We start from the raw sequence: 60,948 nt of genomic DNA on the forward strand, positions 1-60,948 counted from the left end.
GGGTGTTAGAACATGGACCTGGGCAGAGGCACAGAGGCTGATGAGATAAAAGGAGAAACAGAGAAAACAGGGAATCAAAGATAGTCACAGGGAGAAATGGAGCCAGAGGCAGAAAAAAGAGACAGAAAAATAGAGTACTTCATAAAGCAGAGGAAACAAAAAAGCAGAGATGGAGAGAAGCAGAGGTAGAGTGACAGACAGAAAAAGGCGGAGATAAAGGAGAAGACAGAAACAGAGAAGCAGACAAAGGGTAGAAAGGGCGAGACAGAAGCTAAGAGTGGGACAAAGACAGAACCAGAGACAAAGACAGACAAAAAGAGACAGGCAAAAAGACAAACAGAGATGAGATAGAAATAATTCTTTGGAGAAAGAGAAGAGGAAGATTTGGGGAAATGGAGACAGAGGGACCCGGAGTTTGGTTATAAATTGGTTTTAATTGAGATTTATTTCCGAGGCTTGTTTTCCATGAAACAGTCATAAAAATACTTCACAGAAGTAGTGTCAATTAAGGCTCCTGGGGGAGGGGCTTGTTCCCTGGGACTGAGAGAAGGGACTCCAATCCAAAGGCTTCCCTGATATCATCCAGTATGGAGCATGTGGTTGAAAGAAAGGGAGTGGGAGTACACAAAAAGGGAAAAATGGAAGACAGGAGTAAAGGCAAAAAACATCCCCAAACTTGGGAGACTGGAGGAGAAAGGATACCAAATTTAGGGGAGGGCTAAGGGTCAGGAATAGAAGTCACAAACCAAGATGGATGATGGGAGTTACAGAGTAAGGAGGTCTTGGACAAGAGGATTCCAGAAGGGAAGAGCTGGTGCAGAGGGCATGAGGTACTGGGGACCTGGAGAAATGACATGGTCTCAGAAGGAGACAGGAGGAGAACCACAAAGGGAGTAGAAGGAAGTGCACCAAGCCTGGAGTGGGGAAGAGGAGAATTATGGGGGGGGGAGGGCATGGAAAAGAGTCATGGTGCACTTGGGGTAAGATAAGGGTGTCAGAATGAAAGGGTGAGGATAGGAGTCACAAGGCCAGGGGAAGGTGGAAGGGAGATCACAGGAAACTATGGCAATGGTAATGGAAGGGAGATTACAGAGGGAGACTGGAGAATGGGGCAGCAGGGTTGGGGGGGGGGGATAGTCACAGAAGAGCTTAGTACTGCCTGGGAGGCTGGAGATGGGATGGGACATGGGGCAGGTTAGAAGACAGCAATCCAGAGCAGCAGAAGGAGGAAGGATGCAGAGTAGTGGGTTGGATTACCTGGTGAGGGGGCTGCAGCCCCCGCAGATCCCAGGCCTGCGCTTTCAGTGGGCAGCGCTGGCTGGGCCCTGACGGAGGTCTCCACAGGTGCTGTCCTTCCCAGAGCCTCTTCAGGGGGGGCTACCCTGTCCCCTGCCCCCTCCTTCCCCTCCACTCCTGGCAGTGTCCCAGTTGCTGGAGACAGACTGGGTGCCTCTTCGGAGCTTCCCACTTCATCGCTTTCTCCATGGGGCACCCAGGGAGGAGTGCCCCCAGACAGCTCTGGTGCCCCGACCTCTTCCTCATCTTCTTCCTCAGTACCGACAGGTGCAAGGGGTGGAGGGGATGCTTGGCTCCCTTCCCCATGAGCCATAGCCCCAAGGGTTGGTAGGGTCTCGATGGACTGTCCCCTGACTCTTGGATGCTTGGGCTCCTCTGGCTGTCCCCCAGGAGAGGGCATGGCTCCATCATGCACAGACACCTGGGCCACCAGAGGAGCCTCGGACAGCCTTTCCTCACGGGGAGGCTCAGTGGAGAGGGAGCCATTCTCTATGGCTACTTCCCGGATCTCACTTAGTACTGGAGAAGGAGCTTCATCTTCTACTTCCTCCTCCTTTTGTCCCTCCTCTTGCCCCTCCTCATCCTCTTCCTCTATTACCTTCTCATCTTCCTCCTGTTCCTCTTCCTCAGAAGACCGCATGGGCGGGGTAACAGATTGGTCTCCATCCTCTGAACAAATGAAAGTAATATCAGGACCATGGACAGCAGTCTAGAGCATATTAACTAAAGAGCAAAGCAAGACCCGGGGAGTTCTCAGGGACCCAGGGAGAGTAGTGGGGACTAGGGAAGAGATAATTGTGGGTCACAAGGGGAGAGGGGCTTTGGAGATACTGAGTGGAGGGGGAGCACCTGAGAAGAGTCAGGAAACTGAGGGGTCTCAGGGAAAAGGGGAAGGATGGGAGGTTGGGATGGACACTGGAATGGAGTGAAGGGAACTGTTGGACCCTGGAGGAGAGGGGAGGGGCTAGAAGACACTGAAGAAAATGAAAGAGGGTTCAGGGGACCTTGAACTTGAGGTGAGGAGATGAGGAGGCAACTGGTACATGAGTAAATATGACTTTCTCTTCCTTTCTCCAATTCAGCACTTTCTATGGTGGAGGGGAAAAGGAAGAGGTGCCAAAGAAGGAAAGCCTCTCTTTCCCGGCCAATATCTTCTTAAGTTAAGACTCCTCAGATCCTTCCAAACTGTACCCATATAAGCTCTTTGTCTCTGCCCAAGAACACCATCTTATCATCAGGAGGGATGGAGGCTGGGGAGGGCAGGTAGTGATGCTGGAAAAATAAATTTCCTGGAAGAGACAGCCTCTAATTTCTGAATTGGGAGACAGAAGAAATGTCATACAGTCCTAAACTTGGCCAAAGGAGGGATTGTGTGGCACAAATGGAGTGGGGGTGAGTGCACCTCAAGAGCACTCTACTGATGAAGGCTCTAGTCCCTAGACAACCTTTACCCTTGCATCCCACTGCAATTTGCAGGGCATAAGGAAGGATTTACCTAGGAATGTCTTAGGGGCCTCTTCAGGGTCTTCTGGGGTGGAGCTGATCCCCCTGCTGTCCTCTGAAATGGGGACAGAGTAGATGGCTCCTCGAGACTCACTCTGTGTGGCCTCCTGGAGTAGCTGAAGTTCCTGAAGGGTCTCTGTCACTGTGACAATGGTCTCCAGCCCATCTGAGGCTGGATAGGGATTCCTCGGGGAGACAGAGGATTGAGCGAGGTCTGTAGTTGGAAGGAGAGTGAGGAAGATCATCATGTGGCACATCTGGGTTTGGATAGGTGGGCTGGATAGGGATTTCCTCCATCTTTAGCTACCCTGGGCCCCTTGACACAGAGGCATTCCTCATAAAACAATTAGTGCCTTGAACAGATGAGGCACTTGATAAGTATCAAATTATATTGAATCAAGGAAGTACCCATGTACTTTTGGACCATGTAAGTTAACTGTACTGTATGTGAAACTAACACATGGGTTAGTAAACCAGACAGTCTTGATGAAGTGGAGAGGGTCCTCAATTGGGAATCAGAGAACTTAGATTTGAATCATGGCTGTGCCATCTTGGACACATCATTTTTCCCTCCTCTAAAGTGAAGGAAGAGCCCCACTGAAACCTACAGAAGGAATCAAATGAGAGAAAATAGGCTATCATAGGAAGAAAGATGGTAGTAAAATTATAGAGAGGACTTTCCAAAAGTCAGAACCAGAGGTAATCTTGAAGTCAGGAAAGGAAGGTAGAGAAAGGCTCTCTTGGGGACATGGAAAAGCATAATCCTATCCCCCTCTGCCCATGGAATGGGCTGAGGATAAGGGAGTACAATAGAGTATAATAGAAGTGGGAAAGACACAATGATTCCAGGGAAGTGAATGATAGCATACTTGCCCCTACTCTTCTTCAGGACTCCCTTCATTGGAAGAACCAGAGGGACTGGGAATGAGTCAGTTCAGAGTCAGAAGGGAACAGAAGGAAGGAGAAAACCAATGAAGTGAGATCAGGGTGGGGGGGAGGGAAGCTAAGAAAAGAAAGGCTTCATCATCCCTGTCCTGCCCTCACCCTGACCCTTAGACTATCTCCCTATCCAGCCAGGCGAGACAAGAACAGCACGGCTCCTCACCACCTGCTTAGCTCCACTCCAAACTTGATATCTCCCTCCCTTGCCAGCCTCATCTAGGTCTTGTCCTTTCCTCTCCCTGCACTTCACCCTTACATAGTTGTTCCTTCAACCTTGGGACAACTTTTTCCCTCATCCTTGTCCAACCCATCCATCCCTGCACTCTTTCTCTGTTCTGATCCATGCTCGTCTTTCTCAAGGGAAACTTCTTTGACTGACCCATCTCAACCATGACTCCACTCCTGAAAATTCTCCCCCATCCTTCCATATAGGATCATCTGCCCTAGTTTTTTGGTCCTGGGTCCATGTCTGTGTCCTAAGGGCTAAGGATCCGGTAAGAGCAAGGACTGTGTCTCCTTATTTAAACCCAGTGCCCCTTGAAGACAGACACTTTCCATCATTACAATTGGAAATTCCATAAGGACAGAAGTGTTTTCCCTCATCAGATGGGGGATGGGGAGGGTAACTTCTATGATTTTCTCTAATTCTCCTTTGCCCAGTCCTAGACTATAGACAGGAGAACTAAGGAATGGAGAATGAGGGGCTAGAAGAAAGCTAAGAGATATCTTCAGTATTGCTTCCCCACAGAACACTTTGCCCTGGGACTATCTGTTACACTTCCTTCTTGATTTTGGTCATATAGGATCTGTTCTCTGGTTAGAATCCTTCCAACATCTGTCTCAACGTCACAGAGACTTGCCTCCAGCCTGCACACAAAACTCCTTAAGACCAGTCTGATAGAGGTCCTTAACTCTTTCACCTCCATCATTTTCTCAGTTTTTCTATGAAGAAAGAACCTTCCTACTCCTTTGGTGCATATAATTTCTGTTGCTTTCAGTTCCAGGAATGACATTTTAGGAAAGACAATGACAACCTGGAGCAAGTCCAAAGGAGGCTGACTAAGCTAGTGATGGACAGTAATATAAGGGACACTGATAAAGGAACCAGCAATTTTTAGCTGGAGGAAGTAAAGCTTTAAGGAAACCATTATTTCAATCTTTAAATATTTTAAGTACTCTCAGGAGGAAGGATTATGCTGATTCTGTATAGCTCTAGATTGTAGAACTAGGATCAATGGATGAAAATTTCAGAGTGGTGGGTTTTAGTTTAAGATGAAGAACATTCTAACAATCAAGGCTTTCCAAAGATGGAAAGGGGAATGAACTTCCTAGTATTCTTTAAAAGTGCTCAGACATGGGACAGCTAGGTGGCACAGTGGATAAAGCACCGGCCCTGGAGTCAGGAGTACCTGAGTTCAAATCCGGCCTCAGACCCTTGACACTTACTAGCTGTGTGACCCTGGGCAAGTCACTTAACCCTCATTGCCCTGCCAAAAAAAAAAGTGCTCAGCCAGAGGCTGGATGATAACTTGTAAAGGATGTTATAAAGAAGACTCATTCACTGGAGAAACTCTACCCTCTGCCACCATGGAATTTCAACTCTAAAATGATGTGACTCTGTAAATCTGGATTCTGGAAGACATCTGAATATCCCAGGGTCCCAGGGGTACTTAAGTTATAAGTGACAAAAGAGAATGGAGGAGTGGACAGGACTGGGAATCTGGACTGGGAAATATAGTATCCCTTGTTGAACTCAGTATATTTGCCATTTCTGCTCTTACAAATGATCTAAGACCCAAAGGTTCCTCCCTCAAGCAGGAAACATTTAGGATGGTCCAAAATGGGGCAGGCACTTGGAAATAGGAAGAAATTGAGTCTGCATATACTCTTTTTTTTGCATATGCTCTTAGAGAGGGGTCAATGTCATACAGGGAAAAACTAGAACACAGAGGCCATTATAAAAACCAGGCCTGATGGGAGAGTAGAACAATAGGTGATGAAGACCAGCTTTACCAAAGGGTGGATCCAGCTTATCTACCAACTAGTAAGGATGTTTCAGGGAAACCCAACAGGTCAGAAAGGAGGTGTATGGTGTAGTAGAAAGGACAATAGACCAGATATTCAGAGATGAGTTCTAGTCTTACCTCTGCTACTTTCTAGCTACGTGACTTTGAGCAAGTCATTTAAACTCTCTGTACCTCAGTTTCTTCCTTCATAAAATTAGAGATGTAAGTGTCTGGAATGATCTAGAACTTGGATTTCTCGAGGGCATATATTGTTTTCTTTTTGTCTTTTTGTCCCTAGCACATAACAAGTGTATCTTAGCACCAGAGGGTATCATTACTTTTTGGGGGGGGTTTGGGTCAGAGGGTTAAGTGACTTGCCCAGGGTCACACAGCTATTAAGTGTCAAGTGTCTTATGCCAGATTTGAACTCAGGTCCTCCTGAATCCAGGGCCTGTGCTTTATCCACTGTGCCACCTAGCTGCCCCTATCATTACTTTTTTGTTGCATTCCCCACCCCTCCCCTCCTCCCCGTCCCTGTATCCCTTTCACTATACATTATTTTTATTTCTAAGTCTTTCTGATCTCCTATGTCTCAGTTTCTTTGTATGTATACCTAATCTGGTTCCTAATAAATGCTTGTTAAATTACAATGAGTACTAAGGTAATGGTTGCTAAGTTCACAATGAAAACAATATTAAAAATTTAAAAAACCAATCCTAAGAACTCTTCTACCTCTAACAAACTATGAATTTATGAAATGGTTCAGAGAGAAGATAGGACTTCCAGAGGTGAGAGCCTTGAAGAAATCTAGGAGAACAAAGGCAACTCTAAAGTTGGTATAGGGTAGAGAAACATCCTTCCCACCCCAAACCAGTTGAGGGATCTTTGGGGACAGATGAGGGAAAGCCTTCTTCACTTGGAGGTCAGGAACCAGGGAAGACCCAAGGGGTTCAGCGCAGCTGCAGAGCAGGTGTTCAATGCAGGCCTGCTCAGGGTCTGATGGAAGGAGGTGGGGGCAGGTTCTAGGAGGCAGTAAGAATCCCATCCAACCAGCCCCAGAAATTGGGCCAACCTAAAGCTGCCTGTGGCTATGGGTCTGGGTACCTTGGTTTAGCATCAGTCACCATCTAGCTCAGATGGCTGACAAGAGAGAAGAGAGCTGAGGACAGGACCACCAAACCAGCCTAGAATAAGAACAGTACTCTGCATTCAGCAAACACATTCTTTTCTAAGCTTCTGTAGTGGGTTCCTCTTGAATTTCCTAGTGAAAATTCCTTTGGAAAGATTCCAACCTTGTCTCAGCAAAACTTAAAGAGAAAGGATTTTTCCCTCATCCTTCTGAGAAAACAGGCAAGGGGATCAGTGTGTAGTGATGGCAATGGAACCGGAGTAACTCCAGGAGAGCTAGGTGGAACTGGGGCAGATGGAATCTGGGAGAGGAAGAGTAGGGAATGACTATAATGATACTCTGCTGCTTGGAGCAGAGTCTTCCATCTCAAACTGTCTGGAAGTCTGCCCTTCTGGCTAAGCTCTGTTCCTCTTATTACATAACCTGTATGGGGCAGCTAGGTGGCGCAGTGGATAGAGCACCGGCCCTGGATTCAGGAGGACCTGAGTTCAAATTTGGCCTTAGACCCTTGACACTAACTAGCTGTGTGACCCTGGGCAATTGCCTCACCCCACAAAAAATTAATAAATAAATAAAATAAAAAATAACCTGTATGATTTCTCTCTCTCTCTCTCTCTCTCTCTCTCTCTCTCTCTCACACACACACACACACACACACACACACACACACACACACACACACACAAACACACTCTCCTTTCCTATTCCCTTCTAGGTACCACGGTGGGCACCTCTCTCTTTTTCTTTCTGTCACTGACTCTTTTAATCTCTGCCTGTTTTTGTCTCAGTCTCTGTTCCCTGCTTCTCTCTTTCTCTATTTCCATCTCTACCTTCCTCTGTGTTCCCCTGGGTTTCCACTCCTATTTCTATCTTTGTTTCCAGCTTTCTTATTCTGTTTCTCTGTCTCTACATCTCTCTGTGTGTCTCTGTCTTATTCTAGCTCTCCCTCCTTTCATGTCTCCATGTCTTAGAGTGTGTCAATCTGTCTTTAGTTCTTCTATTATAATTGATTTTCTCTTCACCTCTTTGTATGACTGTATCTGTCCTTCCGTATTTCTTTGTGCCTCTGCCTCTTTTATTTTTTTGTTGTGTTTTTCCCCCTCAGTCTCCTCCTGTCTGTCTGTCTCTCCCCGCTCTGTCTCTCTCTCTCTGTCTCCCTCCCCCTCCCCCCACTCTGTGTGTGTGTGTGTGTGTGTGTGTGTGTGTGTGTGTGTGTGTGTGTGTATTTCTAAGTCTTTGTTTTCTCCTGTGCCTCTCTTTCTTCATATGTGAGCTTTCCATCTCTTGGGCCCTATGCCTCCGGTGTCTCTAGCCCTTTCTCTCATTTCCCCCAGAAGGTGTAAGACTCTTAGGTAAGGCTCACCTCTGAAGCAGTAGACGTTGAAACGGCTGTGTGCATTAGGAAACCCAGTCTGGTTAGGGAAGAGGAAGAGTGTTTTGACCCCAGGCAGGCCTCCCCCACAGCGCTGTCTGGGTGTGACGATGGGGTAGCGCACACTGCCATCAGCTAGCCACCCAGGGCTACACCGGTCCAGGCCTTCATCCCAAGCAGCATAAAGTTGGCCTGTTGTGGCAATCTCTGCTCCCCGTTCCCAGCAATAAGCCCGGGCCTCTTCCAAGGTCAACTTGTCTGGGGTAGAACCCAGAAACAGCTCCCCTTTAAAGGCATGGAGAGAAGATAAGGTTACTAAGAGGTATTAGTAGGGGGCAGCTAGGTGGCACAGTGGATAAAAGCACCAGCCCTGGATTCAGGAGGACCTGAGTTCAAATCCAGCCTCAGACACTTGACACTCATTGTGTGACCATAAGCAAGTCACTTAGCCCTCATGCACTCCCCCCCCCAAAAAAAAGAAGAGGTATTAGTAAGCAGCCTATGTAGGAAAGTCAGGACTGAACATTTTAAAACTTAAAAAAATTTTTTTAAATCATCTAGTCTTGCTCCATTAATTTCATAGATGAGGAAATATAGGCCCAAGGAGGTATAGTGGTTCATCTAAGCTGATATAGGCATTTAGATGGGATTTGAACCCACTGACTCCAACTCCAGGTAGAAATCCAGCTTTTGGGCTGTCCCCATTACAGATTTAACTCAATGTGTAACCCTCAGCAAATCACTCATTCAACTTACTTGGGTCTCAGTTTTTCCATCATTGACATAGGATCGATGAATTTAGAGCTAGAAAGGACTTGAGAACAATCTTTCTGCCTCCCAGGGTTGGCAAAAAGATATAGTGACAGGTACAAAGGGTCTTAAGATCATTTGTTTTAACCTCTTCATTTTATGGATGAGGAAACTGAAATCCAGATAGCGCTGGGCTGGGTCCTCACTCAGTGCTAACACGGAAATTTCTCATTGGGCATGGGTCATCTCATTCCCTGGGGATTCTGAAAGGGTCTTTCCCCTAGCCACAAACTCCTAATCACCATTTAGATCTTCAGCATAGCAGTAAACATCATAGAGATCCTCTGGATCCACCATGCCATAGTTACGAACTCCAGGGAATCCATCCATGTCTCCATAACAGGCCTCTCGTGGAGTCTGGATGGGGTACCTGGGGAGAAAGGAGGACCCAGGGTCAGCACACACCTGTGTATGGATGGTGGAGGGGGACAATTCCAGGCTCCCCCCTCCCCCCCCCAGGGACAGGAACTCCATCATTCTCTCCCAGTTTCCCTAAAGCCCCTCCCCCCTCCAATATCTTTTAACTCCTCCCCTTTCTCTTATGGTCCCTTCATCCCAAGTCTTGGCAGCCTCCTATGCTCTTACCTTACAGTTTGGTCTGATAGCCATCCTGCATCACACTGCTCATAGCCCCCCAGGTAAGCGGCATACAGCTGCTCAGGGCTAGCAATTCGGGCACCAATACGGGCACAAGCTTCTTTCGCCCGGGAGAATGAGAAAGCATAGCGGGCAGAGCCCTCTCTGTACAAAAAAACAACTCCTAAAAGACAGAGAGGCCTGAGTTTAACCGTTCAGTCCACCCCTCTCCATCACCTGCCTCCCTACCCCCACTCTAAGAATCAAACGAGATAATATTTGTAAAACCTTAGCATAGTGCTTGGCACATAGTAGGTGTTTAATAAGTGCTTGTTCTCCCCCTTCTCCCCATTACTCATTACTCCTTGAAGAAAAAGAAAGCAAACCTAAAGACCAAAGTCAGGTTATCCTATAGTAAGAAGGATTTAGGGTAAACCTCAGACAGAAATTCTTTTCCATTAAGGAAAGGACTAGAGACAAAATTCTATCTGCCCTTATTTCTCTTCCCCCCCTTCCTTTCCCCACCACTTCTACAAGATGTGGAGCTTCCTAAGGGCAGTGACTATGTCTTCTTCTTATACTGCCTCCACTCCCCCCCCCCAAAACAGGCTTCTACTCACAAGGCATGCAGGATAGCTGGTGGGGGGGGGAGGTATTCTCTTTGAGGTTTGACTTCTGCCTTCCTCACCTTTAACCTTGACTTCAACAGCATCACTGCCATCATCAATCCCATGCTGGACTTCGCAACGATACAAGCCAGAGTCATTGGACCTCAGTTCACTCAGCACCAGTGAGACGTCAGTGGTTGATGCTGGATATCCGGGTAGAGCCACCCGGTACCTGTAGCCTTCACTGACCTTGACCTTGAGCCCACGGGCCACCAATACCTCAGCCTCCCGACCCCCAGACAGGAAAGTCCATTTGACTCTGGGAGAGCCCAGGACAGCCCTGCGGCCTGGGGGAGGGGTTGGAGGTGGTGGCCTAAGGTAGGAGATGTGGCAGGGAATAGTAATGGAGCCCCCGAGGACCCCTCGAAGTGGGGAGTCACCCCCAATGGACACCTTGAATGCCTGATCCTCTGTAGGGGGAGGGAAGAAAAGGGAAGAGGATGGATTCCTTCCTTGTTATAACTGGGCCCCCTCCCCCAGTGTTCCCCAGTCTCCTCCTGTCCCCACCAGTAAAACTCAGTGCCCTTAGTTCTTCGCTATCATCCCCCCATTCTCAACCCCTCACCCCAGAATCTCCTAAACACTTCCCAATTGTTACCTGAGCTGTCACCTGTGAAGGCCACAGATGAGGGAGGTAGGTCTTGGATCAAGGCAGTCAGGAGCAGCAGGAGCATCTGTGCCATGCCCAGGGCTGCTATTGGGAGGCATGAGAAGGAGGTGGGATGCTGGTCTAATCTGGTCTACTTTGAGAACCAATGTTTTCCCTGATAGAGACACCCTCAGTACCACTTTTCCCCTGGCTCGTGTGTCATCCTAAGGGTGCCTCCACTCTACCATGAGTATTGTAGAGGAAAGAACACAAGGTTGTGAGGCAGAAGACCTGGATTTAGATACCCGTTCTACTACTTACCCCTTGTGACCTTGGATAAGTCACATCATTTCTGAAGGCCTCAGCTTTATCTACAAAATTAGAAGACCGGGCTAGACAAACTGGAAAGTCCCTTCCAGAGTTAAATCATATGATTCTCTGGTCCTATGATCACCCCCTTGTGGCTCCTTGTTCCCATCTTCCCCTCTGACTTTGCTGTCTCCAGGCTCCACTCTCAGGGATCTGAGCTCCCTTTCCATACACTCTCTCCTCCCCCAACCCTTTCCTCCCCTTTCATTCCTAATATCAGTAACCAAGGCTGCCAACTCCAAGAAGAGCTCTGAGGTTGACTCAAAGCCAGCTTCCCTAAAATACCCTCTGAACATACCCCCCTCCACATACATGATGAATTCTCCCCTTTCTCCCCAGACCTTTCCCCGGGGGACCCCTCAACTCATCCTCTTTCCTCTCAACGCCCCAGGCCTCTGCCCCCTCCCCCTCCCTGACAACCTCTCCTTTTTCCCTGGCACTGGCTTTCTCACCAGATCTCCCCAGCTCAGGAACCAGCCTGGGACAAAGCCCCTCTCTCTGGTTGCCTGGCCCTCTTCCAGCACTTCCCCCCTTCCAGGCCACACCTTTTGTAAAGGGCTATTCTCCCTCCCCAGGGAGGGGGCTGGGCAGCTAAAGGGATATTCTACTGCCCAGATTACTGGCCATGATAGGCTAGCACCTTCCTCTAGTGATCTCAAAGCAAGTGGAAGACCCCCCCACTCTAACCAGCTCTCCTCAGGGGCTAGGTAGAAAGCTCAAAAGGGATGCGTGTCCAGAGAGGGCAAGAAGCTAAGTGTAGAAAGGTAGGAGAAAAGGATCCAGGTATTCAAGAACCCCTTGCCCTTGATTTTCACAGTGGGCTTCATGCCATCAAGCCTTGGAGCTGAGATTCTTTAAACATTTAGTAGCTCTCAACTCCCAGAGGGTCAGAGATGGACACCAGATCTAGGAACCTCATGTGGGGTTCTCACTCCTACTCTTGCCCCCAGGTATTAGTCTCAGCTTAGGGAAATATTGTGTGGGAGCCTGCCATAGAAACAGGACAGTGTATCATCTGGAAAGATGGAGCAGGAAGGCTGATGCAGAAACAGAGAACAAATAGATGAAGTGACATCTCTTCTCCGTTCATTCCCCATCCCCCCCCCAACTCTACCACTACCCCCAAGTTGAATCAAAGCCAGTTTTCCTAGAAACCTCTTGGTTTGGAGAAGGGAACATGAATAGAGAAACTGGATGCCCAGGGCTTCTTGTTAACATTGGAGAACAGGAGTCTCTCAGTCAGTGAGGGCTTACAGATTTTTGGATATCCTGAGACCTCTTACTCTGAGGAAACATGGGAAATGCATACAATCTTGCAGGCTTGGGGAGGGGGGAATCTATAAAAGGCTATACCCAGTGCCTACTGGGTACTCTAGAGAGTTATTCTCCTTCCCTTTTGAGTTATGCCGGGGAAGTGTGCCAGGCCTGAGCATCCCCCCTTGGCTGTGGACTGTCTCACCCCAGTTTCATTTTTCTGATTTCTCTCTCTTCCCCCTGGGACTGTCATGGTTGTCCATATTTGGTTTCCTTTGCCAGGGAGCAAAGGGACCCCCATTCCTGGCACTGCTTTCTCTCCTATGTCCTGTAGACTGCTAGGAGCCGGTCAGGCCCACATCCTGCAGCAGAGGGTGAGACAGTAGAATGAAAAAGGGAAAAGAACTCGGGCACCTGTGCCTTTCTTGCCCTTAGTTTTACCAATTCCTTCTCTTCAGTTCCTAGAAATTTCAAAGCACTTAGTTGATTTGGTCTCACCCTCACATTTTCTTTGCCATATCTCCAAGGTTCAGTCTCTCACCCACAGTGACAGTATCAGACATTTCCCCCCTCCCAAGCCTCATCTCTTTCTATAGATTTCTCCCCTTTGCTCCCAAATTCTAGAAGGAATCATCTCAACTCATCCAATCTCGGGGTTGAATCAGGCCTCTACTGCTGCTGTCTCCAGCCTTTTTCCCTATTTCAAAACATTTTGCAGACTAGACTTCTATCATGTTCGTGCATGAGGGACATTAGGGGAGACTAAAGCCTTGGAGGGTCTGTCCCAGATAGTTCAGGACCCCACAGTCTTCCCAAGTCTTGTATTCCTGTTCTTTGAACCACACTCTCATAATGAGACACTATTGGAATCCTCAGCTGCAAGTGTATCCGCAATTCTCATGCCATAAACCAGTGACTGGGGTGAGAAGAACAGAAGGGTCTCTATATGTCTGAGAACCTAAGAAAGAGTATAGTGTGCATCTGTCTGATTCTATGTTTGTATGTATATTTGTATGTCTGCCACTTCATTTGGAATCAGACATGGGTTCAAACCCTGGATCTGACATTTAGTATGTGTACACCCAAAAACAATTCATTTCAATTCTCTGAACCTCAGTTTCCTTATCTGTAAAATGGGGATAAAAATACTTGCACTACAATACATCACTGGCTTGTGAGGAAAGTGCTTTACAAACCTTTAAGCCTTATAGAATGTGTACTACTTATTATTAATTCATATGTTGGCACATGATTATTTGTTTTTCTGTATCTGTGAACGTGTTCCTATGTTTGGTTGTTCCTGTGTATATTTCTGAATACATCCATACGCATGTTGATCTCTTGGTGGATGTGCGTCTGGACTCTCCCTGCTTCTATGCCAATTATTTCTATTTCACTTTCTTGGGGAGTGGATGGGAAATGGAGGTTGGAGCTGAAGGTGAGTATATAGGGATAGAAGATCTAAGTGGGGAAACATTTTCTCTTCCCCACTCTTAAGGAGACACAGCCTCTGACCCCCATATCACTACCAGAAACAGATACAGACAGATTATGGGGTACCTCTCCTCCAGATCTGGACCTGGATGAGATTTTCCACTCGGGCTGCATCCTTCCCCTAACCCTCTGCCTCCTGAGTCCAAACTATCTCTAAATTGCTTAGGGAGCTCCTCCAAATGGGAGTGTTCATTTGATGATCTGCTCCCCTGGCTCAGATTGGGGCCTCAATACTGCTCTTCCCAATTCAAGACTGAATCATTCAGAAGTCCCAGATGCCTCTACTCCCTCTGTCTATGCAAACCAGACTCAGACCCCTCCATGCATAACCACTAGGACCCTACCAGGACCTACTCAGACCTTCCATTGGATATCTCAATAGGGAAAAAAGTTTTACCTCTACAACTAAACCCAAGGACCCCTGAGATCTTCCCACACCTCTTCCTCTTGATCCTCCTTTTCTTCTCCTTCTCTCCTCCTCTCCCTTCTCCCTCTCCTTCCCACCTCCTCCATGTCCTTGTCTGGGATACTCCCAGCTGTTCAAGAATCTTCATTACTGTCACATCATTCACATAGCTTTTTAAACATCCTGCCCCCGGCCATTAATATCACTCTAAGATCTTGATGAAGCAAATCTCTACCCAGAGGATCACAGCTCTTCTCTGCACTGCAGCACATACCCCCAGCCCCCTTTGTACACCTCAGTCGATAAATCCACAGCTAATTATGTCCCCATCACAGCCCTGACTGTAATGTCGACCATTCTAGGAGCAATAATAGTAATACTGTTCATAAAACCATTCATGATCATATTAGTATTATCATGATTATTAATAATGATGCCTCACTAAAAAAAAAAAAAAGGGGGGGGCAGCTAGGTGGCACAGTGGATAGAGCACCGGCCCTGGAGTCAGGAGTACCTGAGTTCAAATCCGGCCTCAGACACTTAACACTTACTAGCTGTGTGACCCTGGGCAAGTCACTTAACCCCAATTGCCTCACTAAAAAAAAAAAATAAAATAATGATGCCAATAAGGTTAGCAAGAATAGCAAACATACTCTGATCCAATGCAATCCAAGTAATTTTTTTGAGGGGGTGGGACCTTTAATTTCATCCTTATGAGGAACTCCCAATGTGGAAACTCTTTACTAAAATAATTCTTCTGTAACTTAGTCTTAAATGGTTGTTTGGGGGCACTGAAAGGTTAAAGAGGGTCATGGTCATGACCAAACATGGTCAAACAACTAGCTTGTATCCAAGGCAGAACCTGAACCCAGGCCTTTCTGACTTTAAGTTAGGCAGGTCTTCTATCTACTATGCCACAGTCCTAGCAATACTATTAATGGGGGGGGGGTGGAATACTATTAATAGGGCAGGGACTAGACTTGTGGTTTCACTGATATAGGGAACACCCTGGTGAGGGAACTCCATCTACCAATGCTGGTCAACCCCTTCTCGGCAATGTGTGTTGTAGAGTGCTAAGGAGCCCAGGTCATCCTGGCTCTAAGACTGGCTCTTTGTCCATTACTGTACAATGTGTCTCTTTTTTAATATTAACACCATAATTAATTGTACTTTTGATAATCTCAGTAAGATGAGCCATGCTGTTGGCAATATTGTGAGTAATGATATCAGAAGCATTAGCCATGGTGCTTTTAATGCAACTGGTCATACTGGTAATTTATACTATTAATAATCACATTCATGATGTTATTGGCAGTAATGGGAGCAATGCTATTGACAACACTTTTAGTGATAACATTAGTTTACCAATACTGGCATTAATACATCAGGAAAGAATACTATCAGTCATAGCACTATTAGTAATCCGGTTAGTAGCATCATTAGTAAAAATATCACCAACTTTATAATAATAGTAGCTGACTTTATATGGCATTTTGGGGTTTACAAAATGCTTTGTAGATATTATCTCATTTGGTTCTTACAACGACAACCTGAGAGATAGGTTCTCTTATTATTTCCATTTTACAGATGAGAGAGAACTGAGGCAGAGATTAAATTACTTGCCTAAGGTCACACAACCAAAAAGTGTCTGAGGCTGGATTTGAACCTAGGTTTTCTTGACTCTAGGTTCAAAGCTCTGAGCCACCAATACTACTAGTAATCATATTAATACTAACTAGGATTAAGTGCCAATAACGAATGTTTGCAATTTTGTTATCAGTACAGTAGCAATGCTAATGATAGTACTATTCATGGAATTAGTAGCAGTAATGTATCGGGTAACACAACACTATCATGAGCAATGTCATTGGCAATTGGCAAGGGAGTGGGACTGGTACTGAACTAGTACCAATCTTCATGCAATATTGTCAATGCACTTGGCAAGGCTGGTAACAGTACTACAAGGAACACTGGTAGCACACTAGATCACCCTGTTAGCAATCGTTAACAGAACCTGCAGCAGTGCTGTGGATTATACTCCCAATAACCACGTCAGTCATAGTAGCTGGCAATGCTGGGAGAGCTCCCCGTGGCACGGCAAGACTGTAACTGTTCGGTAGTAATGCTGTCAGTAATGTTAGTTAGCTATACTATAAGCCGGGCTGCGTCCCCTCACCCCCGCAGTTGACGCTCTAACAGCCCAGGAGAGCCCGACAAGCCGTGACACCGGTGTGAGAGGACAGGAGCTGGGAGGAAACTCCCTGTGTCCTGGGACACAGGGACCCTCCGGGAACCCCTCTCCCCCGCCTCCCCCCCCTCCCCCGCCAGTGCCGTCTCTCCTGAAGGGGCTGCTGGGGCAGGGCTATGGTCTTCTTTTGCAAGGCATCTCCCCTCAACTGGGGTGGGGGAGAGAGATGAAGGGTAGCCATTGCTCAGTCCTAGCTGGTTGGGGATTGCGGGGTGTGGGGGGGGAGAGCAGAACCGAACCGGGACCAGGCAGGGAGCATAGCACAAACTGTGTGCGTGGGGTGGAGGCAGAAGGCACAGCCATCCAGGGGATCTCTCACTCACCTCTCAGGAGAAGGACGAGGGGAGTCAGGGAGGCGCTGAGGCTTGGGGCGCGGAGCCCGCAAACTTTGGCGCCCCCGGGGGCTGGTCCTGCAGCAGGAAGGAGATTGCAGAGGGGACTGCAGAGCGAGAGGAAGAGTGAGAGCTAGAGGGAGGGCGAGTGCAGGGAGAGGACGCTATAAAGAGGGCGCGGAGCCGGGCCCCAGAGCACCGCACAAAACCCCCTTTCTTCCCCCCAGGAGCCCCGGCTTCCCTCCCCTCCCCTCCCCTCCTCCCTCTCTTCTCCTCTCGCCCCCCGCCCCTCCGACAAGGCCGGCTCCGGCCAAGAACAGCCTCTGTCGCCCCAGCTAGGGGGCTTGAAGATCACGGGTTATGGCTCTTTCTCAGAGTCTGGCCCCAGTAACACCAGAGAAGCGAGACAGAAAGGACAAGCGAAGTAGGACATTATTCTGGGGACAAGGAACAGAAGACAGGCCGGGAAGGAGGCGGAGGGAAGGGGGGCGGGGCGGGCTCCTTAGGCTAAGCAAAGTGAGATGCTGCTACTACAGCAGAAAGGATGGAGGTTAGATGTCAGGAAGGACTTCCCGTTGATTCAGGAAAGGATGGCTAAAGGGAGCAAGGAAAGAGCAGTATATCCCTGGAAAGTTGACCTCTCCGTTTTTCTCTCCCCACTGCGGCATGATTGGAAGGAGAAAAGCACCTTGGAGAGAGCTCTGGTCCTGAGTCAGAAGTACCTGAGTTCAAAACCGTCCTCGGACACTTACTAGCTGTGTGATTCTGAGAAGTCACTTAACCCTATTTGCCTAAGTTTCTTCACTTGAAAATGAGTTGGAGAAGGAAATGGCAAACCACTCCAGTATTTTGGCCAAGAAAACCCCAAATGGGGTTACTAAGAGTCAAACACGACTGAAAATGACTGAACATCATCATACAGGGAGATGAAATGAATATCTCTGCTCCACGATTCTCTGTAGTTTGAGCTGTTCTGTTTTCCTAGGTTCTCTTACCCAGAAGGGTAAAGAGAGGGTAGGGCTGACATTGCAGCATCAGGGATGGGAGTTGGATTGTAGGTGGATTGGATAAGCTAAGAAAGTCATGAAACCTTTAGAGTTCTCTGAGATGGAAGAGGGACAGGACCTAGCAGAAAGGGGAGCTAGGAAGGGGCTGTTGGACATTGGGAGGATTGATGTGAGGGGGGTGGAGGTGAACTAGCCCCTATAGTGAGCAAAGTGACATACAGTCACTGAGTGTGGAGGAAGCCTCCTGGGCCAAGCTGCTCCCATAGATGAATGTGGCAGGCACCTTGGTGCCAGGGGGTGGATCAGAAACACTGGCCGCAACAGAATGCTTCGGTGCCCAGAATACTAACCATTTCCCCCTCCCATCCCCCAAAGACCCAGGATCTTTGCTTTCCTTCTCCTTCAGAACCTCCGTCTTGGTCTTTCCCAGACTTTCTTCACAGCACCAGGGAGACCAGACATGGTCCCTGGCAAGGCCAGAAGGCTGGACAGATGGACGCCTAGATCCTTCCAGTGGCTGCTCAGTCACTCTCTGCTCACCCCTTTTGTTTCTTCCCTTTGTGACATGAGAGGTTTTGCTCAAAAGTACTTTGAAATCCTCAGCAAAGAATCACCCTACATTATCTCCGCCTCACTGAAGAGGGAAAAAGGAGAGGGATACAACAGTAGTCCTGGGTCCACCCCAGGGGAGGGCATTGAAAGGGTGATGGTGGAAGAAATTACGATTAGAAAGTAGGAGGGACTCCCATGTGATGTGATGTGAAAAAGAGGGACAGAGAATCTCCATCTCCTCCCAGCATGACAAGGAAAGAAAAAAAAATATTGGAATCTGGATGTTGGAGTGGATACAGGGGGGAATGACACAATGATCTCTAGAAAACAATTTTTTTTTTTTTTGGTGTTGGAGAAGGGCTGGGGGAAGGGGGAGCATTCCCTTCTGTGCTAGGTCAACCTCCAGTCTCTGGCCCAGTTTAGACCCTGCCAGACAGCAGCCAAGGGAGTGAAATTCAATCGCACAAGCGGCTTATATTTAACCACTGGCTCTTGTCTCTTGGGAGTTGATCAGGGGGAGCCCCGCTGTTTCTTGGTCAGGGGCTCAAAGTCATCTTCACTGTCACGGTGCAGAAGCTAAGGCAGGAATAACCAGCTTGAATAGCAGGGCTGTCGGAGTAAACCCCCGCCCCGGTCTTGAAGTCACTCTAATAGCATCAGCCGGCTTGTGGCAGCGCAAGGTAACTTAACTTTTCTAAGCTGAAATCCTCTGTGATATGACTGGCATTATTATTATTGTAGTCGCATTAGTCTCGTCCAGAGACTTCCCCTCCACCTACCTCCACCACCCTACCACCCCAGCGGGGTAGAAATTTCTGATCACGAGCAACTATGTTTTAGTACAGAGAGGTTAACATACCCTTGCTGGCACCACCAGGATGCAGCCCTCCCTGCCAGCCCTACCCAAGAGACAGGGTGGGGCGAAATGAATCCCCTAAATCAGGACTTTCCAGGGAAAAGGATTAGGATCCTCTCCATGTCTGTGACACAAAGCCCACTTCCGAAAGCTGCAGTCCATCCCGAAGCCCTTCCTGCGCCCTCTCAGTTACTTTCTCAATTATTTATTTATTTATTGGCATTGACTTTTCGGCACGCTTCCTTAAACTAAGAGGCTTTCAGGGATTTGAAGAATGCCAATCACTCAAGTTCCACGGATCTTCATCTCTCTGGGGACCGCCGGGAACCCAGACTTTTTAGAGAGTTCCTTCGTTTTTTCAGAAACCCATAATGCTTAGTGACTGGTTGGTGAAATTGTACCGGGAAGGATGAAAGTTAGACTCTAAACAGAACTGCCTAGCACTCGAGCCTTTTCAATTCAATTTAAATGACTTCATATGTATCATGGATATCATATTTCTTGCATTTTCAAGGGGTGAAGGAGGAGGGGCTGGAAGGAGGGAAAGAATACGGAATTGGAAATAAAGAAATTAAATAAAATGTATTAAAAAGGTATAGAGGGGCAGCTAGGTGGCGCAGTGGATAGAGCACCGGCCCTGGAGTCAGGAGGACCTGAGTTCAAATCCGATCTCAGACACTTGACACTTACTAGCTGTATGACCCTGGGCAAGTCACTTAACCCCAATTGCCTCACCAAAAAACAAAAAAACAAAAACAAAACAAAAAGGTATAGGATAGGATGGTGGTGAATCCTGTCTCCGCCCCTCGGATGCCACTTAACTCCGAGTCTAACTACGGTCTACTACCTCCCCTCACCTCAAAGGTCGGGGGAGGAACCGAGGCCACTGAATACCAACTCCCCCCTCCCAGGCTCCGCGCGTGGCACGGACACCTGGGGCCTTTGCCAACTTTGTGCCAGCCGCCACCTCTGGGGGAGCGGAGCAGGAAGGGGGCCGGCAGTGGAGGGGGTGCGGAACGGAAGCCGCCAGCACGCAATTACCCAACAGCTGCGCGGGGAGAATCGAGGCTTTGAGAGGAACTGAATAGCAGGGTGAAATGCCTGGGTCTTCGGCTCCAGCAGAGGAGGGGCAGAGGAATGGGTCTGGGGAAGGAAGCCTGGACTCAAACCTAGAGAACTGGGGGGAGTGGGGGGGGGAGGGCGGCGCAGGTGTCTTGGGCCCTACATCCTCCCTGGTAAAGGAAGGAGATGAATGTCCTGCTCTTTCCTGACTTTTCCATACCCTGCAGTGGTGGTGGACTCTCTCTGCGCCTCCCAGATTGGGCAGTGGTCCATCTCATCTCTTTTTGTCTTTCATTCTCTCTCCGTCTGTACATCTTCCTGTTTTTCCTAACTCCATTCGTCCCTCCTCCTTCTCCCCCAAACCTCCTCCCTCAACTTGACCCCAATTTCAGAAGGAAGACCTTACTCATCATCCCCTCCCCTCCACCCTAGCTCTCAAGTTGCGTGTCAGGACACCTGGATCCTCTCCTTCCTTCTGTTTCCTGAGACTCGTTCCACATGATTTAGAACAGGAAGTGGACTTTAGGCATCATCTAATCCACACACACCCCTACTTGCAGATTGCTCCCCTTTCACTATAGCCTCCCTCCCACTACATCCCTGGAGACAGTATTTTTCCCTGACCCCTGAGTTGAGGGTGTTGGAGGAATGGGAACCGATGTAGTTAAATGGTTTCAACTTCTCTGGAGAGCGAAGGTCTCCACGGTTATTTTATTAAGCTACAAAGATCAGTTAATATTTCGACACTGGACTCTGTTGGGTTCTCCCACGCCGGACTCGTTCTCTCCAGGGGAAGCACCGTTCAAATACTATTAGTCCTCAGTGCAAGTGCACCCAGTCATCCCAAAGGCCTCCTCTAGCCAAATCACACCTAGGAAGGGCAACAGCCCTGGGGCATCTAACAATGTCTACCTCCCTGGCCCCGCCTGGACTTTGGCACAGCTGTCTGCAGTGAGGAAAATGGAGAGTATCAGTAAGTCTTTGCTTGTCTCTCTCAGTCTGTCTAGCAAGGAGAAGTTCGGAAAGGAGGGATGCAGTGCAGACATACACACCCCTATTGCAAACACTCCCCATCACCAAGTCGAGTCTGTCTCTTTCCCAGGTGGACTAGATTCAACATTGGAGAGGAGGGCTGCAATCTAGACTGGGGCTTTGAAGGGAATGCACCCCCTAGGTCTCGGCATAGCAGTAAGTCCCATAGGCCGGCTGCTCTGGACTGGGAAAACCGAAGCTGCGGACTCCGGGATCCGGGAGACCCCCGCAGCGGGGCCGCGGGGTGGTGATGGGGAAGCGCACACTGCCGTCCGCCAGCCAGCCCCCGTCGCAGCGGTCCAGGCCCGAAAACTTCCAGGCTGCATAGAGGTGGCCAACCTTGGCCAGAACAGCCCCACGCCTCGCGCAGGCTCCGCTAGCCTCCGCTAGCGTCAGACGGCCGGGCACGAAGAACACGTGGCCTGGGAAGGGTAAGGGGCGGGGCTATGACGAGGCCACGCCCAGAGGGCGGGCTGATTTGGCAGGATAAAAACTCCATGGACCAGCTTTCTAAAACTGCTCTTTTCCTCTACCCCCAACCCCAACCTTGTTCCTTAGCCCACCTCTTTTTTCACCACCCTCTTAATCAAGCCTCGTGCTCTATTTCCCGTTTCCACCTTTCTCCAAACCACGCTGCATTTCTCAGGCCACGCCCCTTTTCCCTATATCCGCTAATTTCACCTGCCCTTCCTCTTTCTCTAGCCTACTAGGTCCCCCCCCCCACTCTTTTTCCCCCAAATTCTGGACCCGCTCCATTTATCTGTCTTCCCTTATTTCTAGGTTAGCCCCAGACCAGGCCCCACTTCTTCCTCTAATCCCTCCTTTATTCTTCTAGCCCCATCTCATTTAGCCACCCCCTCCTCGTTTTATTTCTAGTCTTAACCCCATCCTAGGCCCCTCCTCTTTTCCAGCTCCATCCCTGCCTCTTTCTGTAGTCCAGACCCCGCCCTTTATATAGTCCCGCCCCATTTTTCTGCCCCTTCTTGTTTAGCCCAATCCCAGGCCACACCTCTTCTAATCCCGCCCTTCTAGTCCCACCTCATTGATCCGCCCCCCATACGCTTCTCTATCCTTCATCCCAACCCCATCCCAGGCCCCGCCTTTTTTCTAGTTCCAGGATCCCACTTATTTTCTTTTTTTTCTTTCTTTTTTTTTTTTTTAGTGAGGCAATTGGGGTTAAGTGACTTGCCCAGGGTCACACAGCTAGTAAGTGTTAAGTGTCTGAGGCCGGATTTGAACTCAGGTACTCCTGACTCCAGGGCCGGTGCTCTATCCACTGAGCCACCTAGCTGCCCCCCATTTATTTTCTAATCCCTCCCCATTTCGATGGCCCCCTCCTCTTGCCTAGCCCTGCCCCATTGGGTTGGACCTTCCTCCTCTTCCTCCTCCTCCTCCACCCCTTTTCCTCTTTCTTTTCCTACCCTCGCCCCTTCTTCCTTCTCCACTACCCCATTCCAGGCCCCTTCTCTTTCTCTAGGTCCAGGCCCCACCTCTTTCTTTAATCCCGCCCCATTTCGATGGTCCTCCTTTTTTCTAGCTCCATCCCACCCTCTTTCTGTAGGTCTCGACCCCGCCCTTCATATAATCCCGCCCCATTTTCCTGCCCCTTCTGGTTTAGTCTGATTCTAGGCCCCGCCTCTTCTCCTAATCCCGCCCTTCTAGCCCCACCTCATTGGTCCGTCCCCTCATCCTCTTCTCTACACACCCCACCCCATCCCAGGCCCCTACTTTATTTTCTAATCCCTCCCCATTTCGATGGCTCCTCCTCTTGCCTGGCCCCGCCCCATTGGGTTGGACCTTCCTCCTCCTCCTCCTCCTCCTCCTCCTCCTCCTCCTCCTCCTCCTTCTCTACCACCACCTTTCTTTTCCTCCCCCCACCCTTTCCTGCTCTTCTTCACTACCACACTCCAGGTCCCTACTCTTTCTCTAGGTCCGGTACCAACTCTTTTCTGTAATCCTGTCTTTTAGCCCCGCCCCATTTATTTGGCCCCTCCTCTTCTCCAACTCCAGTTCCACCCTCGCTCCAAACCTTGCCTTTTTTCTCCCTCCTCCCGGGGTTCCAACTCCTCTTTTGCTTGCGGAACCTCGGCCCCTTTCCTCTCCTCTTTGACGCCCCCACCCCGCTCCCCACCTCCCATTCCTCGTACCCCGCAGCGCGGAGGTGAAGCAGAAGGCGTCGTAGCGATCACGCTGCTTGTCTCTGGGCCCATAGCTGCGAATCCCTGGCCGGCCCCGGCCCCCACAGGGCGCTCGAGCTGTCAGCACCGGGTAACGCACAGAGCCCTCCAGAAGCCAACCCGCGTTACACCAGTCCAGGCCCTCGGTCCATGCTGTGGGCAGGACCGGGAGAGAAGGGGCTGTCGCTCCCCTGCCTCCAGCGGTGCCTCCCTCCTCCTCTCATTCACCTTTTTGCCAAACCATTTCCCTCCACACACCCACACCTCCTCTTCACGCGGCTCCCAGGGTGACTCGGGGTCCGGGAGAGGAGGATGGTGCCAAGGAGCCAGGGCCGCCCGGGGCTGTCGTCCTAAATCTGCTCACCCTGGTAGAGCTGAGGGTACGTGGCCAGCCGCCCGTCCTGCTCCGCACATGCCCGCTTAGCTTCATAGTAATTAAACTGGTATCGGCCCTGACTGGGCTGGTACGGGAAAACCACACCTAGGGGTGAGGAGAAAGGGGCTGACGGGATCCTGGAGGCGGGATGTTGAAGGGTCCCTGGGGGAGAGAGACACCTGACTTCCTTACCCTCCAGCCTGAGGGTCAATGCCAAACTCTCATCTTCCAGTCCATTGATGAGCTCGCAGCGGTATTTCCCCTCATCCTCTAGCGCCACACCCATGATCACCAAGGAGGCATCCAGCCTGTGCCCCCTCCTCATCCTGGCACGGTCTCCCAGGGGTCCATAGCCCCGGGCATGGTGCCCGTTGGTGATCAGGATCAGTGTTTCTCGTAGTTCCCCAGGCTCCACTTTGCTCCAGCGCACCTTGTAGCTGGGGGGTGGGGTGCCCAGAACGCAGGGTAGGGTGACCGTGGCACCGCGGCGAGAGTGAATGACCTCATGGATGGGGGGCAGGAGGTAGTGGGGGCCAGGGTGGGGTGCTGGCAAAGGGGGCCAGATTGACAGGGACACCCTGGCCCCAAACTGTTTTCTATGACCCGTTCCAGCCCTTGCCCATCTCCCTATTAGTGTCCCATTCCCCACCCCAGTTCCTGTTCCCTCTCTCTAGGTGTCCCTTGTCTTTGTCCCTTCCTCTCAGTATCTCATCAGTCCCCACCCTCCTCCCCCTCAACATTTCCCAACCAGTCCTTGCCCCTCCACTCCAGGGTCTTCCCAGCTAGCTACTCCTGTCCCCTAGGCTGGGGCCATCTTACCTGGGTTCCCTGTGCCTTTGTGATAGATAGCAACACCTAGAGGAAAGAGCAGGCTCCAGAGGGCAGAGAGGATTAACTGATTAGGCATGACAGGAACTCAGCTAGAAGGTGATCTGTAATGACGGCACAACAGGGCAATCATCATAATTTCAGAAAATGAAAAAGAAACACCATGGGATGGGCCTAGAGGACAGAAGGCATGGGGGAGGGGTGTCATAGTGAGGTCTGAGCAGCCATTCTCGGAAGAGAGGTGCCCACCTGGGTTCCATCTTCAATGGGGGCACAGCAACAGGGACTGAATTTGGTAGCAGGAAGAATCACAGGCAAGATTGCTGCTGAGAGAGAGTGGAAGGGAGTTAAGGAAATACGGAAAAGGCCTGTGTTCTGTCTCCCCAGAGAGAAAGAACGAGACAAACATGCTACAGCAGTAAAAATAGAGATTAGACAACATAAAGTTTCCTATTGGAAAGAAGAGGAAGAAATCAGAATTGGAAAGTAAGGGGGGGAAGGTGACTTTTTTTTTTCCAGGAGATCTTGGAGGAGAGACACTGTTATCTGGCAGACCAGGGGATCCGGGGGTGAAAAGAAACACCAAACCTAGCTCAGGCATAATAAAAAGGATAGGTAATAGTTGTATGGTGCTTTAAAAAAAAATTTTTTTTTGATGTTTTATATTTTTCAAGCCTGCCTACATACATTATCTTGTTTGAATATCTCTAAGCACAGAGAAGGTTGGGAACAGGGGTCTGCTTCCTTACCAAGAAGAAGCTATCTCCACAGTAGCAGAATAAGGCAGTAATTAGTAACCTTTTGTCCTGTTTGGGGGGAAAAAAAGAGAGAATCCTGTTGAAAGTTGCTCCCATTTCCAGGATCTCCAAGTACTTTAAAGTGGAAAGATTTCTTAGCACCTTACAGCTCTAGTCTCTTCTCTCTTCCCCTTCCATCTCTCCCCTGCCCCCCCCGCCCCAAATGTGCTTGTTCATCCCCACAGCTTGAAGAGAGAGACTGGGATTCCAAAACATCCTAGGTTATTTCATAAGTCTAGGGCGGGCATGGGACTCAAATGTCCAGCTTCCCAGTCTGGCACTCCATCTGCTAGAGCCTATTGCCATAGAAACAAAGGGAAGATGCCAGTACTGGAGGAGGAGTGGTGGAATGGGCACTGGGAGATTTGTACCCTATAATGGGTACTTAGGATACATTTGTTTGGCTGACTACAAGTCTGTTGGAGCACAGAATTACCACATGATATCCTGACTGTTGGTATTGAGAAGTGGGCAAGTTGGGAGCCATTTTTCCCTGAAGATCTCTAGAATGCCCACTAGGCTGTGCTGGAGGAAGGGATGAATGAGCTTGCCAAACTAGTTTGCCTCACTCTGATGTTTACATTTGTGTGAGAGAAGGGAAGATTATCTATAAACTACCAATGGGTATAACTACCTATCACATTCCTGCTATTTCCATACTCCCTCATAGACCTCCCAGCCAGAAGCTCTCTCACCTTTGCACTCTGTGTCCTGATCCTGGCCCCGATCTGAGCATCGCTTGGGAGAAGAGATTCTTGGGGTAAGACCTAGACATCCAACTGCTTCAAAGCCCTGACCTCTTCTGCCCAACCCCCTGTCTGTCTCTTTGTCCTTTACTTCCCTGTCCCCACCCCATCGGAAGCACAATTTCACATTGTCTCTGCCTTTCTCCCTATTGTTGTATAACAGATGCCCTTTCTTTATCTGGTGGGGAATGTCAACGAAATGTCAACAGCTGGGGATGTGGGATGCAGGGCTGGCTGGCACAGGCCACCGGAAAAATGGCCAGGGATTCAGAAAGAGGGGATAGGGATCCTCAAGAATAAAGAAGGAATGGGGGAGGGGCAGCTAGGTGGCGCAGTGGATAAAGCACCGGCCCTGGAGTCAGGAGTACCTGAGTTCAAATCTGGCCTCAGACACTTAACACTTACTAGCTGTGTGACCCTGGGCAAGTCACTCAACCCCAAGTGCCTCACTAAAAAAGAAGAAGAAGAAGAAGAAGAAGGAATGGGGGCCCAAAGAAGAGAAGGTTGAGTGAGACATTATCCCAGTCTCTGAATTTTCTTTTAGGAGGGGAGAAGAGGGATAATGGGCACTAGGGCAGCTAGGTTACACAATGGATAGAATGCCAGTCCTGGAGTCAGGAAGACTCATCTTCCTGAGTTCAAATCTGACCTCAGACACTTACTAACTATGTGACCCTGGGCAAGTCACTTACCCCTGTTTGCCTCAGTTCATCTGTAAAATGAGCTGAAGAAGGAAATGGCAAGACACTCTAGCATCTTTGCCAAGAAAACCCCAAATGGGGTCTTGAAGAGTTAGGAACGACTGAAATGATTGAACAACAACAAAATAATGGGCACTGGGCCCACCTCCACAGAGATTGAATGAAGCAACTACTACAACAGAAGAGACTGAAGTTAAACAACAAAGATGCATGTCTACGAAACACTGAAATAGGGAGTTGAGGCTTTGAGAAACTCTCTGAAGGACTTATTTGTTCATTCATTTCTCTACTCCACTTTCTCTAGCCCTAAATGATAATCACATCTTCTGAGTTGAAAGTTCTGTAGAGAAAGAATTTCCTTGTGTGATAAATCACTCATTTTACTTTGGGAAGTGCATCTCGTGTCTAATTTCAGTGTCTATTAATTTCTTTTCTTGTTTGTTTTTGGTTTTGTTTTTTGTTTTAGTTTAGTTTAGTTTTGTTTTGTGGGGCAATGGGGAGTTAAGTGATTTGCCCAGGGTCACACGGGTAGTAAGTGTCAAATGTCTGAGACTGGATTTGAACTCAGGTGCTCCTGAATCCAGGGCCAGTGCTTTATCCACTGTGCCACCTAGCTGCCCCCCTGTCTATTAATTTCTGTATCCTATGATTTTTAAAATAAAATTTCATTGATTCTTTCACTTTTATATCCACTAAATCTCTCCCAGTATTCTTCCTCCCTTCCCCAAAGAACCATTTCATATAACAAAAAATATTTTGAAGAGAATAATCAATATATCTAAAAAATATGAAAGCATATACAATGTTCCCACACCCAAGGACCTCCCATGTCGGCAGAGACATAGGGTGGGGGAGCAATCTTCTCATATCTCTTCTTTGGGACCAAGCTTGTTCTTTGTAATTCTACAACATTCATTTTCAGTTGTGGCTGTTGTTCTTTCCACTTATATTGATATAGTAATATATGTTATTTTCTTGGCTCTGCCTCAGTTCATGTAAGTAAGCTACCACAAAAGTACTGCTATAAATAAGTATCTTCTAGTCTTATTTAAACCCATTTCTTTATTCTGTCCTCAATACGAGGTCAATGAAACCCCATCCTCTGTAGCATAAGGAATAGACTTAAATAATCCATTTTGGGGGGGGTGCAGCTAGGTGGTGCAGTGGATAAAGCTGTGTGACCCTGGGCAAGTCACTTAACCTTCATTGCCCCGCCCCCCTCAAAATCCCTTGGTCTTTTCTTATCCAGTTTAAACAATCCCATGTCTTTTATCTTCATTTAACGTTCTGTGGCTTTCTCCCTTGGATCTCCCTTCAGCCCTCTCTTCATTCTCTGTACCCTTTATATTCTGGGGAGTCTCAAGATTCTTACCAGGACACGACAGGCAGGGACCCTGGGAACAGGAAGGGACCCGCTCTGTCCTATGAAAATCAGAGTCACAGAATTTTAACATTGGAAAGCAACTCAACAACCATCTAGTCCAACCCAAAGGAATTTTTCAAAAAAGGAATCCCCACTATAATATATCTGACAAGTGGTCATCCAGTTTTTATTTGAAGATCTCCTGTGAGAGGAAACTCCACTTCCTGAGACTGCCCATTCTGATTTTGAGCAGGTCTAATTGTTAAGAACATTTTCCTGATGTTAAATCTAAATTTGCCTTTCACCTATTGTTCCTATTCCTAACTGCTGGGGCCAGACAGAACAAATCTGATCCCTTATCCACGTGGCAATATTTCAAATACTTTAATACAGCTATCGAGTTACTCCCCACCCCCTACCCTTTCCCTTTTCCAGTCAAGAAGCATTTATTAAATCTTTACTATGTGCCAGGCACCGTCCTAAACACTAGGGATTCAATCATGGGTTAAAAGGCCATCCCTGGGGACCAAACCAAACACCCCCAGTCTCTTCAATCAATTCTTATATGAAGTTGACTCAAGGCCGTTTCATTGTGCTGGGTACCCTCTGAAAGCTCTCTAACTAGAGTTCAGAATTGAACATGAAATGCCAGACACGGTCTCACTAGGGTACAGTATGGAGGGACTATCTGTTCCTTATTTCTGGAAGCTATTCTCCTCTTAATGAAGCCCAGATTAGCTTTTTTAAAGCTCACATTAGAAGATAAAATTTTAAAAACCCCTCACATTAGTTTTGTTGCCTGCCACGTCCCATTGCTGACTCACACTTAAAGCCCTTAGTTCTTTTTCAGACAAACTGATGCCTAACTATGTTCTCTCTCATTCTCTGCCTCCCCCCCCCCGCCCCGGGGCAATGAGGGTTAAGTGACTTGCCCAGGGTCACCCAGCTAGTAAGTGTCTTGAGACCAAATCTGAACTCAAGTCCTCCTGAAGCCAGGGCCAATGCTTTATCCACTGTGCCATCTAGCTGGGATGCCTAACTATGGTTCCCCACATCTTGTACTTGAGACATTGACTTTTTTTTGGGGGGGGGAGCAGGGCAATGAGGGTTAAATGACTTGCCCGGGGTCACACAGCTTGTAAGTGTCAAGTGTCTGAAGCCAGATTTGAACTCAGGTCCTCCCAAATCCAGGGCTGGTGTTCTATCCACTGCTCCACCTAGCTGCCCCAAAACATTGACTTTTGAACCCAAATATGACATTGATCTCTACTGAATTTCATCTGATTAGACTCAGCCAACTGCTGTCAAGTTATTTTTGGATTTTCTCATCCTCTAGTGTTTTAACTATTCAGCCATAAATTTGATGAACAAGACATCTATGCCTTTATCCAATCACTGACACAAATGTTAAATGGTTTCTGTTTTTCCTTCCTCTGAAGGAAAAGCTCTCCATCACACTTCCCCCACTTTGCTTCCTGGATTTCCTCACACTTGTGTGCCTTGAATATTTCCTTCAGGAAGACAGACAGACCTCTTTACTGTTATTGGTTTGACAAATAACTGTCTCCAACCCCCTCATCAGGGAGCCATGACCTATCAACTTTTTTTCTCTATTTCCGCTGCCATTTACTTTTTTTTTTTAATTTTTAAATTTTTTTGGTGAGGCAATTGGGGTTAAGTGACTTGCCCAGGGTCACACAGCTAGTAAGTGTTAAGTGTCTGATGCTGGATTTGAACTCAGGTCCTCCTCCTGAATCCAGGGCCGGTGCTCTATCCACTCACTGCGCCAACTAGCTGCCCTGCCATTTTCTCTTACCTGGATGAACTCTTACCTGGTTTCTTTTGGGGCTCCACTATTTTATTCTTTGGAGTGTAAATAACTGCTTCTTCTTCAAAGCCTAGATATACCCTTTTGAAATCCAGATATAAGAGCCATCATCAAAGAGACTTATCCTTCCCTCAGAAATTGGAGTAGAAGTAGGCAAGGTAACAGTATATACAGGAGCAGAAGAGAGACTTAAGATTACTTTTTATAAATGTATCTATTTTTAATGCCAATGGAAACAACATAACTGTGCTCATTATGGCATGTAAGTATTAACTCTGTGGTAAGTCAAGTTGCATGTATTATAATAAAGGCTCTCTAAGTGATCAGTAATCCACAGGGTACACAATTTTCAATCCTTCCATTTGGCTTGAAAATGCCTTGTCCCAGCTCTGTTTTCCCTTTCCTCTCAATTCCTTTTGTCCCTGGTCCTTTCCCTCCTCCCCCTGAACCAGTGGCGCTCTAGAGAGAGGACAAACAGCCTCCTGTCTCCTCAAACAGGACACCCTGAACCAGATCATCTGCTTGGTCCTAGGCCAATCCAACCCAAATAAACAGGCTTCCTTTAGGAGGGTGAGCATGCCAGAGGCTCTGTATGCCTTGGTCTTATCTCCATTTTAGGCTCTTGGGTAACTACTATTTTTCACAATTGAATGGTTTCTGGTAAGTGCTTTGAGATCTTCATACAATAGAAGACAGTAATAAAAATAAATGGAATGCAATTGATAAGGGAAAGAAGGACCATTTCACAAAATCTTAGAGTTGAAGGAAACTTCATGATGATGAAGAAAATGGCTACTATTTATATAGCATATATGCTTTACCTATATTATCTTCTTTCATCCTCACAACAATTCTGTGAGGTAGGAACTAATAATATCCCCATTTTACAGATTAGAGAACTTAAGTGATTTGCCCGGTGTCACACAGCTAGTCAGTGTTTGAGTCAGGATTTGTACTCAGGTCTTCTTGACTCCAAGTCCAACACTCTCCATTGCACCACCGTACCAATGCAGAGATCATTTAATAGCCCAACCCACTGCCTACTACTAGGCTTCTGGAGAATCCTCTTAAATAAAAATCTAAACCAATGCTAGGCCTTGCTTATACCTTCCAGAGGTAGAGCCCCAAGATATGCCACTTTCTGCTTCTTGGACTCCCAGACTTCATGGAACATACCTCTAACTGCTTATGCTTACCATGAGGCAGACTTCCTGAGACCTCAGAGAACACAGCAATAACACCTGTCTGGAGGTTATCACTTGTATTTTTTTTTTTTTTTTTTTGGTGAGGCAATGAGGGTTATGTGACTTGCCCAGGGTCACACAGCTAGTAAGTGTCAAGTGTCTGAGGTCGAATTTGAACTCAGGTCCTTCTGAATCCAGGGCCAGTGCTTTATCCACTGCGCCACCTAGCTGCCCCCCCACTAATTAACTCTGTGGACAAGTTCCTTAACCTGCCTGAGCCCAAATTTCAAAATTTTGGTGATCATCTAGTCTAATTCCCCTTGTTTCAGCAATGTAGAAATTGAAGCCCAATGATCACAGGCAGTAAGTAGCAGAGCCAAGATTTTAAAAGATTTTCTGTCTCCCAGACCACTGTTCCATGCCTGGCTGCCTATTCTGTTCAATGGGGAAAGCAATATCTAGCCTGTCCTTATAGGAGAGGGAGAATGAAATGAAATAAGGGATGATAAGGTATTATATAAATTCTAGGAATGATTTCTTTTGCTGGCTCACATGCATCAGTTCTTGGCTCATAAGCCAATAAAATCTGAGTCAGGAATATTGATCTGAGGCAGCTGGTGGCCCAGGGAATAGAGCGCTGGGCCTGGAGTCAGTAAATTGTTTAGTCATTTTCAGTCAAGTATGACTCTTTGTGACTCCACTTGGGGTTTTCTTGGCAGATACTGCAGTGGTTTTGCCATTTCCTTCTCCAGCTCATTTTACAGATGAGGAAACTGAGGCAAGTAGGGTTAAGTGACTTGCCCAGGGTTACACAACCAAGAAGTGTCTGAGGCCAGATTTGAACTCAGGAAGTAAGTCTTCCTTATTTCAGGGTCAGCACTCCAGCTGCCCCCTGAAGATACTCATCACCATAGAATAGATGACCATCAAGCAATCTTTTGTCCACAGCAACTTATGAAGGCCTGGTATTCTATCCACTGGGTAACCTACTTGCCCTGAAGTCAGAACTGAGTTCAATAATTACATGACATCTACTATGTGTTGGGTACTGTGCTAAGGGCTTTATAAATATTATCTCTTTTTTTTTGGTGGGGTAATGAGGGTTAAGTGATTTGCCCAGCGTCACACAGCTAGTAAGTGTCAAGTGTCTGAGGCCGGATTTGAACTCAAGTCCTTCTGAATCCAGGGCCGGTACTCTATCCACTGCTCCACCTAGCTGCCCCTATAAATATCATCTTATTTGATCCTCACAACAACCCTGGGAGGTAGGTGCTATTATTATCCCCATTTTACAGTTGAGGAAACTGAGGCAAACAGAGACTAAGTGACTTGCCTGAGGTCATACAGCCAGTGTCTGAGATCAGATTTGAACTCAGGTCTTACTGACTCCAGGTGTGCTACTCTATCCCTCAACTGTAAAATGGGGTTAATAATAGCACCTAACTCACAAGGCTTTTGGGAGGATTAAATGAAATAATATTTATAAAAAGCATATGGTAGGTGCTGTAGAAATGCTTATTTCCTTCCTCCCTTCCCATCACCAGTCTCCTCAACCATTCTTCACAATACATATTTTTCATTGGTTAGGTACATTATAATAACTTATAGTTGGGACCAAAATGTCCTACTGTTAATTGTCTAAAATTATTTTTATAGCTACTAAGATCACATTTTACTTAATAGTAATGATTGCAGAATCAATGATTCTGTTCTATTTATAATGGAGGGCTAGTCAACAAGAACTTAGTCCTTAAAGCTTGTGAAAAATTTCCTGCCTAGTTTCAATCCCACTCATACAACTCTGTGAGAGGAGGGGTCTTCTTCAGCCCCTAGTGACTGAGGGGCAAGAGCTGTGTGGTGAGTTTTGAATTTCAGAATCAGAAGAACTGATGCCACAGCTGGAATTAATTGTCTCTTTCCCATGTTTGACTGAGGAAGAAGAGCTGTGGGTTTCTGGTGGAGAGAGAAGTAACAGTTATGGCTGCCTTACCTCTACACCCAGAGGCCACTGTGTCCTTGAATACATGTTGCTTCCTTCTATTATGTTTATTCTTTCCTGATCTTAGGGGAATGAGCATTTGGAGAAGGAATGGACTATGTTAAGACCTTGGTGAGCTTCCAAAGGGCTAAATGACCATCGGAGATCCCCATAGTTATCAGAGTCAGTAGCAGAGACCACGTGAGCTGGTAGCAGTAGTAGCTCTGTCCAGTGAGGAGCCCAGCATAATGGGCATCCTGCTTGATGCAGCCTGGTAGTGGATTGACAGGGCAGCCAAGACTCCATCTCCTACAAAGAGGTAGCCCAGTTGGGCAAGGGAGCAACTGCATCCATCAGTAACAACACCCGCAGAAGTGAACATGGTGGGGACCCCAAAAGGACTACCCAGGGCCAGGAGTCTTGAGATCCTTTTAGGCTCCACATGTCTCCTAAAATGCGGGCCTTAGACCCTTTGGGTTTCAAGTTAGAGTCCATTCTACCCAGAGACTAAGTGTGCATAGAAGGAAGAGGGTGTCTCTTGTTTGAGGGATGCTTTTATAGCTTTTGTCCTTTCTATCCTTTCTTTTTGTAAAAGCTAATCGACATAAACTGGTTAATTGATATTGGGGGAGCAAAGCAGATAGAGTCTTCTGAGCAATAGTATTAGAAGCTTAGTTACTCCCAGGATCCTCGGGGTGGGAGGAGAGGGGATTAGGGGAGGGGGCAGTAGTCACCTGTCTCCCAGGGACCCAGACTGCCATTGCGGGTAGGAATTGGGGAAATGATTCCCCAGGATATGCTACAAATTTATGACCATTCTAACCATTGTTATACTTGGAGCTTTTACCTCCCAAGACCAGCATTAAACTCCCTGAAATTGAACAATCCCTGTTTGATCTCTTATTCTGCCAGGCCTCAACAATTCTCTTGACTTACAGACTGGTTCCTCTCTTAATGTTCAGTTGCTTTGCCAGGTCATAAACAGGCAAACTTTAGTTTATATTGGTTTATTGACTCTCTAATCCCAGGTCTCACATTCTTACCAACTTCTTGAAAGGAAAGAAGGAAGAGAAGGGAAGTAAAAAAGAAAATAAAGAAAAAAGAAGAAGTGGGGGCAGCTAGGTGGCAAAGTGGATCAAGCATGGGCCCTGGAGTCAGGAGAGCCTGAGTTCAAATTTGGCCTCAGACATTTACTGGCTGTGTGACCCTGGGCAAGTCACTTAACCTCAATTGGACAGAGACAGAGACAGAGACAGAGAGACAGTGAGAGACAGAGAGAATTTTTGGTCATTGTGAAACCCCAAAATCCAAGAAATGACAGAGCTGTTACTCTTATCTTTCACAGAGGAGAAACAGGTAATACTAGGAAAGGAAGTAGAAGATAGTGCTGAGGCAGTGGATAGAGTACCAGCCCTGGAGTCAGGAGGACCTGAGTTCAGATCTGACCTCAGACACTTGACACTTACCAGCTGTGTGACCCTAGGCAAGTCACTTAACCCCAATTGCCTCACCAAAAAAAAAAGAAGATAGTGTTGCCCTTCTGGAGTTCCTTATGACTAGAATTACAACATGCACTCTGAGCAGGGATCCCTTGAACTGGAGATGTACTGGTGTGAAATCCCAAATATTTTGCAAATTCCTTAGGGGCAAGACCATCTTGGTGTCCCCAGAACTAATCATAGATGCCTTGCACATAGTAGGTATTCACATTTTGTTGTTAATGATAACAGTAATAGTGGAAATCACTGTATAGGGATAGACTTGGAGGTATAAAAACCTTTATCCCAATTCAATATAAAATTAGATAATATCTGTGAAAAGTGCTTAGCGCAGTACCCAGCACATAGAAGGTGCTATATAAATGTCAAATTTCTGTAGGTAGAGAGTGGACATTTTAGAGTTGTAGAAGAACTTTCTCTTCTTCACAAACAGGAAACCTCAGAGCAATATTCACACAACCAAACAAGAACCTCTTCAAACCTCAATTTTTTCCTCTGCAAAACAAGGTTTATAATTGCACTTTATAAATGGGAGCTATTGTACACTCCAACCAAAACACTCCTCCAGTGCCTCATTGTGGTATGGAGGGAGTCCTGGGTTTTTCGAGACCCTGCCAGAGGCATGTGAGCTACTTAGAGCACAGCCCACCTGGTGTACATGGAGTGCTGGACTTGGAGTCAGGAAGATCTGGGCTCAAGCCCTTCCTCTAATAATTAATTACTCAAGGTGTGGCCAAGGCCAAGTCACTTAACCTTTCAAAGGCCCAGTATCCTCCTCTGTAAAACAGCATCACCACCTGTCTTATAGGGTTGGGAGGCTCAAAGGAGATCACAGATATGAAGTACTTTGCAAACTTCAGAGTGTTAAATAAATGAAAGATGTTGTAGCTATTGAGCTAGAAAGGCCTCAACTATGGCTTGTTTCCCAGCTATATGTTTCTGGAGATGCTTCTTTTTGTTTAGCTGTTTCAGTCGTGTTCATCTCTTTGTGACCCCATTTGGGGTTTTCTTGGCAAAGATCCTGGAGAGGTTGGCCATTTCTTTCTCCGGCCCATTTTACAGATGGGGAAACCGAGGCAAACAGGGTGAAGTCACTTGGCCAGGGTCACACAGCTAGTAAGTGTCTGAGGCCGGATTTGAACTCAGGAAGCTAAGTCTCCCTGGCTTCAGGTCCAGAACTCTAGCTGCCCCCTGGAGGTGCTTATCACCAGAGAACAATTCATGAAAGATGATCTACTAAAACGGGGAGGAGTTACAACAGGCACACATCCAGGAAGTTACCAGTGCTCTCTTCTTTATAGAACTTTGCAAATATTACCATTTGCTGCTACAGAAATGGTGGTGAGTAGAATACTGTACTTCTAGACACATATTAGCCATGTGACGATGGGCAAGTCACTCCAGTCCTAGAAGCCTCAGTGGCTTTATTGATAAAATGAAGGGCTTTGTCCAGAGAATCTCTAATCCTACTAGCTCTAAAACCTAAAATGCTACATGAAAATGGTCATTTTGGGGCTGGGGAAGGGAAGACTTGTGGGACTTGATGGCTCAGTTCAAGTATTTGAAGAGATGTCATATGGAGAAGGGATTCTGCTTAGGCCAACAGGATAGAACCTGGATCAATTTGTAGATACCGCAAAGCAGCAAATTCAGACTTTACGTCAGTAGCAATCTTCTCTTCTTCCTTCTATTTTATTTTCCCCCAATTACATGTAAAAACAATTTTCAACAGTTGGTTTTTTGGGGGGAACAACTTCCTAACATTTAAAGCTGTCCAAAAGTAGAAGGGGCCACCTTGAAAGGTGATAGGTTCCCCTTCCTTGGAAGTCTTCAAGTTCAGGCTTGGGGATCCCTTGTCATGTATGTTGTAATGGGGATTTCTTTCGTGTATGGAATAGATTAGATGGCTGCTGAAGTCCTTTCCAACCCTCAGATTAATTAATTCTATGAGATACCATATTCTCATCTCCCTCCCACAGGAACTTGGGCTCTGATAGGTGAAATTTCGCTAAATCTAGCCCCAAACCAGTTCTCCACTGTCACTTCTCAGCTATTTCCAAACCAGGGACACTGCATATTAGCCCCCCTCCTCACTTCTAGCTCCCCTTTATATGTTGTCTCTCCATTAGAATACATGCTACTTGACCCAGGCACATTTCAGTTGTATTTATATCCCCAGGGCTTGGCACAGCTGGCACGTACTAAGTGCTTAATAGATGATTTTTCTTTCATTCCACCTCTCTAAACTTCAGTTTCCCAAAGTAGGGGCAGCTAGGTGGCGCAGTGAATAAAGCACCGGCCCTGGATTCAAGAGGACCTGAGTTCAAATTTGACCTCGGACACTTGACACTAGCTGTGTGACCCTGAGCAAGTCACTTAACCCTCATTGCCCTGCAAAAAAAAAAAAAGTTTCCCAAGCTATAATAATAGTAAGTATAACGGTAGTCAGAATTATATAGCGCTTTACATATATTTCTTTACATTATCTTTAATCAACAATCCTCTGAGGTAGGTGCTATTATTATACCCATTTTGTAGATGAGGAAACTAAGGGGTTTAAGAGCTTAAGTGACTTGCTTGCCCAGGACCAAAGAGCTAATTGAAACAGATTTCGAACTCAGGTCTTTCCGATACTACTACGCCCCCTAACGGCTACTTGTAAAATGGGAACAGTGATACTGAGAATACTTGGATGACTTAGCTGTACGGAAAGCACTTCCTATTATAGACTGAGCTATTATTATTATTACTCAAAAAGGGCTGAAGGTAGGGTGCGGAGGGCTTAGACAACCCACACGCACGTAACCGGCTTCTAAAGGGTCTGAAAGAGTCCGCGTTCCCTTAGCAACCGGAGCCCCAGCCCGCTTCCGAGAGAGGTTCGGGACTTCGTGCCCTCGGAGGACTGAAACTCTATGGTTTCTCTGGTTTTCATTCTATGATATTGGTAGTCTTAGAAGGTCCTGAAGGCGGTACTTCCGGGAACATGGCGACGTGCAGGTAGTGGAATCCTCGTGTTTCTGTTAAGGGAACCCTGAGATTACTGTGAGCGGCTCCGGTCGGCAGAAAGAAGGTGGCTGCACACCGGAAGGGAGGAAGAGATGCTAAGAGGCGCAGATAAATGTAAGAGCTGGAGACTGTCCTTCCGGACCCGCAGCCAGAAGGGTGGGAATTAGATCGCCGAAGGGCAGAGAGACCCCGCAGCGGGGAGAGAAGCCCGATGGAGGGGGTTTTTCTGGACTACTGGAGGTTAGTCAGTCAGCAAGCATTCATGCCAGGCACTGTGCTGGGGATACAGAAAGATCCATCAGGTAGTCTTTGCGCTCAAGGAGCTAGGAGGGCGAGGAGCTTTGCCCTCAAGGTCTCATGAGGCCGACTATTTGTAAATATCTAGGTGTTTAGAAGATCTGTATTCAGAAGACAGTCGGAAAGGGGAAGAAGCCAATAGCCCAGGAGACTGAGACCGGGAAAGGCCTCTTGCCGAACGTTGGATCTGAGTTGTGTTGAAGGAAGCCAGAGAAACTTAAGAGGCAGAAGAAGGGAGGGTGTAGACCATTCCTGGCATGAGGGGACAGAGACTAGAGATGGAGTGTCCTCCTTGAAGTAGAGGTAGAACCTCTCCAGCGGGGACAAGAGCCTTTTAAGGAGACCAAGTAGGATGCAGCCCCAGGGCCGGTATGTCCTGTCAGGTGTGACCAAGATAATGTTTGTTTGTTAAAACACCTCAGAACAGATAGGTCCAAATGAAGGGTATCCCTTTGACACTGGTCCCTTTTGAAGGCTTTATGCTTGGTCCAATAATGCTCCTGAATTTAGAACGTTTCTGGAACTGTCCTCAGCCCACAGGAAAGTATTTTAAAGAACTGGAACCACAGGTCTTACTGTGTCTAGATCAGTCCAGAAACCAGATCAGGTCAGTATTTTGCTCATAGTAAAACAAGATTGGGAGTGATGGGTTTGCATGCTTTTTTTCCCCCCAGAGGGATGATAATAACCACTTTTGAACTGGTGAAACATTGAGGACAGAGACTGACCCGTTTCTCAACATGAGTGTCACCTCAGGAACCAAGGGTCGAGGAATGCAGTTTGCTGAGGAGCAGCTGCATAAGCACGGATGGATTCAAGGTAAGACCTACTGATCCTATTCCATTTCTTCCTAGGAAGAGCTTCAGCTTTCTAGTAGCCTTGTCCTATCAGAATAGGCACCTTAGTTCTGAGGCAGAATTGGAAGAGGAAACTCAGTTTTGAATGGGAAATGAAGAGAGGGTAAGAGACTGAGGAGATGGGAAAGGAACAGGGAAAGAGCCGTCATTGGAAAGGAGACTTAATCACTAGTATTTATATAGTAGTTTTAATTTTGCAATGCTTAACATATGATATAACATTTGGTCCTCACAATAACCCTGTGAGGTAGGTGCCTATGATATTACACCCATTTTACAGATGAGGAAACAGAGAAAGGTTAAGTGATTTGTCCAGGGTCACAGATTTGTCAGAGGCAGGATTTGAACTCAGCTCTTCCTGAATCAAGTCCAGTACTGGATGCACTGTACTCTATCCTGGGCATTAGAGGGCTATTGTAAGTAAAGGCAAAAGATCCCTCCACAAGAAACTATACACTACTTTTGGGATACTCTTTATTATAGGAGGGAGAACCCCATTAAGCTAATAACAAGGGATCACATTTCTATAATACTTTTCTGTCTGCAAAGTGCTTTGATCACAACTCTGGGATAGGGTAGGTAACATAAAGTAATATTATCACCTCCAAGTTATAGGTAAGGCAAAAAGAGGGCCTAGGAGACTAAATGACTTGTCCATGGTGACACAGGATCATAGGTGACAAAGCTAGAGATTGAATTCAGGTCTTCTGAATCTAAGTTTAGTGCTTTTTCAGTTATGGTGCACAGTGGGTAGAGCTTTGGGCCTGGACTCAGGAAGACCCGAGTTCAAATCCTGCTTCAGACACTCACTAGGTGTGTGAGCCTGGGGCAAGTCATTTAACTCCTGTTTGCCTTAGTTTCCTCATCTGTGAAATGGAGATCACAACAGCACCTAGTTCCCAGGTTGTTGTGAGAATCAAATAAGACCATACTTGTCAAGTACAGAGCCTGACACATAGTAAGCACTATTTAAATATTAGCAATGAAGATGAAGATGATGAAGCCATTCTTCCTATGGGGAGAGTTGCAGAGGCACAGTCCAAGTTCCTTGTGTAGCTGTAAGCTCCTTAGGATACAGACAGATCAGGACAGATGATCCATTTGAATGGGCTCCAGACATCAGTGCAGGAGAATTGGCTAGAGTGGAGTCAGGAGCCTCAAGTTTTCCAGGAGAGACTGTGGATTTGAACTGGGGAAGAGGGTGGGATCGATTTGATTGGAGTCTAAACGTAGTGTTGTGGTCTGGGGTCAGGATTTTGCTGTGAAGGTTCAGTGCAGACAGACTGCATGAGCCTGGTCTCTACTCCTTCCAGGCAAGGGCCTGGGCAAGAAGGAAGATGGCATAGTCCAGGCCATCAAGGTGAAGCTGAAGCAGGACAATGCTGGGGTAAGGAGCTACACTCCATAGAGGTCTGGGGCCTGGGAACCCAGCAGGGAAATGGGGATGGAGAGTGGCCTTTGCAGGTTTGTGTCTCTTTCCCCTCTGGCAGGTGGGACATGACCCTTCTAAGGAGTTCACTGACCACTGGTGGAGCCAACTCTTCAACAAGACAGCTGCCAGCTTGGTGGTGGAGACTGGGAAGGTACAGGGGGGAGGGGGAAGGGGAAGGGAAGGAGTAGGAGGGAGGGATGACCCTAGAACACAGAAGCACTTGGTCTGTGGGGAGTGTGAGAACCAGGTGTGGGGCAGCAGGCTCCGTTCAACCCCCACCTCCCCAACAGGATGGAGTAAAGATGAAGACCCAGGCCAAGGACACCAGCAAGCAGAAACGAACTGGAAGCTCAAAGTCCAGCCTTTTGTATGGACACTTCATAAAGGTACTGGAAACTAGGGCTGAAGGAGACCCTCCTTCCACCTGCTAGTCCAAGTGGGGCTTCTTACTCTCTGTTGCCTTTATTCTTCTCTCTCTCTTTTTGAGGAGGGGGCAGGGCAGTGAGAGTTAAGTGACTTGCCCAGGGTCACACAGCTAGTAAGTGTCAAGTGTCTGAGGCTGGATTTGAACTCAGGTCCTCCTGAATCCAGGGCCTGTGCTTTATCCACTGTGCCACCTACCTGCCCCTCTGTTGCCTTTACTCTTTGGAGACACTAGCCACTTTTCCATTTGCAAGAGGAAGAACTAGAGAGCAGATTCTAAAAGACAAGTCATCACTAACTGTCTTCCAGTCCTCTAGATGAATTAGGGGTAGAACTAAGGCTGTCTCTGAACCATGAGGCCTGGCCAGTCAGAGATGGAGATGTGCTATGAGGTCATATCATGAACACAGAACTGTAAATGGATCAGACCTGGGTTTGTGGGTTCTCAAGCAAATCCATGCCCTGTCTGAGTTATTTTCTATTTCCTCTCAGTCTCTTCATCTGCAAAATAAGGAGGTTGGGCCAGCGAGTATCCAAGGTCCCCTTGAGCTGACATTCTGTGGCTCTTTGCCAACTTGCCTATTCTCCAAATGAATCCTATTTTTTAGCAAGTATCCAGAATTCTAGGAGTTCTAGTGGGGAAGAAGGGGGGCAGGCGTTATGAGGAAAGACCATGGAAAAGATGTAGAAAATAAACTTTTAATAATAATTCACATTTATATGGAACTTTACAATTTACAAAAGGTTTTCTTTACAATTAGCCTGGAATCTTGGTTGTAAAAGCATCATTCTTATTTTACAGATGAGGAAAAGGCTTTGAGAAGTTAATGAATAATAATAATAAATTATAGCAGTTAACATTTATATACCACTTATTGTGTGCCAGGGACTTGCTAAGAGATTTACAATTATTTTAAAGTTGGGGAAACTGAGGCAGACAAGTGACTTGCCCAGGGTCACACAACTAGTAAGTGTCTAAGGCTGCATGTGAATTCAGGTCTTCCTGATTCCAGGCCTGGTGCACCATCCGCTTCCCTACCTAGCTGTCCAAGTTAAGTGACATAACCATGATCATTCCATTTTTGGTGTTTAAAGAAAGATTCAGATTTAGGTCTCTCAACTCTAAGTACAATTCTCTATCCATGCAGTGCCACACTGTCCCTCTGGGAACTCAACAATGTGTTAAATTTTGCCTGTTTTAGCTGAGCTTCCCTACGGGCAGCGTAACCAAAATAATAGTAATAGAAACGTTGTCATCTTGACTTTGGGGAGTAGTAATTAAAGCACTTTCCTATCTGTTTTCTTCCCATGTTATGATCACAGAATTGGAGATTTTGATCTGGGCCGTCATCTAGCCAAATAGCTTTGTTTTTTTTTTTGTTTGTTTGTTTTTGTTTTTGTTTTTTTGAGAGGCAATTGGGGTTAAGTGACTTGCCCAAGGTCACACAGCTAGTAAGTGTTAAGTGTCTGAGGCCGGCTTTGAACTCAGGTCCTCCTGAATCCAGGGCTGGTGCTTTATCCACTGCTCCACCTAGCTGCCCCCTAAATAGCTTTGTTTTACAGATGAGGCAATTAGCCCAAGGTCCCAGAAAGAGTGAGGGACAAACTTTCTGGCTCTAGATGGGGTGTTCTTCCCATGCTCTGTGTGAGATTGGCGATGTGGGGCAGGTTTGTCATTGCAGCAGCATAGATGCAGCACCTGTTTAAGTTAGCAGCCTGAAATATGGAACTGTGTGTGACATGGGCATGTGGTAGTTGGCTAGTTAGGACTCAGGACTGTGAAGTCGGAATAAATTTAATGGAGAGGGATGAGGATTGTGTTGGTGATAAAAGGGGACCGATTGATCTTGTTTGTCCTCTGTTCAAAACCCTTCAGTGGCTCCTATTACTTACCCTGGCATTCAAAGTGCCACCAGACACTTTCAGACCTAAGTACGGACCCTCTACTCCAAGCATCCTGTGCTTTAACCAAACTGAGCTATTTCCTAACTCCTGTACAAGACCATCCTTTGGTCATGTTCTTAAACCTAAAATGTTCTTCCTCACCCCTAAAACTGTCCTTTAAAGCCTAGCTTCGTGCCCTCCTAGAAACTAGCCTCGATTCAACTATTAGTGATGAGCTTTACCCCTAACTTCAGAAGAATTTGACTCAGGCCTTTTTTTAGTGGCCTGTGCCTGTGACTCATTTAACTGCTAAAGAAATTGGGAAGCTAGGTTGCAAAATGGTTAGAGCATTAACACTTACTAGCTGTGTGACCCTGGGCAAGTCACTTAACCCCAATTGCCACACTAAAAAAAAAAAAAAACTTAAAAAAAAAATGGTTAGAGCACTGGCCCTGGAGTCAGGAGGACCTGAGTTCAAATTCACCTTCAGACACTTAATAGCTGTGTGACCCTGGGGAACTCACTTAACCCTGCTTGCCAGTTTCCTCATCCTGTAAAATGAGCTGGAGAAGGAAATGGAAAATCCAGTATCTTTGCCAAGAAAACCCCAAATGGGGTCATGAAGAATCAGACACGACTGAACAACAACATGGGAAGTTCCTTCTAACAATGCAGATCAGTAAGTGGTCTACAACTTGCTGTCTCAGAGTTGCTGTACTATTTTATATTCTAGTTTGTGCATGACGTATCTATCTCCTTCATGAATACTTGCTGTTCCTTCTTCATAAATACTTGCTGACCTTGTAAATGTTCACTCTCCTGCCAGAGCGCCACTCTCACTTCAGGAGGGGAGAAAGCAGAGAAGCAGAGTGAACAAAACAGCGAGGATGAGGCACCTCTCCCAGCAAAGATGTGAGTATTCCCTTGGAACTGGAGGGCCATATGAAGACATTGCTCCAGCAGGTTTTCTTTAAGGGGGTTGGACTCCCCAGCTGGGATAGCTTGGAGGGGAGAGACAGGTTTCTTCTCTGGCCGTAACTCCCTAACATACTCCTCCCTTGATATCCAGCCTGACAGATGAGGAGCTGATTCGAGCCTGCGAGGGACGTACTGCACACAAGTAAGGCTGTCTGCAAGCTTCCCTGCCACCCCTACTCTGCTTTCCCTGCCCTTCCCTAGCCTCCCCATCTCTGAGCTCACTCTCCCAGGTGAAGCTTCCATCATTTAGCTAACTCCTTTTGCCTCTAGGGCTTACTGCCGCCCAGAGATGGATAGCAGGTCTGTCTTTCCCCACATAAAGAAGACCACGGGGAGGGAATACTTTATTCTGGTTTCCTTGCTGTTCCTCTGATTGGATACCTGTCTACCCCAGGGGTGCTCGCCACGGGCTCACCATGAAAGCTAAGCTGGCACGGCTGGAAGAGCAGGAGCGGGCCTTCCTGGCGCAGTACAAAGGCCAGAACACAGGTGTACCCGACTCCCCAGCTGAGGACATACCCCAGAAGAAGAAGAAGAAGAAGAAAAAGAAAAGTCAGGAAGAAGCATCAGCAGCAGACAGGAGTGATGAGCACATGGAGACCACAGAACAGCCTGATGAGAATAACAGGAAGAAGAAGAAGAAAAAGAAAAATCGGGAAGAAGCATCAGTAACAGACAGGAGTGATGAGCACATGGAGACCATTGAACAGCCTGATGAGAATAGCAGGAAGAGGAAAAAGAGACAATTGGAAAAAGAAAGAGAAGATGAAGTGGCCATTCAAGTAGAGAAGGAAGAGGAAGAAGAAAGGAGAACCCGGAAAAGCAAAAAGAAGAGAAAAAAGGAAGCCCCAGAGGCTTAGCAAGGACTGTCCTTTGTTGGAGACCGGGACTCCAGAGGCTCCCACTTCTTTGGGCCCTTTGCCCATTGGGGGGGGGGGGAGGAGCCGGGACGGGGGATGGGGGACAGGACGGACAACAGAGGGATCAATAAACACTTCCCAGGGTCCTGCCTTTCAGTCCTGCTCAGGCTCTTCACTCACCCCCAGCCCAGGGCTTCTTTCCCATGACCTGGACCTGGGAAGGAGGCACCAGTCATCATTTCCCCTCCCGCAGGATCCCTTCTGGCTCCTCTCACACTTCTGCAGAAGCTTCACCAACCAAAGGAGGGCTGGAACTTTGAAGGGGTCTGCCTACAGGCAAAAGTTTGCCCTAGTCCTGATGGATAAGAATTATTTGTATTCAGAGATTACACAAGGAAGGTCCTGTGGTGCCTGTTTCAACATTTAGCAGTCCTTACTAGCAGGAGGTCCTTCCTCCCATCTGCAGTACTACTGCAATACCAGCCCACCTTGATCATGGTTAAAACTGAAAAGGACCTTAGGGATTTCCATCTACTTTTGCAGATGATGAAACTAAGACCCAGAGACATTTTTGATTTGCCCAGGGTCACACAGCTCTGGGATTCAGACTCGGGTCCTCTGACTCCAAAGGCAGTATTCTTTCCACTATGCCATGCTGGTGCCCCCTCTGACCCACAAAGATGGCTACAGCCCACCCAGAAGATCTCAAAGCACTTAACAGATCCAGATCAAAAACTAATTCAGTCTTTATTGGGGGCACACCAGCCTTTCTTCATTGCAGTTGCAGGACACAATCAGTTGCTGGGTAGGGGGGCAGGTTCAGCTGGTATTTCTTCTGTAAGGCAGATGGCACAAAGCGGCCCCCCAAGTAGTGATGTCGACCCTTGAACAGAGAAGCTGCCTTTTTGGGGGCTGTCAGTGAGATGAGTAAGTCAGGCCGGATGCCATCTGGGTTACCCTTCTCCACATCCCACCCTGTGGGAGCAAGGAGTATTGCATGAGGTTACAGGAATTGGTCTTCTCCCACCTTACTTCCCCAATGACCCCTTCTGAATTTGGTTTCAGCTCAACCTTGGGGGGAGAGAAGAAACACTGGGCCCTATCCTAGGCTCTCCAGACACCTCTGTGCTTAGAGGTCTCCTCATAGGGAAGAAGTAAAAGCACTGTGACACCAGTCAGAGAGGATGCTAAGCTGAGGGAAGATTTTCAGGTTCCAGCCTCTAGGAACCTTCTAGCTCTAACATTCTAGGATTCAGGTAATCTTCACTTCCTACCCAGCTTGAACACAAAGGTACCTTGAAACATTCAGAGGTCATTCACTGTCATACCACCCTATACCTCCTCCATCCCCTAGGGTACCTGAGGGGATGTCAATGCTGGCAATAGGCACCGTGAGCCCACTCAGTACACTCAAGATGGCTCCAAATGGCTCCCGGACAGCACCCTTAAAGCTGAAGCCAAAGATGGCATCTACCACCAGTTCGTATAGCTCATCAATCAGCATCGGCTAGGAGGGAAGGAGAGGAAGAGCATGTTGCTAACCCATTTCCCAGTAAGTCTGTTTTAAGCAAGGAAAAAGGCTAGAATGGCTGTAGAAAAAACACAAGATGATATAGACAGTAGTGGCTAATACCCCTGTGGGTGCATGGTCAGAAACATTAATGTTTTGTGCTGAGGGACAGCTACTTGTCATAGGGTCATTGGTGAAACCGGAAAGGACCTTAAAACTGCTCCTCTCAGAGGCCCAGAGAGGTTAATTTCCCAAACTCACAGAGGTAGTAAGCAGCCACACCTTAGATTAAAACTCTGGCTCCCTTTAACTAGAAGATAGGGACAAAGTGTGTGGTAGGGAAGAAAGCATTTGGGCTTCACTGGAGCAGAAGCAACTGAAAAAAATGTTCATACCAAGGAAAAGGAAGAGCAAAGAAGCCTGTGGCTATGTGTTAGGAAAAGAGTTAAGTGGAGAGGGACTAATGCCTCCTACCTCTGGGGGCATCTCGGGCAGAAAAGGGATGTCCATCTTCTGACACTGTGTCACCAAAGCATCAAAGAGTGGCTTGCTTGGCTTCTTGGGATAGTGGATCTTTGGTTCATAGCCCTGGGAAAGGGAGGATGGGGTGATGTGATTTAGATGGCTGAATGCTAAGCCCCTTCCCATCATGTCAGCCTCCCCACCTTTGGTGGCACCTCCCCTGTACTCACAAAGAGTTTGAGGTGCCTGGCACAGACAAGGCCATCGCCCCCATTGTTTCCGGGGCCACAGATGACCAGCACCGCTGGGGGACTGCTGCTAAAAGAACTGGGCGGGTATACCTGAAGGGAGGAGATGCATGGGGATTAAAAGGATCTTCTTGCAGGAAGGCCCTGGTTCCCAAGGGTAGCAGTAGCACAGGTTCCATGTGGCCCATTTCCCATCCCCTCCTCCTGCCTCGTTCTGCTTTTGCTCTTTCAGGGCTGGGCAGTGCCAGGTCCTCTCCCAGCCCCTGGCACTGACCTTGGCAATGGCAGTGGCACAGCTGAGCCCAGCCAGCTCCATGAGTTGATCCACGCTAAACTTGTACTCGTTGAATAGCTCCTCATCGACGGCCTGGGCCTCTTCCTGGCTGGGAGAAAACCCAGCCCCCTCGAGACTCAGTTCCTGATCTGACCCAGGTGGGCGCCCCCTCGGTCCAATTCAATGAATCCTTCGCAAGCCTGCAGCCCCAGCTTCTGCCCCCCCCCCCATCTAAGTAATTTACCCCCTTTTCCCCCAGGCTTGGCTCGGGTGGGCCCGCCCCCTCCGGGTCATGCATCTCCTATTCCCAGGCTGGGGCGGGGGGGGGGGGGCGCCTCCAGATCCAGGTCAGTGCACGCCCCCTGCTCAGAAGGCGTAAGTCGGACGCCCGCGGGGCCTCGTCTTACCTCAAGTACTTCACGGTTTTGCCCGCCATGGCGGAGTCCCCTGGGTGCATCTGCCTTGCCCCCCACCAAGCCGGCACCGGGCAGTGGGGTCCACCTCGCGCCAAGACACGCGGGAGGCGCGAGCCGGTGACCAGCAGCCCCAGCCCCAGCAGCGCCCGCAGCCCGGACATTCAGGCCCCGCGCGAGCCCGCTCCCTCCCCCTCTCCCCGCCTCTGCCTGACAGCCTCGGAGCATGCGCCGGCACTGCCTCCTCACTTCAGCTTCAGCTTCGGGTGAATGGAGAGGTCAGGGATCAGTGTACTAGCGCGCGTGCGCTGCCTCCGAACACGGCTGGGGCACGAATTGAGCTAGCTTTCGGTGGCGGCGGCAGCGTGCAATTATAGTGCCCCCTGCTGTCCGGGTCCTAACCCACTGCCGTACTACTCCTTTGGGGATTGCTATCCCGGGAAGAGAGGCTGTGTGCTGCACCCCTCCCAATCCCAGTGAAACTGACAAAAGCAGGCCTGGACCAGGAGAGAAACAAGCTTCGCTGCCAGTTTTATTTACTCTTCCAGTTGCACCAAAAATTGAGCAGGGAAGATAGTGTGGCGGATCTCCAAGTCCTTATCTGACCCTAACACTGAGCGATCCCTGACCGCTCTGCACAGTGCTGTGCGCCAGATCGTCTCCTGCCAAGGCCTGGACAAGTGAAAAAGACTCCAGGGACCCCGCCAGAGGAGGGCATTTAGGGAGTGAGGGTCACATGACCATGCAGAAGCTGGACTTGGTTCGCCTCGGGTAGACATTCCTGCTGAGAGTTGACGTCGGTCCTTCAGGCGATCTGAAGGAGATAGGAAGAGGAGTACTACACCCTGGGGAGACTGAGGGAGAAAGTGCTGGGAACCAAGGAATGAAGAGGGACAACTGGGGGCTAGCTGTTTCCTAGACTCCCTACGTCCCTCCTCCTTACCTCCCCAGTGCATGATGCCACCTCTGATAGCTGGTTTTGAGGTTCTGGTCCCCAGATTCTACAGGGTCTTTCCCTCTTCTCTCCCCTGTGGGCAGGTGATGGAGGGGGCAAACAGACTCCTGGCGCACCATGGCTAGCCGTGGGTTATTACAGTTGCTGAGGGACAAAAACAAAGATGGCCCCGTATCCCTTTATCAGTGCCACTCCTGGGCCTTCTCTTTTGTTACTTTTAGAACACAGTCCTCAGCCTTACCCACCCCTAACCCCTTCTTTAAAGTTGTAACTTTCCATAATCTTTCAATACCCACTTGGCTCGGAATGTAAACTCCCTGAAGGTGGGTTTGTTTTTTGGGTTGGTGTGGGTTTGTTGTTGTTGTTTTTTAGAAGGCTCTTAAATGTTTAAATTGAAATGCTAACAAAGGTTCATAATTTCATTAGCATGGGTGCTGTCTTCACTAGTATAGATTGCAACCCTCTCTACTTTAGCAGAGGGTCTTCATTAATTGAGATTGTGTCAAAAACCATCACCTTGTCCACCCCAAGCCCCCTAATTCTCATGATAAACTTTTAGAAACTTAGTAAGGGCTGGTCTTCAGGTGACAGAGCCAGAGTCCATCACTAAGGCTATACTCAAAGCCTTTCTTGTTTGATTGGTCCTGTCAGAATTTGCACACAGATGGCATAGTCTTTGAGAACTCACCTCTATACAACAGTGGGTCAAGTGGGACCCCAAGCCACTCCAAGGCATGCCAGTTTCCATACTCCAAAGCCCTATATCTCTTCCCAAACAGGAAACCTACCTGTTGGCTTGGGGACCATCACAGGCCAGGATATTGGGCTTCCCATCTCTGTGGACACCTGATCGATGTAAAGAGAGAGGCCTCAGACCTAGTGGGGGGAAAAAAAAAGCAACCCATATACAAGCCTCTGTTCATCCATAGTTTGGAAAATATCAAGGAGTGAGGGGCAGGCAGGTGAGTGGGCACTTGGGCATTGTATCATGAAATAGTAGCTAGGTGGTGAAGTAGATAAGAGTGCTGGGCCTGGAGTCAGGAACACCTGGATTCAAATTCAAATCCAGTTTCACATACTTTCTACCTGTGTGTGGGCAAGTCACTTAACTTGTCTGCCTCAGTTTCTTCATCCATAAAATGGAGATTACAATAGCACCTACCTCCCAGGGTTGCTGTGAGGTTAAAATGAAATGATATTTGTAAAACTCTCAGCACAGTCTCTGAAAAATAATAGGTGCTTTGTTGTTGTTCAGTCATTTTACAGTCTTGTCCAACTCTCTGTGACCCTATTTGGGATTTTGTTGGCAGATACTGATGTGAGTTGTCCTTTCCTTTTCCAGCTCCTTTTTTTTTTTTAAACAGATAAGGAACTGAGGCAAATAGAGCTATATGACTTGCCCAAGGTAACACAGCTATAAAGTATCTGAGGAGCGTAATAAATACTAATTTCCTTCAATAAGTTCCAATTTTTAAAAATTACTGTAAGTTTACAAAGTACTTTCCTCACAACAGCAATATGGGGTAAGAAATATAAGTGCTACCTTTTAGCAAAGAACCCAGATTATCTGTTGATTAATGGATTGGAGGCTAGGTAGAGGAAAGCTTTCCAGATTGTGTATGTGTGTGTGTGTGTGTGTGTGTGTGTGTGTGTGTGTGTGTGTGTGTGTGTGTGCGCGCTGGGTCACTAAGATGGAGTCACTGGGGAAAGGCATCCCAAGTCAGACAGGGTTAAGTGGAATTGTCAGGAGAAAGGATAAAATTACCTCAGGTGAACTTTCCCTAGGTGGGGAAACCATCATTGGGGTAGAGTGGGGTGGGGGCACAAGACTACTCAGACTCACGATCCAGTCTCCATTTGGATGATGTCATGGGAAGATTGACTGTCACCTCCTCCTCTTCCTCCCACTCAGCAGCTGATCTGCTAGGGCAAAGGAGGAGGGAGACAGACTGGGAGGGGAGTCCCCTCCCTTAACCCATTGCCAGGAGAAAACATTCCCAATAAGCTCTTCTGTTCAGCAACCCACTCATAACCACACCCTTAGTCTCTTTAGGAAAACATGGCACAGTGGAATGAGAAATTAATTTAGAGTAAGAGAACCTAGAGGCAGCTAGGCGGTGCAGTGGATAACGCACTGGCCCTGGATTCAGAAGGACCTGAGTTCAAATTTGACCTCAGACACTGGACACTTCCTAGCTGTGTGACCCTGGGCAAGTCACTTAACCCTCATTGCCCCACCCTAAATAAATGAATGAATGGATAAATAAATAAAAGAGAACCTAATTCAAATCTTGGCTCTGCCCCCTCCTATTCTTAGGCCTTAGGTAAATAATTGGCTTTTTTGGGTTTCATTTTCTTTATCTGTTAAAATGAGGGGCTTGGGATTGTTCATTTTAGCTCTAAATCCATAGTCCTATGAACCAAAATGATTGTCAACACATATTCTCCCAGGCATTCTCCAGTCTAAAGTCTGCTCCTCTCTGAAGTTCCACATCCTTGCCTCCCAGCCCCCCTGACCAGCCTGCTCTAACTCACCTGCATTGTATTGGGCTCTCTGCCTGACCCACCAGGATCTGGCCGGAGGGCTTAGAGTAAGAGGCCACAGTCATAGCCGGTGGCCTCACCCGGGTCAGTGGCTGGGAGGGGAAAAAAAAAAGAATGCGTGGTTTTAGGAACTCTGGCTATGGCCTAAGTCATATTCCCTGCAGCTCTTCTTCTGTAGGATGCACAGAGGCATTGACCCTCTTCTTCCTGGATGACAAATCAATGGAGGAACAGAGGGGAGGAGGGAGACAGACAGAGACAGACAGAGAGAAAACAGAAAGACCAGTAGTGACTAGCTGCCCCCGATCTGAAGGAAGGCTCGACATCTGGAAACAACTGAGACTTGATTCATTCCAAAACCACTATGGGGAAAATCCTTGTTCCATGGAGGTCCATGAACCCACAGATGATGAAAGCAATCAAGAATCACAGAGGTCATAACAGAACTAGACAGGGGGATTTTGTTCTAATAGGACTCTAGAAACAGATGGTCCAGCAGCACAAGTCTAAAATTAAGCTCTCCAAGAAGCAGCTGGGTGGCCCAGTAGATTGTACACTGGGCTTAGACCTGAGTTCAAATCCAGGCTGGGATCCTGACTAGCTGTGTGACTCTGGGCAAGGTACTTCACCTCTGTTTGCCTCAGTTACTTCCTTTCAGGGTTGTTGTGAGGATTGAATGAGATCATATTTGCAAAGCACAGTAGTACCTGGCAAACAATGGGTGCTATATAAATGCTAGTTATTACTGTAATCTTCCCCCTAACCCCTTCAAGGTGATGCCTCTATCTCTGTTAATGACACCACCATCCTTCCTATACCCTCATTCTCATCCTACATACCTTATCCATTGTCGAAATCTGGCTGTTTCTAGCTTCTCTCTGCTCCCACTAAAATGATTCTAGCTCAGGTCCTCATTTCTTCTCCTCTAGAGTATTGTAATAGCCTCTCACTAGTTGTCCTGTCCTACCACTCTATCACTGTGGTAGAGTGAAAAGACCAGCAGACTAGGAATCAGAGGACCTGGGTTCAAATTCTGACTTTGTTACTACCTATGACCTTGGGCAAGTAACCTCTCTGAGCCACAGTTTTCTCTTCTGAAAAATGAAGGTGTTGGACTAGATGACCTATAGATGTCCCATCTATCTCAAAATCTATGCTTCTATGGCCACATCTCAGGAGATATGCTGGAGACCATTCTAATAGGCTGGTTGTTAAATTTTTATTGTAGAGCACTTACACCTTGGAAATCATCAAACACTTCAAACTCAAACTTGATTTCTTGTTTAGTTGATTGTCTGGGCTTAAGAAAGTGATGGAGAAAATGTGAACAATACAGATTAAATTTAAAAGTGTATCAGGTGGGGGCAGCTAGGTGGCGCAGTGGATAGAGCACCGGCCCTGGAGTCAGGAGTACCTGAGTTCAAATCCGGCCTCAGACGCTTAACACTTAGTAGCTGTGTGACCCTGGGCAAGTCACTTAACCCCAATTGCCTCACTAAAAAAACAAACAAACAAACAAACAAAAAAAAGTATATCAGGTGTACATTTCCCCTGGAGAGCCAGTTGTTAAATATTTACTAGCATATCCCTGGCTCTAATTCAACCTCCCCACTGTGGCCAAGTTTTTTTCTTAATGGACTGCCATGATCATATAGCCTTCCTTTACTCAGAAGCCTTCAGTATCAAGAGGACTGATAATGAACTACGCTCCCCACCTCCTGGCACAGAGGTGATAGTGCAGAAGGAAACATACATGTTGGATATTGAAAATGTGGAGGGGGCAGCTAGGTGGCGCAGTGGATAAAGCACTGGCCCTGGATTCAGAAGGGCCTGAATTCCAATCTGACCTCAGACACTTGATACTAGCTGTGTGACCCTGGGTAAGTCACTTAACCTTCATTGCCCTGCAAAAAAAAAAAATACTAGCTGTATGACCCTGGGTAAGTCATTTAATCCTCATTGCCCAGCACCAAAAAAAAAAAAAAAAAAGGAAAAAAAGTGGGAAATTTGTTTTGCTTGAGATACACACACACACACACACACACACACACACACACACACACACACATCAAGGAGGTAGGAGGGAAAGAAAATAAATGCCTATTAGTTGAAAAATAAAATAAAAGCTAAAAACCCATTCAGTGATTCCTGGTTGCCTAAAGAATCAAGCTTCAGCTTCTAAACCTAGCATTCAAAGACTTCTATATGAATCTCCTTCTTACCTGTCCATGGTTTCCCTGCACATGCCCCTTTCATGTATTTTAAGTATTTTTTCAGCCTGGCCTATTTATTATTTGCACTCCCTTCTTCCCAAACTCTCCCATTTCTGTTGATTTGCTCACATGCTTGAAAGAGAGTCTCCCCTCCCACCTCCCTATTTCCCTTTCCTAATAATAATAGCTAACACTTATCTAGCCCCTGTTATGTGCCAGGCACTGTGATAAGCCCTTTATACTTATTTCATTTGATCCTGACAACCTGGAGAGACAGGTGCTCCCATTTTACAGATGAAGAAACTGAGGCAAACAGGGTTAAGTGACTTGCCCAGGGTCACACAGCTAGTAAATGTCTGAAGTTGGATTTGAACTCAGGAAGATGAGTCATCCTGACTCAATGCCCTGTGTTACCTAGCTCCTATCTATTGAAGGCCTTTTCTCCTTTTAAGGCATGATTCAAATGCCTCAAATTTCCATTCTGAAGCACCACATAGACTTACAGAATCTTGGGGATGAAAGGGTCCTCAAAGGTCATCTAGTCCAACCTATACCTAGCTAAGAAGGTCTTCTACAGTTAATTTCCGACAAGTGATCTAGAACACCCATAATGAGAAAGAAGGAACCCACTATAGAGTCATCCTGTAACTTACCAAACCAAAATACTACTCTCTGGATATCAATCCTGGAAACCTATGTGTGGTCTCCTGCTATTAGAACAGTAGCTCCTGGAAAGCGGAGACTACCTTTGCTTTTGTCTCTGCATTCCCAGCACTTAGCACCCTGCTTGGCATACAGTAAGCATGTAGTAAGTGCTCGTTCATTCATTCATTCATTCCCTCCCTCACTAAATCCACTCAAGCTACCCAACAAGCCCACCTAAGAAATCATTCACTAAACCTTTTTTTTTTTTTGAGGGGCAATGAGGGTTAAGTGACTTGCCCAGGGTCAAAAAGCTAGTAAGTATCAAGTGTCTGAGGCTGGATTTGCACTCAGGTCCTCTTGAATCCAGGGCTGGTGCTTTATCCACTGGGCCACCTAGCTGCCCCTAAACCTCTCTCTTTTTTTTTTTTAGTGAGGTAATTTGGGGTTAAGTGACTTGCCCAGGGTCACACAGCTAGTAAGTGTTAAGTGTCTGAGGCCGGATTTGAACTCAGGTACTCCTGACTCCAGGGCTGGTGCTCTATTCACTGCGCCACCTAGCTGCCCCCCTAAACCTCCTTTTTATAGATGAGCAAACAGGAGACGGCATAAGTGTTAAGTAACAAAGCTAGAATTTGAACCTGGGTCCTCTGACCCCTAGATCCCTAGCCCTTTCCACTTTCTCACATAGTTCATGCTTTGGTTGGATCCCTTCACCAGATAAGCAGGGGACAGGGGGGAAGGGAGGAGAAGAAGGATTTGTTAAAGTACCTACAATGTGCTAATTGATTTACAAAGATTGTCTCATTTGATTCTCACAACAACCCTGGGAGGTAGGGGCTATTTATTATTAGCCCCATTTTACAGTTGAGAAAACTGAGGCAGAGGTAAAGCAACACAGGGTCACACACCTATTAAGTGTCTAAGGTCAGATTTGTTTTTTTTTTTTTTAGTGAGGCAATTGGGGTTAAGTGACTTGCCCAGGGTCACACAGCTAGTAAGTGTTAAGTGTCAGAGGCCGGATTTGAACTCAGGCATTCCTGACTCCAGGGCCGGTGCTTTATCCACTGCGCCACCTAGCTGCCCCTAAGGTCAGATTTGAACTGGGGTCTTCTTGACTCCAGGTCCAGGCTCTATCCCCTGCCCCACCCAGATACCCATAGCTTGGTGAAGGAGGCCGGGCCAGGTAGAGCAGAGCCAGGCATTCTCCTGCTTGCTTTCGCCTAGAATGAGCTATGTGCCTGGGTTGTTGCCCCCCAGTGCACAAGAGCATAGGTCTGCTGAGATTCTGAAATATTACTTTTGTTCTAGGGTGTGACCAGTTAAGGTGAACAGGTAGGAAGAGAGAGAGAGAAATAAGGGGAGGAGACAAAGACACAAAGAGTGAATGAGAAAAAGGCACGGAGAGAAGGCAATGGGAGAAGAGCAAGAGATTTTCCCTCCTGCCACCCCCAACCATTGAATTCTTTGCATAACGCCGCCATCTTGTGGTCCTTTTTGTAATTGCGCCTAGCGACCTTTGAAGCTGTGATGGGTACCCACATCCATGAATGATGCTTGTACCCCTGGACACTTGTTCTAAATCAAGGACCTAACTGTCTCCAATTGGAATCTCCCCTGCTTGGGCCTCAGGGCAAGGGAATAGAAGAGAACAATAGTACCTGTGCAAACAAAAATGCAAATGAACAAACCCAGACAGTCAAGGTCAGGCCTTCAAGAGAACATCAATTCCTCTTTACCACATATGGTCCTTCCACTTCCCACCCTTGGGCTCCCTATTTTAGGGTTCTTCTCACCAGGGAGGGATCAGGATCCAGTCCTCCCAAGGTCAAGTGATTTCTCATAGAATCTGCCAGCTTGGCCACCAGCCTCTCTCCAACTGAGGGAGGCTCTTCCTAGTAAGGATAATGGAGACAGTTACTTGGAGCACAGGAGTGTTCTAGGAAATAAATGGATGAGAGAGGGAGGAGGGGCTATTGGTCAGTCTTTCTAATTTCTCTTCCCATAGTGGACAAATTCTCAATCGTAGCTACAGGAGGAGGAAGATCAAAAAGGAAAAGGAGATATGATTCCAGTCCTGGAAGAAACTTTAGGCTGATGGGAGAGATGGGACACCTCTCTCCTACTCTCAAACATACACATACATCAGAAGGGAGGGAGGGAAGAGAAAAGGAGAGGGGAGAGGAGAGGAAAAAGAGAAGAGAGGAGAGGGGAGAGGAGAGGAAAAGAGAGGAGGAGAGGCAGGGAGGGAGGGAAGAGAGGAGGGAAGAGGGAGGAAGGAGGGAGAGAGAGAGGAAGAGGGAGAGAGAAAGAAAAAGGGAGAGAAAGAGATTTAGACATCAGTGCTGGAGAATTGAAGTCAGGTGTGGTTTCTTTTTTTTTTTTTTTGGTGAGGCAATTGGGGTTAAGTGACTTGCCCAGGGTCACACAGCTAGTAAGTGTTAAGTGTCTGAGGCTGGATTTGAACTCAGGTCCTCCTGAATCCAGGGCCAGTGCTCTATCCACTGCGCCACCTAGCTACCCCCTCAGGTGTGGTTTCAAAGCAGCCTTTGCAGAGGAAGGAAGTGTGAAGCAGGAGATGAAAGGAAAGGTTAGGGTTAGGGTGGGGGCTCTTACCTGGCACTGGGCCAGTAAAGCCAGTGCTTCCTTATAGCGCCTCACAGCCTGGTCAGGCTGCCCCAGACAGGTTGCTGCAGCCCCCAGCCCCTCCAGAGCTTGCCATTGTCCCTTCACATCCCCTGAGAAAGGAAAACCTAAGGAGACTCCCATCCCTCTACACACATACTTCCCCAACATGTTTCCTACCTCATAGGGATGGGGCTTCAGAGAGGGGAGACTCAACTTTCCACACCAAGGTCCATGGACCCTCGTTTCACCTACCCCTACTTCGACATTTGGGAGAAAGGGTAAATTGACCTGTCACCAGCCTCCCTGCCAGCCAAATAATCTCACCCTGCCTCAACCAGGAGGCTCCCCAGACCTCTAGTACCCCCCACCCGCATCGGCTGACTTCCATCAGTGAGTCTCCCCCTGAAGCCAAAGGAAGTCCCCCCTGCCCCCCAGTCCCTCCTTACCGGCATCCTGTGCAGCCTGGAGGGCATGAAGGTAGTTGTCCCTGGCAGCCCCATGTTCCCCCAACTGACTCAGAGCAAATGCCAGGCCTCCAAAGCACTCGCCCTGCTCCTGCCGCTGCCCGGTGGATCCTGCCAACAGATTGCCAAGCACAAAGTAGAATGCCGGCTAGCAACAGGACTACCTGGATTCCTCTTCTCCCTCCCCTTCCTTGCCCCCCATAGGGTGTTATCATCCTGCCCCCAGCTCTGAGGCTATAGAAGAGGCAGTGTGATACAAAGCACATAGTAGGCACTTATATAAACGTTAGTTATTCTTATTTTTATTGTTTTATTGATGAAAAAAAAGAAGCCCAGAGAAGGGGAAATCACCTGGTTGAAGGTCAAACAAGTAGCAGAGCCCAGGTCCTTCAAATCCTGTGATTTCAGCCTGTGGGACCCAGGCTCCAGATTCTGTATCCTCAGACTCTTTGTCCTATGCCTATGGGCCCATAGCTCCCAGCTGCATCCAGCCTACCTCCTCCTCCTCCCCCCCTCACCAGGTCCCATCCCCTCTGCCCCATCCCCATGCAGCCAGCCAGGCCTTGAGCCTCCAGATACCCACCATACAGGGCAGCGGCTTTCTGGTGGAGCGCCTGTGCCTCCTGGAAGTTGCCAAGGGCATTGTGGGCAGCACCAAGATTCCGAAGCACAATAGCCTTGGCTCCTGGCTCCGGACACAGAGGTAGAGCCTGGAGGAAGCTCTCAGCCGCCAACGGGAACAGATGAAGTTGGGAATAGCTCAGGCCAAGGTCATTGTAGAACTTCCCTGGAGAGCCAGACATAGCAATGGTCACTGGGGGTCAGGTTGGGACACAACCGCTCTATTGACCGACTGACAGATAAGTCACGACGCCAGCATGCGTGGTTCACATTGTCAGCCCCTGCCCCCTGTCCTCCCGGCTCCCCCCATAGCCTTAATAAGTGTGAAACAAGTTCAGTAAGTTTATAGTATCACAGAAACTGAGCTGGAGGAGACCATTTAGTTTGACACTTTCATTTTACAGAGAAGATAACTGAGGCCCAGAGAAGTTCTGTGACTTGCCCAAGGTCACACAGGAGTGCTGAGCCAGAATCTGAACTCAGCTCCTGTGACTCCAGATTCAGCACCCTTTCCACTGTTACCATGGGTGTGAGGGTACTTGCCTTAGGCACACAAAATTGAGGGGTATAGAGTGATATACAAAATACACATCTATTATCCCACACACAGCAACCCAGGAGAGTGGTGGGCACAGGTCTATGACAGTGCTGCTTTTTGCCCCCAGTCTCACCCAGAAGCCACCAATTGGTACTCTTCTCTGCCAGCCTTCGGCTATCCTCTAGCACCTGTACCACTTCTCCCACCTTGTGATGGCTGCTCTCTAGCATGCATCCACCAGCGGCTCCTAGTGCCAGGGCTGCAGCCCAGGACTTTCCTGCCCGGGCATAAGCCTGGCCTGCTTCCCGAAGGCAGTGTGCTGCCTGCCCTGGGTGCCCCAGGGCCTGGTAGCAGGCTGCCATCTTCTTCCAGGTTCCCCCTTGGTCTCCCTGGGGCTGATAGTGGCCCAAGGCCTTGTGGTACCATACCAAGGCTTGAGGCAAATCACCCAAGGCATGGTAGGCCAAAGCCACATTGAAGCACTGGTCACCATGGCAAGTGCCCTTGACCTTTTCCTCCGGCTTGGCCCAGAGCAATAGCCTGAGGCCACGTGCAGGGTCCCCAGTCTCTACATAGGCTGCTCCAAGGTTGAAAGCACAGACCCGGAGGACCCTGGTGTCTCTGCCTCCCTGGGCCTTCAAGGCCAGAAGAAAGGCTTGATGGAAGCTAGCCAAGGCCTCATCATTCCGGCCCTCCCTCAGGGCCCCATGCCCAGCCTGGGTGAGGGTCTGGATACTGGCTTCCAGGTATTTCTCCTTGTTCTTCTTCTTCTTCTTCGTGGCTGGCTGTGTCTCAGTCCCTGGTCCCAGGGAGGTGTCCTCAGAGACAGGAGAAGACATAGAACTGAAATGATGGCAAAAGGAGTTGGTTAACCGACCACAATTATTTTTTTCCCCCTCACAATTACTTTAGATCAGTTCCATCCCTGGCTGGTCATAACCCTCAGGAATTTCCTCCCATGATCTAAATTGTCTTTCCCAACTGCAGTGACTTGTTTCTTATTCTTTGTCTGCTCCCTGGGAAAGTATAGGTATAAAGGAGTCCTGGAGTCAGAAGTCCTAGGTTCAAATCCTAGCCTCAAAACCAATTTGCTGGGTGTCAGGGTGAGAAATTACTTAAGCTCATAAAGTTTTACTGTGTGTTTTTTTTCCCCACCTGTAAAAATGTCTTGGTGTGAGTAAAGTTCTTTGTAAATTTCAAAATATCATAGAAAAGTGAACTTTTTTTACTAGATGACAGATTCTAAAGCTAGGAGAAACTTTAGGCAGCTAAGTGGCTCAGTGGATAGAGCAATGGGCCTGAAATCAGGAATAATGAATTCAAATGGAGCCTCAGACACTGGCTTTGTGACCCTGAGCAAGTCACTGAACCTGTTTGCCTCAGTTTCCCCACCTGTAATGGAGATGATAATAGCACCTACCTCCTACTTCCTAGGGTTGTTGTGAGGAATAAATGAGATAATATTTATAAAGTAGTTAACACAGTGCCTGGCACATAGTAGGTACTATAGAAATGCCTGTTGCCTTCCCTTCCTCCCTCTATAATTAACCTCAGTTTCTCAATCTCTAGTCTTTCCTCCCCACCCAGGTATCCTCTCTGTTTTTTGTTTTTGGTTTTTTTGTTGGTTTTTTTTGCAGGGCAATGGGGTTAAGTGACTTGCCCAGGATCACACATCTAGTAAGTGTCAAGTGTCTTAGGCCACATTTGAACTCAGGTACTCCTAAACCCAGGGCTGGTGCTTTATGCACTGCACCACCTAGCTGCCCCCTGTCTTCTGTGTTCTAATCATTATCTCTCCTACTGTAGTATTAGCTAAAAAGAAATCTCCCTTTGGAGCCCTACATGCTAGTTCTCCTTCTCCTTATTACCCTTTGTCTTCTCAACACTCCTTAGATCCGTCCCTGCCTGTAATAACCACAAAATGGTAGGGCTGGAAGGAACCTTAAAGATGACCTTGTTCAACCCCCTTGATTTACAGATGAGAAATTTGAGACACAGAGAGATTAAGTAAATTTCCTCAGATTGCCCAGCTAGCAAATAATTGAACTGGCCTCACCATCTCCACCCCACCCCACCCCCACCCCTTTCCTCCAGGACCTGATCCAATTATCTTAGAACCACAGGTACTTCAAGGTGAGGATCACATTGATTTTGCCTCTGCTTCCATAAAGGACTCCCCACTACAGCAGGGAATAGCAGGGTTGAGATTCAAAACCAGCTCCTCTGATTCTTTCCACTCTATTTCATCTCACTGCCTCCAACTTACGTTATTTTCAGCTTCCCTTACACCTTGGAACCTGAATATCGTTCAGTCATTTTTCAGTTGTGTCCGACTCTTTGTGATCCCATTTGGGGTTCTCTTGGTGAAGATCCTGGAGTGATTTGCCATTTCCTTTTCCAGGTAATTCTACAGGTGAGGAAAGTAAGGCAGCCAGGGTTAAGTGACTTGCCCAGGGTCTCACAGGTAGTGTCTGAGGCCAGATTTGAACTCAAAGTTGAGTCTTCCTGACTCTAGGCCCCCACTGTGTCACATAGCTGCCCAAGTATACCGAAGAATAGAACACAGTATAATCATATATTTCCTTAGCACCTCTCCAAGGAGCTCAGCCAGTTATTTCACCCTGCCTACACTCAAAAGAGGTAGAGAGAATTCAGTCACACGGTTGTGATGACTCCCAGCCCCTTGCAACTTCCCTTCCTCAGGAGAAAGATTTGAAGA

At 47.6% G+C, this 60,948-nt stretch overlaps 5 protein-coding genes across 12 annotated transcripts in view; 1 reads left to right on the top strand and 4 right to left on the bottom strand.

Moving 5' to 3' along the window:
• The window catches only part of BCAN (brevican), a 27,095-nt gene extending 9,875 nt beyond the window's left edge, over window positions 1-17,220 (bottom strand). Inside the window, exons 1-9 of one of the 4 annotated variants that reach the window (XM_044003952.1) lie at window positions 16,986-17,220; window positions 10,901-10,993; window positions 10,323-10,712; window positions 9,644-9,818; window positions 9,301-9,428; window positions 8,240-8,533; window positions 2,792-3,013; window positions 2,301-2,384; window positions 1,258-1,965 (exon numbers count right to left, since the gene is read on the bottom strand). In XM_044003952.1, the coding sequence (XP_043859887.1) occupies window positions 1,258-1,965; window positions 2,301-2,384; window positions 2,792-3,013; window positions 8,240-8,533; window positions 9,301-9,428; window positions 9,644-9,818; window positions 10,323-10,712; window positions 10,901-10,985 (2,086 nt within the window). In that variant the 5' untranslated portion in view covers window positions 10,986-10,993; window positions 16,986-17,220. Of the gene's footprint in view, window positions 1-1,257; window positions 1,966-2,300; window positions 2,385-2,791; window positions 3,014-8,239; window positions 8,534-9,300; window positions 9,429-9,643; window positions 9,819-10,322; window positions 10,713-10,900; window positions 10,997-11,212; window positions 11,381-16,985 lie in introns of those variants that run through there. The other 3 variants (XM_044003953.1, XM_044003951.1, XM_044003954.1) reach the window with 3 other exon arrangements.
• A 3,920-nt stretch (window positions 17,221-21,140) lies between these two features.
• HAPLN2 (hyaluronan and proteoglycan link protein 2) lies at window positions 21,141-26,512 on the bottom strand. Of its 3 annotated transcripts, none has more exons than XM_043964253.1 (8): window positions 26,377-26,512; window positions 25,634-25,690; window positions 25,134-25,207; window positions 24,876-24,988; window positions 24,249-24,602; window positions 24,045-24,161; window positions 23,651-23,833; window positions 21,141-21,925 (listed from the first exon to the last, which is right to left on the bottom strand). In XM_043964253.1, exons 4-8 carry the CDS (start codon window positions 24,961-24,963, stop codon window positions 21,642-21,644), a joined length of 1,026 nt encoding a protein of 341 aa, XP_043820188.1. In that variant the 5' UTR covers window positions 24,964-24,988; window positions 25,134-25,207; window positions 25,634-25,690; window positions 26,377-26,512; the 3' UTR covers window positions 21,141-21,641. The 3 variants fall into 3 exon arrangements, with proteins under 3 accessions (XP_043820188.1, XP_043820189.1, XP_043820187.1); XM_043964254.1 differs by having other exon boundaries at window positions 25,134-25,210; XM_043964252.1 differs by lacking the exon at window positions 25,134-25,207.
• Window positions 26,513-37,919: 11,407 nt separating this feature from the next.
• Window positions 37,920-44,800, top strand: GPATCH4 (G-patch domain containing 4). Of its 2 annotated transcripts, none has more exons than XM_044002987.1 (8): window positions 37,920-38,100; window positions 38,958-39,102; window positions 40,454-40,527; window positions 40,631-40,723; window positions 40,863-40,958; window positions 43,706-43,791; window positions 43,949-43,999; window positions 44,252-44,800. In XM_044002987.1, exons 2-8 carry the CDS (start codon window positions 39,024-39,026, stop codon window positions 44,715-44,717), a joined length of 945 nt encoding a protein of 314 aa, XP_043858922.1. In that variant the 5' UTR covers window positions 37,920-38,100; window positions 38,958-39,023; the 3' UTR covers window positions 44,718-44,800. The 2 variants fall into 2 exon arrangements, with proteins under 2 accessions (XP_043858922.1, XP_043858923.1); XM_044002988.1 differs by having other exon boundaries at window positions 38,094-38,226.
• A 639-nt stretch (window positions 44,801-45,439) lies between these two features.
• On the bottom strand, window positions 45,440-47,854 carry NAXE (NAD(P)HX epimerase). Of its 2 annotated transcripts, XM_044002989.1 has the most exons (6): window positions 47,619-47,835; window positions 47,212-47,320; window positions 46,920-47,030; window positions 46,702-46,815; window positions 46,077-46,224; window positions 45,440-45,692 (listed from the first exon to the last, which is right to left on the bottom strand). In XM_044002989.1, the coding sequence occupies exons 1-6, from the start codon at window positions 47,786-47,788 to the stop codon at window positions 45,490-45,492; spliced, it is 855 nt and encodes a 284-aa protein (XP_043858924.1). In that variant the 5' UTR covers window positions 47,789-47,835; the 3' UTR covers window positions 45,440-45,489. The 2 variants fall into 2 exon arrangements, with proteins under 2 accessions (XP_043858924.1, XP_043858925.1); XM_044002990.1 differs by lacking the exon at window positions 47,212-47,320 and having other exon boundaries at window positions 47,619-47,854.
• Window positions 47,855-48,295: 441 nt separating this feature from the next.
• On the bottom strand, window positions 48,296-60,630 carry TTC24 (tetratricopeptide repeat domain 24). The gene is made up of 11 exons (XM_044002986.1): window positions 60,496-60,630; window positions 58,363-59,072; window positions 57,654-57,857; window positions 57,053-57,181; window positions 56,595-56,716; window positions 55,775-55,873; window positions 51,115-51,215; window positions 50,423-50,499; window positions 49,368-49,455; window positions 48,568-48,723; window positions 48,296-48,438 (listed from the first exon to the last, which is right to left on the bottom strand). Exons 2-11 carry the CDS (start codon window positions 59,066-59,068, stop codon window positions 48,357-48,359), a joined length of 1,764 nt encoding a protein of 587 aa, XP_043858921.1. The 5' UTR covers window positions 59,069-59,072; window positions 60,496-60,630; the 3' UTR covers window positions 48,296-48,356.
• Between the last annotated feature and the right edge of the window lie 318 nt (window positions 60,631-60,948).

The sequence above is a fragment of the Dromiciops gliroides genome, chromosome 4 (assembly GCF_019393635.1).
Source record: "Dromiciops gliroides isolate mDroGli1 chromosome 4, mDroGli1.pri, whole genome shotgun sequence".
Lineage (NCBI taxonomy): Eukaryota > Metazoa > Chordata > Mammalia > Microbiotheria > Microbiotheriidae > Dromiciops > Dromiciops gliroides.

What these genes read in the sequence shown, in the direction of transcription:
- HAPLN2 (XM_043964252.1), bottom strand. Translation starts at nt 24,963, where the DNA reads ATGCCTAATCAGTTAATCCTCTCTGCCCTCTGGAGCCTGCTCTTTCCT. An exon ending in CAAAGGCACAGGGAACCCAG is followed by an intron (nt 24,603 to 24,875) that starts GTAAGATGGCCC and finishes CCCCTTTGCCAG; the next exon opens with CACCCCACCCTGGCCCCCAC. An exon ending in GTACCCTCAGCTCTACCAGG is followed by an intron (nt 23,834 to 24,044) that starts GTGAGCAGATTT and finishes TCCTGCCCACAG; the next exon opens with CATGGACCGAGGGCCTGGAC.
- GPATCH4 (XM_044002987.1), top strand. Translation starts at nt 39,024, where the DNA reads ATGAGTGTCACCTCAGGAACCAAGGGTCGAGGAATGCAGTTTGCTGAG. An exon ending in TGTATGGACACTTCATAAAG is followed by an intron (nt 40,959 to 43,705) that starts GTACTGGAAACT and finishes CTCTCCTGCCAG; the next exon opens with AGCGCCACTCTCACTTCAGG. An exon ending in GCACCTCTCCCAGCAAAGAT is followed by an intron (nt 43,792 to 43,948) that starts GTGAGTATTCCC and finishes CTTGATATCCAG; the next exon opens with CCTGACAGATGAGGAGCTGA.
- NAXE (XM_044002989.1), bottom strand. Translation starts at nt 47,788, where the DNA reads ATGTCCGGGCTGCGGGCGCTGCTGGGGCTGGGGCTGCTGGTCACCGGC. An exon ending in GTGCCACTGCCATTGCCAAG is followed by an intron (nt 47,031 to 47,211) that starts GTCAGTGCCAGG and finishes TCCTCCCTTCAG; the next exon opens with GTATACCCGCCCAGTTCTTT. An exon ending in CAGCATTGACATCCCCTCAG is followed by an intron (nt 45,693 to 46,076) that starts GTACCCTAGGGG and finishes TTGCTCCCACAG; the next exon opens with GGTGGGATGTGGAGAAGGGT.
- TTC24 (XM_044002986.1), bottom strand. Translation starts at nt 59,068, where the DNA reads ATGTCTTCTCCTGTCTCTGAGGACACCTCCCTGGGACCAGGGACTGAG. An exon ending in GAAAGCCGCTGCCCTGTATG is followed by an intron (nt 57,182 to 57,653) that starts GTGGGTATCTGG and finishes ATCTGTTGGCAG; the next exon opens with GATCCACCGGGCAGCGGCAG. An exon ending in GATGGTCCCCAAGCCAACAG is followed by an intron (nt 48,724 to 49,367) that starts GTAGGTTTCCTG and finishes TTTGTCCCTCAG; the next exon opens with CAACTGTAATAACCCACGGC.